The 72,089-nt window shown below is 46.1% G+C and overlaps 1 pseudogene; it reads left to right on the top strand.

Annotated features, from left to right (window-relative positions):
- Positions 1–48,095: 48,095 nt before the first annotated feature.
- Positions 48,096–48,267, top strand: LOC123789907 (large ribosomal subunit protein eL39-like; annotated as a pseudogene).
- Positions 48,268–72,089: the final 23,822 nt, after the last annotated feature.

Below are 72,089 nucleotides of genomic sequence, written 5' to 3'. Positions count from 1 at the left end.
TGGTTTCCTCGGCACCTAGCTGAGAGCATGTGTCCCATACATGCTGCTAAATGAATGTATGAATGAATCAGTGCCTAAGGGCCCATGAATCATCCTTTCCAGTGCCCAGATCTCTCCGCTCTGCCTCACAGCCTTTCAAATGCTGAAACTGGAAGTTCTTACCTGCAGCAGGAGCTCTGAGATGTCCTCATGCAATGCCAAGGGCTTACATTCTGGTTTGACCATGTGCTGTCCTCAAGACCCACCATGGGGAATGCAGACCAGAGACAAAGAAAGAACAAAGGGCATAATTCTAAAGTATACGGAGGGCATGTGCTCCAGCAGAAAGCTCTCCAGGGAAGAAAACACCAGAAAGCCTTTGGAAGCATTGTGCCCAGATGTTTTCATATCATCTCTCCATTTGTTATTGCCTGGAAAGCTGCTAGGTTAGAGTCAGAGGAAACAAAGCAGGGGAGCTTTGGGGATTTCCCAAATTGAAACAAAATTGCATCTCATTAAAATGTGCACACACACTCACACACACACACAGCATACTCGAGTTATGGGTTACATGAATTCCCACATCACTGGGTAATTTATTCAGTTCCTATTCCCCTGCTATTGAGACGCACGGAAGTACAAACCAGCAAACATAAATAATGAACAGCTTTAGTGCCTTAATCAATCATAAACATTGTGTTAAGTCCCTCAAGAGAGGCTTGTAATGAAATCCTCCATTCACTGTTTGGGGTACCCAGTCCTTGTCTAGGGACCTGTGGACCAGCCTTACTCACTCTGTGATATTATTCAAAGGGGCAAATCCCAGGCTGGGCTTGCTTTTTAACCAAGACCTGTCAGCCTCACACCCCCTTTCTTCCAGAGGAACAGATATGATTAAATCAGCCCTGTACAACAGAAATATGATGTAAACCACATAGGAAATTATAAATTTTCTAGTAGTCACATTACAAAAAGTAAAAAGAAATCAACGAAATTAATTTTCATAATGTATTTTATTTAACCCAATATATCCAGAATGCTATTATTTCCCATGTAGCCAATATTTTTAAGAATTATTAATGAGTTGTTTACATTTTCGTACTAAGTCTCTGAAATCTAGTGTGTATTTCACGTTTATGGCACATCTCAACTTGGACTAACACATTTCAAGTCCACGTGTGGCTAGTGGCTACCATATTGAATAGTACAGATCTAAACCATGAGTGAATAAATAAATGAGTGAATGAAAGACTCTGAGACCATCATCCAGCCCCTCACACCCATCACACGTGCTGGCTAGAGTTGGCTGGGCAAGAGCTAGAGACTTAGAATTATGACCAATGGGAAAACATCCTGCCTTGATGCTTGTGCACCAATGTGCCCCATTCCAGAGTTCTTCCACCTGCATACTTTGGTCCTCATTACACCCCATGAAGGTGGTAGGAGTCTGCAGGAATCAGGACCCCAGGCCTGGCAGACTGCCCAGTCCCACCCTGCAGTCCTCTCAGCGGCAGACTGACAGACAATGCACCAGGGCCACCACAATGAGGAACTCTGTGCTGCTGAAACCCTCTCCTCTCAGTTCTCCCCAGCTGTGTCAGGGGCTGCTGTATCTTGTTACTTTCTTGAAGAGTGGCACCTGGCCATGTTTGTGTTCCAAAGGCGGCCAGTCCCACAGATGGCTATGGAGGAACTGTCTTCTTGGAGCAGGTAATGATACCCAACCCTATATGGTAAACTGCACTATACAGCTTACCAAGGATTTTCACACGCATCTGTGATCCCTTCCCACCCAGCGCCAGGCCAGCCCTGTCGGGGTTCAGGCTAGAGTGCCGATTCCAGGATGGGGTCTCAGAGCTCAGGGTGGACTCAGGCAGGATGTTTTACCTGGAGCACAGGCAAGGGCCAAGGAGTGAGTGTACACACACAGGTCATGAGACCCAAAAATCACATTTGTAAGAAACCAGAAGGCCGAGATGCCTAGATTGTCATAATCAGTGGGGGAAATGGAACAGGGTAGGTTTAGAAAGGGAGGCAACACATGGTCAGCCAGGTAGGCCTGGGAAGCAAAACCAATGCTAGAAATTCCATAAAGACAGAAAGCAGATTAGTGATCGCCAGGAGCCAGGGGAAGGGGAACGTGGTGAGTGACTTCTTAAGATGTGTGAGCTTTCCTTTTGGGGTGATGAAAATATTCCGGAACTAGAGAGTAGTATGGTTGCACAACATTGCGAATGTACTAAATGCCACGGAATTGTACACTTTAGTAATGGTTTAAATGGTAGATTTGGGTTATGTGAATTTTACCACAATAAAAACAATTAGGACTAGAACTCGAAGTCAAGGCTTGTCACCAAGTCCTGCTCTCCTTCCCACGGGCCGGGCCCACGCAGCCCAGCGCAGACTCTTCGCTGTGGGTCAAGGTCATCTTTTAGAGACGGCCCAGAACAGGAGACCCCGGATGTTCTGCCATGCCCGCAGAGTGGGACACTCAGCTAACAGCAAAGCCACCTGGCCAAAGAAACTGCGAATTGGCCTCTGTCGCGTCTGGAAGATTTGATGCAGCCAATCTCTGACAAGAGAGCAAGGAGCTTGTTCAGGGAATGGCGTCCGCAAGCACTAAACTCCACTCCTCCACTTGTTAGGGAACTTTAATCTTTGAAATTTCCAAACCCTTCTTGAAGTTATTTATATGATCAGCGTGTGCAGTATCTCCTGAGGGTAAAGAGTTGCATAAATTTATACTACTCCTGGGCAGAGTGGAATTCCCATTAGTTCTCCTAAAATTCCCTCCTGTCAAGTTTTATGGGGTTGGAGGAGAAGGGGGGATTTAGATCTAAGATGTCAGGATTTCAACATACACGCTCTCTTTCATGATTAGCTAACCTTTCATCTCATCCTCTATCAAACCTGATCATTCCAGATTTAAGAACCCTAATTGCTCCTGCGTCCCTTTTGATCATTTTAGTTGCCTTCCCATCAGCTTTTACTATTTGTCCTCTCTCTGAAAAGGGCGTGATGAGAATCTCCTGAAATTCTAGAAGACACAGAAGAAGTAGCATCTACCATTACTGAAGCTACTGCACACTTGGTCTACCAGATGCCCCGTGAATTTAGCATCTGCTTCCTAGGCTTACAGGGCAGCAGGTCCTGCACAGTCCAGCTCCCACCTGCCTCACCAACCTCTTCTCGTACCACTCTGCTCCTTGATCACAATGCTCCAGGTACCCTGGTTTCTTTCAAGTGCATCAAGTTTCTTTGAACCTCGGAGCTCTTGCACATGCTCCCCATTTAACAGGAGAGAAGCTGTGCCTATCACTGAGAAAGCACTCCATACGTATTTGTTGAGTGATGACTCAAAGCTTAGCCACCTACTAGGCACTGGAAATTCAGAGATGAACAAAACACAGTATCTGCTCTCAAGAAACTCTCAATCTAGTGGGAAAAGACAGAAAAGTAAAGCAATAAATACACTTATAAGCAACAGATGCCTTCAATACTATGATGGAAGCACAGCTGAGTTGGAGAATACAAAGGGAGATCATGTAACCCAGATGAGGAGCATCAAGAAAGGCTCCCTGGAGGAGGTAACATTTGCATGAGCTTGAAAGGATGAGTAGGAGTTGTCCAGTAGTGGAGAGGACCCCCTTCCAGTCAGAACAAACTACATGAACAGAGGCACTGAGGAATGAGAGATCTGTGGATGATTGGATCTGAGGTAAGTGGCAGAAGATGAGCCTAGGAGGCAGGTAATGCAGGAGCTCAAGCAACCAATTCTTTTCAGAGCCTTTCCTGAGCCCAACACCAAAACAAGGACTAAAGGGGACATGGGACAAACCTCCAAGAGCATTGAATGTACCAATGTAACTGCTGCTATTAGTACTGGAGACTTACATGGATTCCTTCATCATGTTAGTGTAGAGCAAATACACCTTTGTCATGTAGGTCTAATGGCAATCAACATCAAATACCCACTAATTGAGACCTGCAAGGTACAGGCATGAAGCCAGACAGTGGAGAGAGGAAAAGAAGCATATCTCAGAACAACTTAGAATTTTACACATACTTCCATATCCCACCCTCACACACACTCACACCACACAGGACAGTTGCCCCCTCAGCCTTCACTTCAAGGTGACTGGCAGCTCCCTGCTGAGGACAGCGGAAAGCCACAACCACCCCTCCCCCAAGTGTCCCACTCACACCAGTACCTCCTTGGAGATGCCTGAAAATCCATTAACAATAACAGAAGTTTCCATTATGACATGAGAGGGAAGGTTCAAAGTATAAAGACACTGAGAGAGTTAACACCTTGCCAAAGTCAGAGACTGTCTCATCCATCTCTCTCTCCCCACAACATCAAACACCATGCCAGGCAAATGGTAAAAACTTGGTTGTAAAATGTTAGACAAATAAATAACAAAAGTCAAAGGGCCATGCTCCTTTCTAGCTGGTGGAGAGGTTGCTGGACTATAAGGCCAGTTCCCCAGTTGCCCCCATGCTTGTAGATCCCTGTAGGCACTTGGGGTGTGGCTCTGTTAGGGGAAATGATTCCCAAAGACTATAAGCGCACATGACAGATGGATTACTTTACTGAAGTATCTCATAATCCCACCTACCTTCAGTGATGAGACCCAGAGAATGGCCACATCGACACACATTGGTTCATACCCAGACCACCAGCTCACTACCACCTCCAGCAATGGCTTCAGGGTCTGCTGTCAAATACAGAAACACCTGGAACAATTCTAAGTACTCTTCCAGATGACCAGGCCTCTGCCTGTGATGCCAACAGCTTCAACTGCTGTTCTCCAGCTTCAGACAGAGGACCAGCTCCCCTGCCAACTCTTCCTCTGGTCATACCAGGACAGAGAGGTAGTTCCCAGATAGGGTGCCACAGGCTCACTTTCTCTTGCTCCCTTCCTCAAGATAAAACTAAATGCTCTGGAAATAATTCAACAGAAAATCATAAAATTACTCTTAGAGATAGAAAGTGGGCTGGATAGGGACCGTGAGACTTGAAGGATGACACTGCAGCAAGTTGTCTGGGTTTTCCAATACCCAGCTGGGTGTCAGAGAGCCCAGCAGCCCAGAACCACCAGGTACAGACAGATAATTTCAAAAGAAAGACAACAAGAAAGCTTGTTCTTTCTGGTGAAGGCATTGGGAAGGGAGAGGCCCAGTGGGGACTTGGCAGGGAAATCATATTCTGTGGCCAAATCTGCCCACAGCTCCTTCACCAGCCTGGCCCAAGCAGGCCAACACACCCCAATCTCATGAGGCAAGCTTGGTGGCTGTTCTCTTGTTCTGCACCACCCACCCTCTCATCCCACAGAAATGCTGGGGCTGATACCCTTCCAGGTCCGCACTCCATGATGTTTCCTCTGGGGGTCCCACACCTCATGCCACACTTCTCTCAGGCTATTTTTGACTGATCTGCCCTAACACACCTCCTCACCCCCACCTGCTCCAGCTACCACTCTGAGCTTGGGTACGCCGGCCCTGCAGCTTCCTCCCACCCTTGTTCCATCCCAGAATATCAATGTTCTTTTTCTTCCGACTTACAGTGTCTTGCAAAGTTCCCTAGCCACAGAATTTAAGGGAACACCCAAAAGCCCTGTCCTCCCCAGCACAAGCATATGCCCCCACGGTTGCAGCCCCTACACTCACCAAACCTTCTACTGGCCCCTGAGCTGTGGCTGCCTCTGAGTCCCTTCCTGCAGTCCTACCAGCCAGGTATGTGGCTTCAAGTCCCCCCAGGAATTTGTCCTCTGCTGTCCAACTCCCATTTGCAGTTAACCAGACATGTCTGAACCCCAGATTCAGACATGGCTGCAGTATTTTTCCCCAAGAGGTTTCCAGACGCCATGCAAATCAGCAGACACAAATTTGATTTGCAAGATAGTCCTTGATTCCACATAGCAAAATAAATCCATATCTCACCTGCAGGCCATGCTGGATTCTGCTATACATTTTGCTTAGGTGGGTTTCTTTATATACAGCTCACTTATTTTCTGTAGTAAAATTCGTCTAGCCCTTTAAAGAGCCAACCTGCAAAGTCAATTCACCAGTCTCGGCTTGAGGAGCAATTTGGAATCATCGGGAACAGAGTAGCACCGGCTCAGGATAGCAGGGTGGAGAAGAGCTGCGGAAGGTGCCCTTTCCGGGAAGCCTTGTGGGGGGCAGGAGAGGTTGGAATTTACCCAGCTCACAAGTCTAAAGTCTTCAACTTCATTTTGAGTGATTTAATTATGGCTAATAAAGTAGATGAACTGCTTTGTACTGTGTTAGTACAAATAAACACTTCTTTCCTTTGCCGTAAAACACTGCTGTTTCAATACCAAGACCCAAGTTCACAAGGGTGTATTAGACATGTAAGTTCTAACAGCTCACCTCAGGTGTCTAAAACTAGATAGAACAAGACTAGAAAACTCGAGAATGCTGCCTCTGCCCTTGAATGGTGCTGGGTGGACTGCGCTGTTGGTGACCCTGCCATGGACATTGACTGATCCATTAGTGAATGTGTCATCGATAAACCCGCTCTATGGTTCTAGACTATGTACATGTATTGCCATGGCCTTACAGGCTTCATAGCCATAACTAAACCCTGTGTGAGGTATAATCTCTTTTATTTGTCCTACAGCTCTATGGCAATATTTCTCAAAGTATGACTGCCTTCAACAAAATCATCCCAGCGTGCTTATTGAAAAGAAAGATTTCTGGGTTCCACTGAGAACTTCTGATCCAGGATCTCTGGGGGTGTGGCCAGGAAGCCACATTTTAAACAAGCTGCCCAGGTAATTTTAAGCATGTTGCTCCATGCTTTTGGTGCTTTCTGATTTATGCTCTCCTTCTTACAAGTTTATGATGATGATGATGATGGAAGATACAGGAAGATTCCTTTAGATTTCTTTGGTGCTTTCCCATTTACAAAGCTCTTTCATAATTGTTTCACTGAATTCCCACCATGACTTGATTGTTGCAGCTCCATTTACAGATCAGGAAGGAGCTAAGATTGAAAGAGATCAAGAGACTACCAGGCTCAGCAAAGCACCGACTCTGGGTCATTTTCTGGAGATGACAGACTTACAAAAATTAATTCACTCCTAGCCTGTCCCAACTTCCCAGACACCATCTAGAGGCTGACTGGCTAGGACTATTTGGGTCTCAGCTCAAGGCCAAAGATCAACTTGACTCGAGGACTAAACCACCTCAAGGACTAAACATATGACCTTGAGTCATGTTCTATGCAGCCAGGAAGACTCCAATCACCTTAGCACATGCTGCTTACCCCCTCATCCCACACGCTCATCAGAAATACTGTATGGGAGTCAGAAGACCTGGTGTTAGTTATGACTCTATCTCTGCTAAGTAAATGGGTGTCCCTAGACAAGTCATCGAACAAAAATCTCATCTCCGGTAGAATAACAGGTTGTAACAAGACTGCATAGAAATAATGCTTGTCAGGTACTTTGCAGTTGTAAAGCATATAAATGTTAGCTAGCATTCCCGTTAGCACCATTATCATCTTCGGGGTTTCAAATTCAGAGCTCCTTCCATCTCATCCTTGCATCTCCCAACACCCTCCTCCCAGCCCAGCCACCACCATGGCTGCCCAGGATGGGAGCCAGGGGCCCTGCACCTCCACAGAGAATGGCTACTAGTAATTCAAAGGCAGTTTTTCCTCTACACTTTGTAGCAGTTCAGAAAGGCAAGTCGTAGCCATAAATTGTGTACAGAAAGGACGGTGTGTCACCAAAGGGGCCATTACCTCCTTAGAAGTCAAGCAACATAGATTAGAATGGAAATTATTTGGGATCTTCATCAGTCGGCTGAAATTGTTCAAGGCTCAGCAATTCACCGAGGTTTGCTGCTGGGTCATTGATTTTAGTACAGTGTGTGTGTGTGTGTGTGTGTGTGTGTGTATAAATGTGTACAAATGAGTGTGTGAGTGTGTGTGTCTGTGCTCCATATTTTGTTGAGGTTCAAAGGAAAAAAGAAAAATAGAAACCACTTCAAGTTCTCAGCAAGCTGGGATTGTCCCAATGATCTGGGCCTGGGGGTTCTTGGCCTAATTCAGTCTAATAAAATCCTCCCAGGCCACAAGGAGGTCCCCCCAAGATAGGCAGCCATGGAAAGAGAAGGCCCAGTATGATACTTCTGGAAAACACCCCCACCCCAGAACACAAAAACTGTGACAGCCAACAGCCAATAGGGCAACTTAGACACCCAAGGACATTGTTAGAGATGAGGCTTCAGACCCAGGAGTCATAGAGCTCAGTATATCTACCCCCGTCCTGAGGGTACCTCAGCCCCATGCAACATGGACTCCAGTTGCCCAGTCCCATCCACTGGACTCCTGGGTCAGGGCAGAAGTGCCAACATAACAAGAATAAAAACTAGCCTTTATCCAGTACGTACTACATGCCAGGCTGTGGTAAATGCTTTACACGTAGCACTTCATTTGATCCTACAAAAACTCTATGAACTAGGTTTTGTTATTATCGTGTTAATATGGACACATGAAATTCACCATGATAAAGTGACTTAGGCAAGGTCACAGAATCCATCACGGGGGGGTCTTATCCTACAGTCATGCTCATAACTGGGTTTTGCCAGTTTAGTCCATTATTCAGACATGGCCCATGGAGTGTAGACCTACAGTACAGAGGTTAAAAACTCAAGTTCTGGGGCTGGACTACCAGGTTCAACACTCAGTTTTGCTGTTCACTAGCTATGTACTTTAATCTCTCTGTGGCTCAGTTTTCCTATTTATAAAATGGGTATAATCTACTTCACAGAGCTTTAATGGAGTCTTAAATGAATTAGTGTATGTGAAGCCATTTGAGGGCCTAGCACCTGTAAGTATTCAATAAGTAAAGCACTTGAAACAGAGGGAGTTTAAGAAGGCTAAGAAGCCAAACAGGAAAATGGGACCACCCAGAGATCAGCAAACACAGGAAGCCAGTAACATCCCTGGGCTGGTGGGGCAAAGGAAGACCCGGCAGGCCTAGACTTCCTGCAGACCTACTCAGTGGGGACTGGAAATCTAGAAGAGATGCAGCCAGTGTCAGAAACCCTGGCTAAGGCGAAGAAGAAGTACCCTAGCTTCATCCTCCTGGCGCCCTCTCCCACCAGCATCTCCCACTGCCCAAGACCAGTTGAAAGCCTGCTGACCTAGAGCCTGGAAAACCTGTTTGCAGGAGCAGCCCCTGCCAAACACAGTAGAGTAGGGCCTGGGCGAGCAGTGAGTCAGAGAGAAGCAGGCTCAGGATGGGCATGCCTGCCTGTGGTTCAAAGGACAAAATCCACATTCCCTAGCACGGCTATAAGGCTCAGGCTGTCCATCCCCCATCAGCCTGGCCTCTGTACAGCTACATGGCCCCTCCTTCAGTTCCCAAGACCCAAGGTCCTGCTGGCTTCAGGGGCTCCATTCATGCCCCCGCCCATCCGTCTTCTCCCACTCTTGGCTCTGTCCATCCCGAATCATTCTTCATGTCTCAGCTTAAATGCTGTGTCTTCTGAGAACCCAGGGTAGGCTCCCGTTTTTAATTTTCATTCCAGTACCATTTTCTCTTCCTTCATAGCACTGCCTACTCCCCACCCTCCCTATGCACCTGGCATAGAGCCTGGTAGATAATAGATCTTCAATGTTATTTGTTGAGTGAGCAAATAGGGATGGTGTCCAGCCTTCACCTGGCAGGCCAGACAAATGGTCAGAGGATCAGACCACTGGTCCATGTCCCCAGAGATGCCAGGCCCCTGGGCTACCACTTCCACATGCCCCAAGGGCATGGCTTGACCTTTCAGGTCACTCAACAAATGCCCCCCAGCAGCCTTGAGAAATCTGGTAATAGGCCAAGAGCAGGATAACTCCTCTGACCCTTCTCTTTTGGCTTATTCCACTCCTGCCTCTCTTATTTGCCCCCTGCACTCCCACTTTCCAAAGAAAAGCCCTTGGATCCATCACCGCCTGAGCACCCCCAAGCCCTTCCCTCTTTTTTGTATTTATCATCACCTTCCATAGAATATACCTGGGGTCAGCTTGAGGGGAGGATAATGCAGCTTTAGAAACTCCGGAGTCCTTTCAAAGATTTGGGGTTCCTGGAGGAGCAGACCAGGGCCCTCAGAGGCTTCCGGGGTCTCCTTTTTCATGGAGATAGGAGAGAGCAGGAAGAGAGAAAGGGAAGTGAGGGCAGCTGGCCTAGAGAAGAGAAGGAGGGATAGGAAAGAAGGGAGTGCGCAGGCTCTGGAAACTCGGCAACTGCCTGTAAGTAGGCCATGAGGGTCTGGGCAGAATGCGTGATTGGTACCGCTCGTCATTTCACCAGCTCAAAATAGGTTCTCTCCTCTGAGACCGTCCTCCCAGGGTCAGCCGTGGCTTCTGACTCACCAAGGCTGCTGTGCTGCCACACGGCAAGAAACAACCCCAGGGGGGTCCGAACGTGGACCCCAGGGATCTGTGCTCCCCTGAGGTCACTCCTCAGCCTCCAGCACCCCCGGGCACAGAGGCACCCTCCAACTCACTGGCAGGGCACCCTGGACAGGGCTTGTTCAGGCCCCCTCCCCAACAGCAGAGCCCAGCCAGCCAGAGAGGTAATTGGCAGAGCCTAGGGCCAGCCCCAGGGGGATAGTGATCCTGGGGAAGATCCTGTCTTCCGGATGTCATCCTCACTTATCCTCAGGGTGCTGTGGCCCCCGGATGCTCTCTGGGAGCTGTCTTACATCTGCTCCCAGAACAGCATCGGTAGTGATTAAAACCACACAGCCCCTCCGTTCAGACTCCTGTCATCTCACAGCCCGGCCGCCTCAGCTGCCAGACCAGTCACTTTCCCTTCACTTAGGCAGACTCTTGTTCAACATGGTTGTTGGGAACGAGGGCCCATGGGGACAGAAACCCAGAATTACAGCAGCAGTTAATTGCCTGGGTGGTGGCAGGGCTGACGCGGGGACATGTCTACCTCAGAAGCTGACTCGGGTTCTCTGCTGAAGGTCATTAGGAGCAGGCAAGCTTCAATGTCTTCATCCTGAGGGCCACATGGAAGATGACAAGTCAGCCAGGCCCTGGCATGGCGCAGCTTCAGATGCTGTGGTGGGCATCTGGGGTAGCCTCGGGGCACACTCCTCCTCTCCCTGCCATCTGTACTGGCTTGCACGGTTAATTGGCAGCTATGGGAATGCAGCTGAGACTGTCGTTTCCCTCCCAGGACAGGTCCCTTTACCCAGAAGCCCCAAATTCCCTCTTGGCACAGTGCTCTCCTGCCTGGTTCAGGGCCATCTCCCCCACTCCACTGCACAAGCCCACTGGGCCTGTTATAGACCAGGAGGTAGGCTGTGCCTGAACATCAGGGAGCAGGGAAGCCAGTTCTGTGCTGGAGAAACCGCAGACAATGTCAGATGAGTTGCATGCAAGGACTGAGTTGAATGTCCAAACGGCCCCTGCCCAAAAGCGGTGATGAGCACCAGGCCCAGGCCTTCTCTGGGAGCGGGGTTGGCACCTCCAACCTGCAGGTGGCGGATAGAGATGCAGGAATGTCCTGAGGGTCACTGGTCCCAAAGGCACCATCCACAGGCAGGTGACAAAATTGCAATAGGTCCGTAAAAGCAGGGCCAGTGCCAGCCCCAGTGGGACTGAAAGCAGCCATGGCATGAGACAGGAGGAGTGCCAGAAAGCAGACAGCCGAACTGCTTTCCTAGCTGGTTCTATAGCCCCGGTTGAGGACACACTCTGAACCCTTAAAGCACTCTAGAGAGGAGACACCGAGGACCTACAGAGGGCAGACCAGACACTGGCAAAGCAGAACACACCACAGCCTGGCAGAGCGGATCCTGGCTGTGGACAGGAGTCAGCACTCCCCACAAGAGTCTCTACCCTCTGTCTCCTACCACCCCCCCGCCCCCGCCCCGGGGAAGCTGGGGCAGAGAGCATCAGCTGGCAGTCCTGCTTAGCCCAGCCTGCAGAGGCAGAGGCCAGATCGGCACCCGCCCAGGGCTGGCGTCAGCTGCTTCCCAGCCCAGCCCAGGCACAAGAATGTTCTGGCAGCCCTTCAGGCAGTACACAAGCCCTGTATGTTTGGGAGGCCCACAAAGGCTGCCTGTCTATCCCGGGAGCCTCTCCCATGCCTGTTAGTAGGGCTTGGCAATTTGGTCTTTGTTGCAGCAACATGACTTTTGCCCCTTGGGATCATTGTTAGGGAGGCAGGCCAGGCCAGCTGCAGCTACCCATGACCAGCTGCTTGGGCAGGGAGCAGTGAGACAGCTCTCAGCCACACATCACACAGGGCATAGCCAGAGCGTACAGGCATGCACATGCTCGCACGCACACTGTGTAAGAGTTTCCTGCTCTAGTCCACAGCCACACTCCCAACGAGCGATGTATGTTCTTCTGACGTGTCCTAATTTCTGCCTATTCCATCCTGAGCACTTAGGGATTTAGGTTCATATCAGAACTTTGCCTCCAAATGAAGAGTCCCCTTTCAGAATGCAACAACCCTTTCACAGTGGCTTCAGTTTGCACGTGAGTAATTGGATCAGAAAATTTCTCCAAAATCACAGTAGCCCTTAAGTAACTAAGCCTCTTGAGGAGTGAGTGAGGGGTTCATCTAACATTAAACACCATCTCAGACCCTGGGGACTGTGATACACATGATGTGCGGTGTATTTGGAGAGACAACCACTCACACTTATGGTCTCAGGACCAACAAGTAGGAAAATTAAATGTCTGAAAGGTCAGGGACATCTTCCCAGAGCAGGGGGCATCTGACCTGTGTCTTAGTGGATGAACAGGACCCCTCCAGCATTATTAAGGGCCAGCAAAAACTTTCTGTGCCCTGAGCACTAGGACAGGTACTTAACAGAGGGATTGGTCAACCCTCACGACCATCCGACAGAGTAGACGCTTTCCTCATTTCTACTTTACAGAAGAGGAGAGTGAGCCTCAAGGTGTGTGACCAAGGTCATGGAGCTGGAAGGGGGGGAAACCAGGGTCTGGGCCTCAGTGGCGCGACTGCAGGATCACACTCTTTTTTTTTTTTAAGATTTTATTTATTTATTTGAGAGAGAGGGAGAAAGAGAGGGAATGGCAGAAGGAGAGGGATAAGCAGATTCCCCGCTGAGCAGGGAGCCCAATGTGGGACTTGATCTAGGACCCTGGGATCATGAGCTGAGCTGAAGGCAGATGCTTAACCGACTGAGCCACCGAGGTGCCCCAGGACCAGCATTCTTAATTACTGCATGGTGTCACTGCCCACAGTGGGAAGCGGGGCGGGACCAGGAGGGGGAGGTTCAGGTTTCAATAACAGTTCCTAGGTGACAAGAGAGGGGAAGGGGATCTGAGCCACATGCACAGCATGTGCAAGGGCACAGAGGTTAAGGAGCATGGTGTCCTTGGGACCTGCAAGCAGCCAAGTACAGCAAGTACAGGAATTGCCGCCAAAGAGGCAGAGGACATCAGGTTAGGTGTGCGTGAGCTACGGAATCTGGACTCAGACCTGTAGGTAACAGGGAGGTATTTCAGGATTTGAGCAGGTGAGTAAAAAATTTTTTATTTAAATTTAATTAGCCAACACATAGTACATCATTAGTTTCAGAGAGGAGTAACAATTTTGCATGTTGGCAAGATCAGCTCTGAAAGGACAGGACAGGGGGATTGGCTAGGAGACTGTGACCACAAACAGAGACCATGACTCTGGGGAGGAAGTCGGCCCCCAATTTGATGTGAGGAGAGTAAGATGGAGATGTCTAAAATAGCTCCTAGGGGCTGGCACCCAGAAGGAGAGCAAATTGGAAGTGCAACGAAATGGGCCCAGTCAGGGGCAGGTTGGGTGGGAGGGGTAGCACTCGGGGGAGCTACCTAGTGGTGGTTCAGGTAGCGCTTGTGGTGCAGGAGAGATGCGTGGCGGCCAGATAAGCATGGGAGTGGGTGGAGGTGAAGCCATCCAAGAGAACCTTGGTCTGGTGAAGGGGTGGGAAGAAAGGGAGGGAAGACACTGCGACAGGACTCTGGGAGATTGCAGACATGAGCACACCCAGCAGAAGAAGAGGAGCAGGCAGAGTTCCTAGGAGATACTGGACAGCGAACTTAGGGGAGAGAGAAGCAGGACAGAGTAATGGCTTAGGTCTCAGGGGTTTCAGAAGATGAGTAGCTGAGTAATTAAAGCAACGGGGAAGGCAGATGAGGTGTGGGCTGCACAGAGACATATCAGGGGTCATGAGGAATGGCAGTTTAAAGAGGAAACAAGAAATAAAGTTAGAGATGAGAAGCTAGGTGATCTTCCAGGAACTTCACTAAGAAGGGAAGAGCAAGGTGCTGTATCGTGGTGGAAGGAGAGCTATTTCCATCAAATTTGATAGTTTAAGTTATATAACAGTGGCTCCTTGTGATAGGATACATGTCAAGTGCCCATGAACACTCATGTAACCTGAGAACCAGAACCTCACTAGCACCACAGTAGCAGGGGCCTGTGCTTCTCCCACCCGCCTTCCTCTCTACAGAGAGTGTTATAAGCTGGCCCCAGCTGGAGCAACTGTAAGTACCAGGAGGAAAGAACCTCTAAACAGGGTCCTGGGGGAGTGTGTGCCGGAGGAGGTGGGACGGGGAGAGCTGTGGGCACAGCAGAGATGAGTGAATAGGAAAACCATTCCTTGCCCTGAGCCAAGAAGACAGGAGGTGAGGGTTGATGCAGACTTGGATGGGTTGAAAGATAATGAGAAGAGGGAGCTGGAGGAGTTTATACCAAATACCCCCATCTTCTCTTGAATAGAATCATCACAGTAAGTGGACCAGTAATGAGGTGAGGACCTTGAGGAGAGTGAGCTGACCAGAGACACAAAAAGCTGTTGCCAAGCAGAACTGAGGGCCTGGCTGGTGGATCTGTAGTAGCTCCACCCACCCAATGATAAAATTCCCTCCAAGTGCTCTCAGCAAGCCAGGTGAGCATAGCTGGATTGACACAAAGTGCGAAAGTCATCAGGGCGAGTCCAACGGGAATGAATCCAGGTTCTCAATAAGCAAGGACACTGATAAGACTTGGGTTGAACTGATGCACCCCAGGATCTTGGCTACCCAAAGAATAAGATGCCAGAGAGGAATGGGGGCTGGCCTGAGGGCAAGCGGGAGGATCAAAGGATCTCAGTTCTAAATGAGGTCAAGGATCAGATGACACAGTAAAGCACGCTGACGTAAGTGTCAGATGAGTGCTGTAAAATGCTAATGCAGCTTGCATTTGGCTTTGACACGTATCAGCTGTGTGGCCTTGGACAGATTTTTTAACATCTCTGGACCCCCATGAACTTACTCATAGCAATTCCTCTCTCAGAGGGTTGTCACAAGCCTTAAAGCAAAGATCTGTGTGAGTTCATCGTAAGCTGTGTGCAAATGTCAGCCATGATGACTCAAGCAGGGAGGCCAAGAAAGTTTTTGGGTTTCAGGCAGGGCTGAGACCCAGCAAACCATTCCTCCTCGTCATTCATGTGGCTGCTTTTCCCTCACTTTGCCCTTGTCCTTCCAACATCTCGTCTTTTTGTTTCTGACCAATCTCTACAACCTACTGGAGTCCATTTGAATTCTAATCCAATCCTCCAAGGTGCCCCTCCAGCCTCAGCTGGGTGTCATCTATGAAATTAATGAGCGTGCTGTCTCATCATCTAGTTCATTGCTGGAAACATTAAATAGCCCAGGGCTCCAGACTTCGAGGTGCTCCAAATGGCCTCCACAAGTCTCCAGGTTTTTTCTTTGGAGACAGTGGAAAGGCAAATACTCTTCACCCTGGATTCTACCATAACTTTCCCCCTCACCTCCACTGTCACCCACAAAGATGGTCTTTTGGTGAGGCACAAAAGACACCCTATGTTTTGCAATAAAAATCAAGCTCCCTGCACTTCCCTGAAGACCACTCCACTTCTACCCCCTTCTTTAGGAGACCCCAACCCACAGCCTTGACCCCAATTCCTGCCTAGTGGCCTTCCTCTAAGGGCCTCTGAAAAGTCATTCTCTCAGTCCATGATGTATAGTGTAGAAGCAATAATTTGCCACTGACAGGATTCTTGGAATCTGGCTGGAAATGGCTTGAAATGCAACCCAGGACCATGAATCTGCCTCTACCCTCCTTGGCTTATAGGCCAGTTCTGAGATCCAGACCCAGGAGCCTGCACACTTCTCCTACCTGCTGGCATCCTTCTTCCCTCCACCTCTGTATGGTTCTCAGACAGCACCCAGCATTCATTCAACTTTTATTGATCACCTATGAAGTACCAGCCTCAGGCATAGGTACACAGCCATTAATGAAACAAGCATGTCTTGTCCTTATGGGTACTTCAGTCCAAGCTCTCCTCTGATGTCCCAACATGGTTGTCCTCCTCAATTCTAGTTGACAAATCCTACACTGATTTCTTCCCCTACGTGCTTGGGAAAATCACCCTCAACTGCTCATCTTCCATTCCAGCTCTGGCTCCTGGCTCACCCTAAACTCTTCTACACCGTCCTTGTCCCTTCCCTGCCCTTTTTATTTTTCACCATTTCTTTATCTTGTGCCTAAGCAGGCACTCTTTCCCTCTTTTATAGCTCCTATCATCTCCCACCTAAGCCCAGCCAACCCTCCTTCTCTTTCCCTTTCTGTCTCCACCTTTCCCACCTCCAACTAATGAACGATTTACATTTAAAAAGCAACCACTTTGTAATTTTTTGTGGCTCCAAAGGGGTCTGGCTTTGGTACTTCTACAATTGAGTAGGATGTTTGGCACCAGATTCTGCTACCTTAGTGTCTCACATCTCAAGACAGGAGATCCAGGCTTTTGCTGAGAGAATTTGGGAACTATATCCCAAAATTCCCTTTATGGGGGATCAGATCCAGTGCCCTAGGGGTCCATTGGCTCATCAGTCACTCAAAAGTGACATGGTACTAGGCCCTGGGAATCCAGAAATGATGAAGACGCACTACTGTGCATAAAACTAACATTGAAACAGAGACGTTAACAAAGGCTTAGACACAGCACGGAACAAAGGAATTCATTTTTTTTCTTGAGGAAATCAGGAATATTTCATAGAGGTGACACATAGAGACAAAAAAAGCAAGTGAAGAAAGTGTAAACAGTGACCCTGTTTTTGACTTGGCAATCTGTCAGCTCTGCAGAGAAGTCCTTTTTACTTGCCCTACTGAGCACACAGAGCAGCCAGAGATGTGTGTGTGTGTGTCCGTGTACAACCCAGTAAACAGGTTTACGTGTGTGCCAGTGTGTGCTGGCCATGGGACAAGGGGCTGATGTCAGAGTTTCCTTTGGCGAAATGATGGAAGAGGTGGAGAGGGATGAAACTGTAGGGCAAAGGGCCACGGCCAAGATCTCTGTTACCTACACCTTTGCGGCTCTCCTATACTTTGTCCTCATCTAACTGACAGCCTAGTGGAGACCTTACCCATTCTGCCTTCTGAGCACCTCCTACATCTGTGTACTTGCCCCCCCTGCACTGCACTACCTAAGCCGGACCCTCATGGCCTGCCACCTTGATTACCGCAACAGTCTCCTAACCGGCCTCCCCACCTCCAGTCCAACCTCCTTCCGAACTGTTCTCCCCACAGCAGCCATGCTGTCTAAAGCACTATCAATATGCTTTCCTTCTTCACTGGCTCCCCAGGTGCCCTTTGCTTAACGAGGCTCTCAGTATCTGCAGGTACGGCCCCTGCTGATCCCTCCAGCCTGGTATCTCACTCCTCTTCCCACAACCCCAAGCTTGATGGCCCAGCCATGCTCCATTATTCTCTCCTACCTCCATTATTTATGTGTTCTTACTCCTTCCTGAAATGCCTTTGCCATTCCCACCCCTGACCTCTTCCTTGCATGCTGACCCATGGTCAACCTTGAGGTCTTAGCCCAGGCTTCCTGGTCCCTTTCCTGGCCCCAGTCTGGGAAGGTTGTGTGCCCCCATCACCACGGGATAACATGAACACGTGTTCAGGCATCTGAATCCCATTAGACCATCACCTTGGTGCCTGTGTTGGGGACCATTGTATCTGCAGCTTTAATCAGTACTCGTTAAGTCAGACGTGCTCAATGTTTATTGAACCACCACATGTTCTGTAACTCCTTGTAGGGCCCTTCCTTCGTCATTGGCTTCCCAACTAAAATGAAGCATTTCGGTGGTTTCTCCTAAAAAATCATAGAGTCCAAAGCTACCAGGACTGGGAGGACTTTGGAAATCACTTAGTTTTAGATATGAACAGAAGGAACTGAGGACCAGAAAGCAGTGAGTCCCCTGAGGCTGTAGGGGGAATTATGAAGATTATTGTTCTATCATTATGTGTAGTAATTACTGGGAACTGCCCACATCCCGCACAACTGCAACCCCCAAAGAGCCCTGTCTGTTACTGAGTACAAAGCATTTTCTCATCCTCATCTCATTTGCTGTTTGAACTCCACAACTCCTACAGAATTGGTTGGGTAAGTGATCTCAGTGCCCTCATTTTATTGATTAGGGTATTGAAGCTCAGAGACCCCAAGACAAAAGCCCCAGAGGAAGTGTCCTCTGGATCCATACTCCTTGTTCATTTCCCTTGCCACACTGCGGTTGGTTCTTTGCCCTTTTCCCGCAAGAGAGTAAGATCCCAGCAAGGACTAGGATGATGAAGCCAATGCTATGTTACCATGGCAGCATATCACCAGGATGCTGACAGGGTAACAGCCCAACAGATCTGCGGGAGGAAAGGTCCCAGCTAAAGCTGCACTGTGTCCAGAGCTGCGAGAGTGAGCAGGCAGGCAGCAGCTCTCAAACTTGCCAACCATCAGCCAGGTGCTTGACTTTATTTAAGAAAATTATTTTTCATTTGGTCTCATGGGCAATGGACCACGTCCTGCCTTTTTAAAAAGAGATTGGGAAGCTGGAGCTGACCTGACATATCCCTCCAGTTTTCCTATGCGTACTTAAACATTCTGCCAAAACTAATATCTTTATTCCTAAAACCTTCAATTCACGTAGGGTAAGCAGCATCTGCCTGTGCTGTATGGAGCATGCACTTCAGCCTTTATATTACCCAGAGGAATGAGCTGCTATTATGAAATCATTAAATTAATAACTTGGTAATATAGGCAGATATATAAAACAATCTGTTCATAGAACAAAAGAAATTACTACGTTCCAAACATTCATAATTTAATTTAACAGCAAATTAAAGTAGCATACATAATTTTAGCCTCAAAATGTCAATAGAATTATGTAAATAGAGCACCAAGTCCTACTGCTCTGTGTGTGTGTGTGTGTGTGTGTGTGCGTGCACATATGCACACAGGTGTGTAGTTGTGTATGTGACAGGAGGGCGGGGTGCAGGGTTGACATTTACCTCCTGTAGGCCTCTCTTCTTCACAACAGAGAAGCAATTGACAGAAATAGATGAGGTACCCAGCTTTTAATTAAGAATTTATTAAACATTCAAAGAGCTATAGAGGAAAAAAGCTAGCAAGGCACTCTGCTAGCTGCCAAGATTGGGTGCTGAGCAAACAGTAAGAGCTGCAGAGGAGATGGTCCAGTGGGGCTGTGCCAGGGCTCCCTTGGGAAGGGCAAGCATCAAAGGCCACCAGGCCTAGATCATAGGATCTTAGAGAGACTCCATATGAGTACGGAGATGAACAACGGAAAGACAAGCTGCTGACTAGCATGGAATTATCTCAACGGAATGACCAGAACGGGGAGCTCTTCTCCTGCCCCAACATTTGGCAAGAACTAACGCCCCTACCCCAGGCAGCTCTGAGGTAGGTAAGGAGTAAAGTCTCTGGTCCATTCTGGTCAACTCCACAAACCACCTGCCTTGTGTGAACCAAAGGGAATGAGGTGGATATGAGGCTGTGTGAGGGACAGTGAGTCATTCTATGGCAGGAGTTCCTGACCCCTCTCCCTGGAAGTTCAGCAGGCAGTGGTCACTGTTAAAGCAGGAACAGTACAAAGGGTTTCCTATGTAAGCTGACTTTGCTTCCTCCACCCAAGCTTTTCTCACCTCTGAGGTATCATATCTGTTTCATGAATTGTTTTCTAGGGACAATGGGTATCCCAGTCTCATGGATTTGCAACACTGCAAGGGACATGTGAAGTTGGTAAGTTCAGCCCTGCTTCAAAACAACAAAATACACATGTGCACATAAACAAAATTTGGAACATAATTTCAGGGGATTCACATATCCTATTGATGAGCCCAAAGTAAAGAATCTCTAGTCTGGCTGAAGACATTCATTAAGTATGGAACTATATGTATAAAGAGTAATGTATGTCTAGTGCCAAGTGTATGAGACAGAGAGTAAGACAAGAATTCACAGAAGGCTCCCTGGAGGTGGGAAAACACTTGAACTTGAAGGATGGCTAAGTCTTAGATAAGGAGATAGGAGGAATAGATGGAGCCAAGATTAAAAAACAAAAATAAACAAACAAACAAAAAGCAAGCATGAATGCATGAAGGATGATGAGTGTTCTGTGGATGAGGGTAGAAGAGAAAAGAAGGCATCCTATGGGGAAAGGCCCTGGATAACACAGGTTTGTAAACATAAGCATATGAAACATTTATCCTCTTAGAAATATTTATTTTCTGTGTGCATGAATGGTGAACTAGAGGAGGAACAAGTAGAACCAGGTAATCCAGTCAATAAACCATATTAGTAGTTTAGTAGTTCAGGGGTGAGGGGAGAAGCAACAAGACTAAGATAGTCTAAAGAGGCGTGGGAAGGAGAAGACAGGGAGACACATTATGAAGATAGCCCTGACAGGACTCTGGAACTGTTGGGGGATCAGTCTGCACAGCCCACCTGCTGTAACAAAACCCTCAAAATCTAAGTGGCTTAACACTTCTCACTCACATCACAGTACGATGTGGGTGAATGTAGGGACTTGATCCATGTAGTCATTCAGGGACCCAGGACCCTTTCGCCTTGTGGTCCACATTGTCCTCACCAGATGTGTCTCCACTCCACATATAGTAGGAAGACGAGGGAAGAGAAACAGCATGGAGGGTTTTATAGAAGCTTTTACTGCCAGCCCAGAGCATAGTAAACATCCCAGAAGGGGGTGTTCTTGTCCCATGTGTTCTTGGCCAGAGCTCATTAATGTAACTGCTTAGAGGCTGGGAAATGTAGTCTAGCTGCCCAGAAAGATAAAGGAAACAATTTCCCCATTTCTTTGGCTGCCTATGAAGACAGGAAGTCAAGAATGACTATTTTCAGGCCTGGGAACTAGAAGATTGATGGGACAATTGATACATATAAGAAAATTCAGAAGGGAATCTACAAGGATCTGAAGCTTGGCATTGTATATCCATATGTCTAATTAACCCAAGAGAATAATAAAGTAGATTTGCTCAGATGTATACTTGCAACATTATCACGATAGTTTAGCATAACAATGTGACTCTTTCTTACATGATATAGGAAGTAATGTAGTTAGATATGACAAACACAAAAAATGGCAACAATAGATAACTTAGCCTTCATCAAAACTAAAAGCTTTCATGCATCCAAGGACACTATCAAGAGCGTAAAAGAGCAACCCACAGAATGGAAGATAATATTTGCAAATTATTTACCAGATAAGGGATTAATGTACAAAATATATAAAGAACTCCTACAACTCAACAACAAAAAACAAACAACCCAACTCAAAAAATGGGCAAGGGACTTAGATAAACATTTCTTCAAAGAAGATAAACAAGTAGCCAGTAAGTACATGGAAGGATTTTCAACATTACTAGTCATTAGAGAAATGTAAATCAAAACCACAATGAGACAACTTCACACCCATTAGGATGGTTATTATTAAAAACAAAACAGCTTTTTTCATGAGTTGGCCAACAGGTATCATGAAAACCACCACTAAACCTAAACCAAAATGGGAAAGGAAAATATTCCTATCAATATCGCCATCATTCAGGCAAGTCAACCACTGCTGGCCATCTGATCTATGAATGGGGTGGGATTCACTAAAGAACCACTGAAAATTTTGAGAAGGAGGCTGCTGACGTGAGAAAGGCTCCTTCAAGTATGCCTGGGTCTTGAAAGCTGAACGTGAACATGATGTCACTACTGATGTTGCCCTATAGAGATTCAAGATCAACAAGTATTATGTGACCATCCGACCTTCACTGATGCCCCAGGACATGGAGACTTTATCAAAACCACGATTACAGGCACATCTCACACTGACTATTCTGTCCTGGTTGTTGTTGCTGGTATTGGTGAATTTGAAGCAGGTATTTCTAGGTAGGAGAGACCCATGAGCATGCCCTTCTGATTCACACACTTGGATGTGAAACAACTAATTGTTGGTGTTCACAAAATAGATTCCATTGAAACACCCTATAGCCAGAAGAGATACAAGGAAATTGCTAAGGAAGTCAGCACCTACATTAAGAAAATTGACTACAACCCCAACACAGTAGCATCTGGGCAGATTTCTGGTTGGAATGGTGACAACACTCTGGAGCCAAGTGCTAACACACCTTGGTTCAAGGGATGGAAAGTCACTCATAAAGGTGGCAATGCCAGTGGAACCACACTGCTTGAGGCTGTGGATTGCATCTTGCCACCAACATGTCCAACTGACAAGCCTTTGTCTGCCCCTCCAGGACATCCACAAAATTGGTGGTATTTACTGTCCCTGGGGCCAAGTGGAGCAAGGTATTCTCAAACCTGGCATGGTGGTAACCTTTGCTTCATTCAGTGTTACAACTGAAGTAAAGATGGTTGAATGCACCATGAAGCTTTCAGTGAAGCTCTTCCTGGGAACAATGTGGGCTTCAAGGTCAACGAAGTGTCTGTTAAAAATGTTTGTCATGGCAGTGTGGCTTGTGACAGCTAAAACGACCCACCAATGGAACCAGCTAGCTTCACAGCTCAGGTGATTATCCTGAACCATCCAGGCCAAATCAGTGCTGGATATGCACCTGTGCTGGATGGTAACCCAGTTCACACTCCTGGCAAGTTCGCTGAATGGAAGAAGATTGATTATTGTTCTGAGAAGAAGCTGGAAGATGGACATAAATCCATGAAATCTGGTGATGCTGCCCTCATTGATATGGTTCCTGGTAAGCCCACGAATGTTCAGAACTTCTCTGACTATCCTCCTCTGAGCCATTTTGCTATTTGTGACATGAGACAGATGGTTGCTGTGGCTGTCATCAAAGCAGTGGATAAGAAGGCAGCTGGAGCTGGCAAGGTCACCAAGGCTTCCCAGAAGGCTAAATGAATATTAGCCCCAATACCTGCCACCCCAGTCTTAATCAGTGGTGGAAGAGTGGTCTCAGAGCTGTTTGTGTCATTGGCCATTTGGTTTAATAGTTAAAGATTGGTGAATGATAATGTGAATCATAAAACCTTCATTAGGAAAGGAGAATGTTGTGTGAACCATTTGTGTGTGTGTCAACTTTAAGTTATTAGTTTTTCAAATCAGTACTTTTTAATGGAAACAACTTGACCAAAAATCTGTCACAGAATTTTGAGGCCCACTAAAACAAAAGTTTAATGAGAAAAATGAAACAAAATATAGCAAGTAACATGTTGGTGAGGATGTGGAGAAATCAGAACACTTGTACATTGCTGGTGAGAATGCAAAATGATGTCACTACTGTGAAAAACCATATGTTGGTTTCTAAAAAAATTAAACATAAATTTATAATGTGATCCAGCAGTTCCACTTTTGGGTTTATACACAAAAGAACTGAAGGCAATGACACGAAGAGATATTTGTACACCCATGTTCATAGCAACCGTATTTACAATCACCAAAATGTAGAAGCAACCCAAATGTCCATTGACAGATGAGTGGCTAAACCAAATGTGGTTTGTGTATACAATAGAATATTATTCAACCTTTAGAAGGGAGGAAATTTGCTACTATATGGATGATCCTTGAAGACAGATGCTAAGTGAAATAAGCCAGTCACAAAAGGACAAATATTCTATGATTTTATTTACATGAGGCTCCTTGAGTGGTCAAATTCATAGAGACAGAAAGTAGAGTGGTGGTTGCCAGGGGCTGGGAGGTGGGGGGATGGGGAGTTAGTGTTTAATGGGTACAGAGTTTCAGTTTGGGAAGATGGAAAGTTCTGGAGAGGGATGGTGGTGATAACTGCATAACAATGTGAGTATACTTAATGCACTGAACTGTCTGCTTAAAAATGGTTAGTACATTTTATGTTATGCATATTTTGCCATAATTTTTTAATTCCAGTATAACATACAGCATTATATTAGTTCCAGGTGTACAACATAGCGATTCAACAATTCTGTACATTACTCAGTGCTCATGATGATAAGTGTGCTCTTAATCCCCTTCACCTATTTCACTCATCCCCTCACCCACCTCCCCTCTGGCAAACACCAGTTTATTCTCTATATTTATGAGTCTGGTTTTTTGTTTGTCTCCTTTTTCCTTTGTTCATTTGTTTGTTTGTTTCTTTTTTGAGAGAGAGAGAGCATGGGGGGGTAGCAGAGAGAGAGGAGGAGAGAGAATCATAAGCAGGCTCCACACCTAGTGCAAAGCCTGACTCAGGGCTTGATCTGATAACCCTGAGATCATGACCTGAGTTGAAATCCAGAGTCAGATGCTTAACTGACCGAGTCACCCAGGAGCATCTCGTTTTATTTCTTAAATGCCACATATGAATGAAATCGTGTAGTATTTGTCTTTCTCTGACTGAGTTATTTCACTTAACATTATACATACTCTCTAGATCTATCCATGTTGTTGCAAGTGGCAAGATTTCATTCTTTTTATGGCTGAGTAATATTCCATTTTATATATATATATATGTGTGTGTGTGTGTGTGTGTGTGTGTGTGTGTGTGTGTGTGTGTATTCATGTATCCACGGACACTTGGGCTGCTTCCATATCTTGGTTATTGTAAATAATGCTTCTATATCTTTTCAAATTAGTGTCTTCATTTTCTTTGGTTAAGTACCCAATAGTAGAATTACTGGAGCATATGGTAGTTCTATTTTTAATTTTGTGAGGAACCTCCATACTGTTTCCCACAGTGGCTGTCCCCGTTTGCATTCCCACATCCTCGCCAGCACTGCACTTGTTTCTTGTGTTTTTTATATGAGCCATTCTGACAGATGTGACGTGATAGCTCATTGTGGTTTTGATTTGCATTTCCCTAATCATTAGTGATGTTGAGCATAATTTTTTAAAAGAGTAGCATGGGTAAGTTCATCTTTCTAAAAATGCAGACTCTGCCAAAATGTGATTAGCCTACACATCCTCTGTTCTGAAGTCCTCTCAACCATACGTCTGCTTCAGGTAAGCTCGTCATCTCTGTTCATCCCCAAACCTTCTCCTCCTGGCTCTTCGTCTCCATCCACATGCACACATACTTCCGGGAGCCAGGTGAGAACCTCATTGTCCTCTCCTCCTTTTCCCTCCTGTGAGCCTGCAGGTCCACAGACAAGTCTCTCAAATCCATCCTCCCCTCTCCTTGCCATGTCCCCAGGCACCGCTTCAGTTCTGGCTTCATGGAAGTTGAGCTCTGTGTCTCCTACTGGCAGCAGCAAGAGCCTCCGAGCGGGTCATACTGCTCGTGTCTCATCCAAGCGTCCTTTCGTCGTGGGAGTCTCCTGACACAGGCCATGGTAGGCTCTGCCTTCCTGTCAGGTAGGCACTATGCAGAATGCGCACCTTACTTCACCTGCGCCCTCGGCAGGTGCACTTCCTCCACCCCATTTACAAAGATGAACATGAGGATTGGAGGGTGTCAGCCACTATGTCAAGGTCACATAGCTGACAAGAGGCAAAGCTAAGATTCTCACCAGAGCCATCAAACACCAATTAATAATAACGGCTAGCACCAACTCAAGGCTAGCTCTGTGTACAACATGGTTCTAAGTCTTTTATACCTGAGAGTTCACGTAATCCTCACAACAACCTCACAAAACAAGACAGTTATCATCCCCAGTTTACATTTGAGGCCACTGAGGTGGAGAGAGCTTAGATAACTTGACCAAATTAACCCAGCTAGCAGAGTGGAACCAAGATTCAAACCCAGTCTGGTCAAGAGTATGACCATGTAGGGCATTCCCCTCCTCTAAAACCTGCAGAGTAGACATCCCCTCTGTAGCCTGGGAACCAAAACCCAGCCCCACATGGTCACATTCAACCTTCCACCCCCATTTAATGCTGTACCCAATGAGATAAGGCGCCCAGCACCTTACACTGCTCCTTCATCCTGGGGTGTCCTTCAGAACCTCTCCACCCATGAATACTAGGTTAATCTTTACAAAGTTCCATCGACTATCACCTGCTCTGGATACCCGCCCTGATCAGGACCTGTTTAAAATTCATTCATTCAGGGGCTCCTGGGTGGCTCGGTTAAGTGTCTGCCTTTGGCTCAGGTCATCTCTGGGTCCTGGGATCCAGCCCTGCAGGGCTCCCTGCTCAGCGGGGAGTCTTCTTCTCCCTCTCCCTCTGCCCCTCCGCCCTGCTTGTGCTCTCTCTCTCCCTCAATCTCTCTTTCTCAAATAAATAAAGTCTTTTAAAAACATTCATTCATTTGACCAAATTTATCAAATACTTTCTGTAGCCAATCTGTGTGCCAGGTGCTGGGGATACATTGGTAAATGAGACAAAGTGTCCATCCTTAAAATAGTGCCAAACAAGTGCCGTCATTGGGTCCTATTCATGGATCCTTGGATTATCATAAACAATTTATGTGTTTATCTCCGTCACAACATAGTGGGCTCCCAGGGTCAAGGTGACATGTTATCAAGCTCTATGTCCTCTCCTTGTACCTTGATCTTAGTAGATAAACTCAGGAAATGTGTTCAGTGAATCAATGTTTGAATGACTCAGTGGATCCCATTTAATTATAAATCTTATAAAATAAAAGCTGTGCTTTCTGGAAAGACTGAAGCCTAAGAATGCCCTTCATTTTGAGGTTTAAAGCAAACTCCCATGATGAGTCATGAGCTAGGGGAGTTGACCGGCCTCATGCTCTGCTAAGTTTGCTCTCTCACTGTTAATACTGTTCATTTGCACAGTGGTCAACAGTTTACAAAATATTTTCACATCCATCTTCTCATTTGATTCTCCATGGTAGGGAAACATAATCTTTGGCATTGGCTTGAAATTAATTTTCTATATGTCCATAAGCATGTTTTGATTACTCCTTGTTAAGTTGTCAAACCAAAGAAGTCTGTTGAAAATAAATAATGTCCCTAGAGGAGTAATTTGGAGAGGCCTGGCTTAGAGTCGTGGAACAGGGTCTTCATCTGTTCACGGGGGACTTCACGGAGCCATGCTGAACTTGGCACAGGGTAAATATTCAATAAAGATGATAAAGGTAAAATGTTATAAATAATAACAGCAAGGCAAGAATTAGGTTGTGTTAGGTTTGAGTGACTTTCCCAAGTCATCAAGTGAGTTTGCCTTAAACCCAAAATGAAAGTCATTCTTAGGCCTCAGTCTTTCCAGAAAGCACGGTTTCTTACAGAATCCTACCCAGTCCCCACTCAGACCCTAACTCAAGGTCTTGACCAAAGTTCCACACTCAAAAACGTACCCCTTCCTTGCTCTGAGTGGCTCATTCAGAAGTTCCAGTTCAACATTCGCATTTGAAAGACATAATGTTTTCCGCAGGTTTGAAATTAATTTGCTGTAATTCACACTAGTGTATTTTGATTGCTTTTGATTAAGTTTAACAAACTAAAGAAGTCTGCTGAAATTAAACATCAAAGTAAACAGTCCCTTTTCTAACACTCCTTGTGCATAATTATCAGCCTTGTCATTCTTGCTAAATATATCCATTATGTGACAGCCCCTATGCCTGGGTAGTGGTAATTAATACAGAATCCCAAAATCAATTCCAGAGAAATCCTCTAAAATCAAGGAAGCTCATTTGCATAACTTCTAAAATGCATGAATGAAGTGTTTTGAAACGGGGATGAAAAGAAAGGGGCTTTCACAGGTCAGAGTTTCCGTGTAAAAATAAATAAATAAAGCGGGCTGCATATTTAATATTGGGTTTGTCGTAAAGAAAAAAATGGGTCTTTCGTGGAAAGTGTGAATAAACAGGTAAATGGCTCTTTGGAGCCGTCACTTGGCAGAAAGCTTCACCAAAATTAATGGCTAATAATTAACCACCCAAGCGACTAATGTGTTGAGAAAAGTTCACAGGCAGCTTTGTTACATTGCCGAAAATGATGAAAATTAAAGTTAATATCACTTTCTTAAATGTGGTGAAATAGTTTAAATACTTTTATAAGGGGAAAAAAAGACCCTCCTCATGCCTCCATTTGTTTGCTTATTTTCATCCAGGGAAATACAGGGAAAAAAACACCAGCTTTGGAGCAGCTGCGGAACTCTGCTCCTTAGAAGCTGAGTGACTTGGCACAGGACGCAAGCTCCCAGAGCCTCAAGGTCCCCACTGAAGGATAGGGACAACCCAGCTCTGTCTCTAGCTCCCTCTGAGGGTTGCCAGGGAGAGGGGAGTGCTTGGTTCTTCTCCATGCACATCAATTATTAATGATAATAAGAAGAATATTTATCAAGAGCTTATCAGACCCCATGCTAAGCACTTTTCTTACATTCTCATTTTTAATCCTCACAATAACCCTAGGAGAAGGTTGCTATTAGTATCATCTTTTTCTAAAATTTTAACAACTTTTCTAATGAGAAAACCAAGGCTTGGAAAGGGCAGCCAGCTCAGTGACAAGGTTGGTTTCTGAACACAAGGGCTGGGTATTTAACCATTGCATTATGGGATGGCCCTGGGGGAGGTACCGCCAACCTGATGTGCATGGAAGCAATATAAGGTCTGCAAATATAAGCAAAACAATTTGCATATGTGCATTTTGTGGAAGAGTGTCCAAAATATTTATTTGATTCTCAAAGGAGTCCTTGACACCCAAAAGGCTAAGGGGCCCTGTGCTAGATGTTTGAAATTGAACCAGACCCAGTAAGTAACCTAAGACTGCTTTGCTATTTGAAGTGCAGTCCAGCATCAGCATCACCTGGGAGCTTGTGAAAAAATGCAAATCTTCGGCCTCATTCCAGACACACCGAATCAGAAGCAGGGTCTTAGCGAGATCCCCCAGGAGATTGCCATGTCTCTAATCCTGCCTGAGGGAGCAAGGAAGGCTACCTGAAAGAGGTGACACATGAAATTAGCCCTAAACGATGAGAAGGAATCAGCCAAGGGACAAGGGGTGGGGAGGGATTATGTAAGCAAAGGTGTAAGGAATTCAATCACAGGTGATAATCAGAAAGTTCCAAGCAGGTTAAATTGCTGGTGTGTACGGTGTGAGGCCTGGAGTTTGAGAGGGGTTTGGTGAATAGGATGGGTCAGACCACCCTAATATATGCTTGGAATGTATGCAGATGAGAGGGGGAGCCACTAGAATGGCTGCTGAAGCAGGAGCCTAAGGTGGTCCTTCGATTTTAGAAAACCATTCAGGTGGCAGAATGGAAGCTGGACATGGCCAACCCTATGGGCATTACTGAGAAGGACTGGCTTACCACCCTCTCATCACTCCTCTAGCCCTTGTACCCCCCATCCCACACCACACTTATCCACACCATGCCTTCTTCTGTTCCCCAAACCTGTGACCCAGGAGTCCCTCTGTACTGTGACAACACAGGTGAGCAAGACCACAACTGATAATATGTTAGATGCCAACTCCCTGAGATCAGGCTTGTGACTGCCAATCTCCAGTCGCAGAGGAGTCCTGGGGCTCTGTAAGTGCTCAGTGAGGGTTTGCTGCAGTGAGAAATACTAATGAGATTAATTCAGTGTTCTGTTTGGGCAGGAGCTTCTGACTTTTCATAGGACCCTAGGGTTTCAAAGTGCAGAGCAAGATGGACGATGTGTTGCTCCTGCAAGTCTGTCAGAGTGAAGGAGACTGGGACAGAAGTTCTGTTGCAACGCACTTGGCCAGGTAACAAGTTCCGTGAACTTGAGACTGAAGGAGGAGAACCATGAGCTGTGTGCCCCCACTCCTCAGAGGCTGCAGTCAGAGAGGTGGAGGCTTTGTGGGCCATTTTTCCTTCCCTTCTTGGCCTCTTCCCTGGGTTCCCTCATGCTCATGCCCATTAGACAAGCAATTATTAGGCTTGTAGAGGACAGAGAGAAATAAAGAGAAGTAAGTGGAAGCCTCAAGGAGCTTGCATTCACACTGAGGAAAGAGCAGAAAAATAGAGTAGTGCATGCCCCACCCCCTACCCCAAGGATTCTGCACACAATACCTTCGCCTGCTAGCTCCCCTGAGCTGCCTTTGAGGCTGGCTTCAAGGCTCCTGTGTTCATCTGCTCTGCTGCAGGGATGGGGAATGTTAACCCTGAGGTCGGCTGCATCACTGTGAGGTTGTTACCCAGCACTGTGCCCTGGCCTGCCCAGAGGGGCACCCCTCTCTAATTCACAGAAAGGTACCCTGTAGGTTAGTGAAGCCAGGCCTCCTTAAAGGCCAGTTCAGGACTCTCTTGGAGAACGAAGGTGAAGAGGAGTTTTCACTCATGTTGTGAATGCCTGATGTGGACTGTGCACTGTGCTGCGCGCTGTACAGGTAAAACCCAAGTTCATTCTCATAGCAACCCAGAGTGCTGGGTTGTTTCTCTATTTGCAGGCTTGGAGAAGCTGTGAGTGGCTGAGGCGTGCAGCTGGGATTCAGCCTGGCTCCATCCTGCTCACAGCCCTTCTGCCTTCCCCACCCCGGCTGGACCAGAGTCCCCGGGGTGCCAGCTCCCACCTCCCCTCTAGCTGCCATTTCCTATTCCCTCTTTCACACTAAACGAGAAAGTAAAATCAAAGAGAAATAATAAGCATTTAAAAACGACCCCATAAAAAGACAACCTTAAAAGCAGTAAAAACAAAAGCATGGCTTTAAAAAAACAATTGGGCAAAATCAGCACAGGGGGACCAGCCAAGAAGATTAATCTTAATTTTTAAATCTCAAACAATAAAACCATGTGGAGAGGCAAGTCAGAGGCCCAGTGCAGGAAGAACACGTTTTATTTTTTTTTTAATTCAAATTCAATTAGCCAACATATAGAACATAATTAGTTTCAGATGTAGAATTCAGTAATTCATCAATTGCATATAACACCCAGGGCTCAACACATCACGTGGCCTCCTTAATGTCCATCACCCAGTTATCCCTTCCTTACACCTCCCTCCAGCAACCTCAACTCTTTCCCATAGTTAAGAGTTTCTCATGGTTTATCTCACTTCTTCACATTCTGTTTTTCCCTCCCTTCCCATATGATCCTCTGTGCCGTTTCTTATATTCCTCATATGAGTGAAACCATATGATAATTGTCTTTCTCTGATTGACTTAGTTTGCTCAGCATAATACCCAGTTCCATCCCTATCAATGTAAATGGTAAGAGTTCATCCTTTCTGATGGCTGGGTAATATTCCATTGTGTGTGTGTGTGTGCATGTGTGTATCTCACATCTTTTTTTTTTAAGATTTTATTTATTTATTTGACAGAGAGAGAGAGACGGCAAGAGAGGGAACACAAGTAGGGTGACGGGCAGAGGGAGAAGCAGGGAGCCCGATGTGGGGCTTGATCCCAGGAGACTGGGATCACAACCTGAGCCACCCAGGCACCCCCATACCACATCTTCTTTATCCATTCATCCGTCGATGGACATCTCAGCTCTTTCCATAGTTTGGCTATTGTGGACATTGCTGCTATAAACATTGGGGTATAGGTGTCCTTTTGAATCACTACGTTTGTATCCTTTGGATAAGTTGCTGGGTCATTGGGGAGCTCTATTTTTAACCTTTTGAGGAACCTTCATACTGGTTTTCCAGAGTGGCTGCCCCAGTTCGCATTCCCACCAGCAGTGTAAGAGGGCTCCCCTTTTCCCACATCCTTGCCAATATCTGTTGTTTCCTGAGTTGCTAATTTTAGCTGTTCTGACTGGTGTGAGGTGGTATCTCATTGTGGTTTTAATTTGTATTTCCCTGATGCCAAGTGATGCTGAGCATTTTTGCATTTGTCTGTTGGTCTTCTTTGGAGAAATATCTGTTCATGTCTTCTGCCCATTTCTTGACCCGATTTTTTGTTTTTTGGATGTTGAGTTTGATAAGTTCTTCATAGATTTTGGATACTAACCCTTTTTCTGATAAGTCATTTGCAAATATCTTCTCCCATTCCATAGGTTGCCTTTTAGTTTTAAGAAGCAGACATTTTAAAATATGGGGGCGGATTTTGACGTTGGACTCAGTCCTCATGCTCCCCTTACCCTGGTGGGCAAAATCAGCACTCATTGCAGTGGTACAGGAAGGCTTCCTGGAAGAGGTAGCATTTTAGCTGAACTTTGAAGTTAGGCTACCATTTGGAAAGGCAGTCTTCCCAGAAGAGACCTGAAAAAACAAGGTCATGCAGGCAAGAGACAATGTAGAATTTTGGAGGGTTTGGACAGCTGTCGGCCTGATGGGAGCAAGTTGTTACCCTGGGGGAGAAGTGACGCAGAAGGATCCAGAATTGGTTTGAGACCAACAAGGGGGATCCCTAAGCCCACTCCAGGAGTGGGGACCAACGTCAGGTGGTTCTTCCCCATGGAACAAGGAAAGAGGCCAAAAGGTACCTCCAAGTAGCTTCAAGGTCACCTGTGGCTCTTTCCTTGCCAGGGGGAGGGCTGAAGGGCAGCATCACTGACTCAAGGTCATTAACCACGTGAGAGGCTCAGGCAGGGCCAGGGCCTTGAGGGAGCTGAGTCCTTTGCTGAATAAGGACTTAGCCCAGTTTTGCTTCCTGGAATGATTGTGTGTCAGTAGGATGTAAAGGCTCCTTTACAGAACAGCGATTCTTCCTGGCAGGATGTGAGAAGTCTGGCAGGGGTGCTTACCAGGGGTGGGCCTGGGGGGTCGCCTCCACCATGGCATTAGAGTGAGGGAGGGGAGGAATGGAAAAGGCGCAAGGGAGTGAAAGTGGAATGGGGGCCGAAGGGAAAAATGTCCCCTGTAACTATGGGTGGGCTTTAAGCAAGTCAGGGTCCTACTGGTTATGCCATTGTGGCTTCCCTCCTCCCACGCCCACATACCTCTTCCCTTTTCCTCCATCCCCAACATACACATGCATATAAGCAACGCACTCATCCATATGCTCACAGACTCTCACGTCTGTGTGTGACATTCACACACTTGCCTTCCCACAGGAAGACTCACACTCACAGACACACGCACACACGGGCAAAATCTCTTAAGCTTCAGCCAGATTACTGATGTTTTCAACAGCCTCAGCAAAATTAATAAAGCAAGGGCAATGCTGTGAATTTTTTCTAATGTTATATTTATTCAATTTAAAGACTCCACATCATTCTGAGATTATGTCCCTTCTCTCCTCTTTGGTTTGGGCCAAAGGAATGTTAAAATATCCTTTCTTTTAGGAAAGGATGGTGATAATAGATGGTAGCATTTTTTTCTTCATATCCTTTCTTAGCAAAACACAAAGCTGGTGATCCTATATTGATTTCCAGCTATTATTTATTTATTCTGGCCTGTGAACTCCAAAGCCAGGCAATGGCTGCCTTAGGCTGAAACACATAGGTCCTGGAACATGTCAAGCCCCTCCTGTCTCTAGCCTTCTAACCTGGAAGTACCTTCCTTGTTTCCCTGATGCCCTCCAACTGGAATCCCCATTTCCCTCCCCTGGAAAGCATCGAGAGCCCAAGTGCAGTATTGTGCCCTGTTCTCCCCAGGCTTTGTGCCCCGGGAGTACCCCACTTGAAGCACCACTACTTAAAGGGTAAATTTCCTGAAGTGTTTGCACATCAGGACAGTCATGGATAAAAAAAAAAAAAAGAGTTCTTCTGATTACAAAGGACTTCATCTTTCACAGTGATGGAGCCGATCTCCTAGCAGTCTGACCTCAGTACGCTGCTAAATCCAGTCTCCCTTACTCCGTGCATCGCAGATCCCGTAACTGCACCTTGAGCAGATTCTCTAATTCTCTGGCTGATTTTGATTATTAAAAAGCTCATTCCATTTTACATTTTGATCTGCATCCATTTAAAGCTTTTCTTCTCCTCAGGCTTCAGCTCCAGGACTGGAAGGAGTGAGAGGATGAGGTCTGGTCTTTTGTGTCTTCCTGTTCCTCTCCCTGGAATCCTGGAGAGAGATGTGAAGACCACCCAAGAACACTGCCTCTTCCCTCTCCCTGAGTGTTGGGGCAGGGACAAAATGAGATCTGCTGCATCTTTTTAACTGGCTGCTTTCCAGTGGCATAGAAGTCTTATGGACTAAGTGTGTCCCCCAAATGTGTATGTTGAAACCTTAACCCCCAATGTGACTATATTTAGAGACAAAACCTTTAAAGAGGTCATTAAGGTTAAATGAGGTCATATGGGTAGGGCCCCAATCCTACAGCACGGGTGTCCTACTAAGAAGAGAGAGAGACATCTATGGAACATAAGAACTAGGAAGATCGGTAGGGGAAGAAAGGGATAAAGAAAGGGGGGGTAATCAGAAGGGGGAATGAAGTATGAGAGACTATGGACTCTGAGAAACAAACTGAGGGCTTCAGAGGGGAGGGGGGTGGGGGAATGGGATAGGCCGGTGATGGGTATTAAGGAGGGCACGTATTGCATGGAGCACTGGGTGTTATACGCAAACAATGAACCATGGAACTTTACATCAAAAACTAAGGATGTACTGTATGGTGACTAACATAACATAATAAAAAATTAAAAAAAAAAAAAAAAAGAAGAGAGAGAGAGACCAGAGCTCGCTCTCTCTCCGTGTGCACAGAGGAAAAGCCATGTGAGGACACAGAGAGAAGGTAGCTGTCTGCGAACCAGGAAGAGCACCCTAACTAGAAACCACTCTGCCAACACCTTGCTCTTGGACCTCCAGTCTCCCAAACTGTGAGAAAATAAATGTCTGTTGTTTAAAACACCCCATCTGTGGGGCACCTGGGTGGCTCAGTGGGTTAAGTGTCCAATACTTGGTTTCCGCTCAAGTCATGATCTCAGGGTCATGAGATCATGCCCCAAGTTGGGCTTCTGCGTTCAAAAAGGAGTCTGCTTGAGATTCTCTCTCGCTCTGCCTCTACCCCTCCCCCCCAATACATACATACATACATACATAAATACATAACTAAAATCTTTTTAAAAAATTAAAAGAATACACCCCATCTGTGTTATCTTGATGTAGCAGCCTGAGCAGACTAAAGCAGAGGTATTCTGTGGTCTCTCTCAACTCCACTTGGTTCCACGGGCTTCAGGTAGCCTCTGCCTGAGCACACGGTTATTTTAAGACATTTCATGCTGGGGACTCCCTATAGGTCACCACCTGAGGTACCACGGTTAGAGAAAACTGTACAACATCACATGGCATAATTAAGGAATGGGCTTCAGTGGAGAAAGAGAAATTTACAAGCCTAAGTCAGCCACAGAGGCGAAGGCACAGGCCCCATGCCCTCATCACCCCACAGACAGGGTCTGGCCCCTCTGCTAGACATGTAAGTGTGGTCACCAATGCCATGGGAACTACCATCCCATCTGCCCTCCCTCTGCATAGGGTTGATGTGGAGTAGCATGGCCAGCGGTGGAAGAGTTAGATTACTTTGGTGTCAGATAGGCTGAAGTTGGGGTGCCTACTATATACAGAATTGACAGGGGAGCAAGACTTCAATACCTGGGTAGTTCCTGGAATCTCTTCCCTAGCAATCCTGCTTCATGTGCCAGATTCACTTGGCCCTCCACTGCCGATAACAGAGACAGGCAAGGGTGCCTCTCCTCAGATATCCTGGTAGGTAGATCCTCACTGAGGTCCAGCCTCCCACCCTATCCTCCAGCATCCTTCACACTGGCCCTGGGCAGGTCAGCTACCATCCCTAATGTCCAGGCAGCTCACCCTATTTCTATTCTCCCCACTCCCACCCACAGAGTGCTCCAGCCAATCTCCCACTGCAAGAGACCTCAGGTAAGAAGCAGGCACCAGGGTTGTTCTCCCCCAAGACCTGGCAACACACGGAACACAAACCAGCTGTCCCTTGAGCTCCCCACTGCCTCACACACCATTCTAGTGATAACACCACGATGTCTGCCAGCTCCCCAGTCCAGTGAGAACCCAGCTGGAGAGAGAGCTGATATATCTTAATTTCTGTGAGTGAATATGTTACCTCTCATCATTGCCTTTGGAAAGGAATGTCCTTCCAGCCAGACAAAAGGAAGGGAGAAGCCCAGAACTTCTCACAGATGAATGAGTCATGACTCTTCAAATCCCTCCACTCATCTCAGGAGTGGGAGTGGATAGAGACTGAAGTCATGAGTGGGGATAGTGGGGCAGTCCTGTTACCACTTTGCAGTCCCTGGAAGGAGTGTCCGGACAAATTTTGGTGCAAGCCACCAATTCTGAGCAACAGTAGGAGTCCCACTGGACATGCTGTTACATGGAGCTGTGGCAGGAAGATGGACCACTGGGCCTGCCATCCCCTCAAGCCTGGCCCAACACCACAGGGCCTCTGGAACCCACTTTCCATCCTCCCACTGCCCTGGGTGAACAAGTTCCCATATGTTAGACAGATCCTAACCCCAGGGTGACTGATCACAAAAGAAATAGCTGTGTGTTAGGGACTGAATATATTGGAGTCATAACCTCCTGTACTTCAGGATGTGACCATATTTGGAGACAGGGTTTTAAAGAAGTAATTAAGTTAAAACGAGGTCAGTAGGGTGGGCCTTAATCCAATCTGTTGACTTTATAAGAAGGACTGATTAGGGGATACACACAGAGGGAAGACCATGTGAGGACACAGAGAGAAGACAGCCATCTGCAAGCTAAGGAAAGAGGCTTCAGAAGAAACCAGCCCTGCCCCCACTTTGGTCTTGGACTTCCAGCCTCCAGAACTGTGAGAAAATACTTCTGTCGTTTGAGCTACTTAGTCTATGGCACTTTGTTAGGTTAGTCTGGACTGACTCACACACCATGCCTCATGGATAGAGAAGGTTTCCCGTCCTTTACCTCACTTTACCTCATTTGAGCCTCACTAGAGCTCTGTGAGCAGTAGGGCAGGGGTCATTGCTCCCATTCTAAAGTTGAGGAAGTTGAAGCTCAAAGTAGAGAAGTAACCCGAGAAGACACTTGGTCCCCCAGAATCTCGGCCAGGGCTCCTTCCTCCTCACCATATTTCCTCCTCTTGTAACCATGTTTCCTCCCTGGCACAGAATTTTTTCTGCACCATAAGGACTCAGCTGCCTCCCCTGCACTTGCCAGGCCTTGGGGGGAGGCTGGGGGACCATCTCACGCCAGTCACATCCCATGTCCCCCTCCCTGCACCATCTCCTAGGCCTCCTGCCCCTCATGTCACCCAGGCAGCTCGGGGCCACCTGGACGCAGGCACTCAGTCCAGTGCCATTGTTCCCACGGACACCCACGTCCACCCCTGCCTGCTGAATGAGGTTGCACAGAGCTGTGTTGGCAGCTGAACTGAAGTTAATAACAGGCTGAGGTGCGTCCCACTGAGCAGCGGGGGTTAATGGCTTGGTTAGGGGATGGGGGCGGTGGAAATGTTCAGTTAGTGAAAGAGATACCCGTGCACCATCTCTGGGGTTTGGAAAAGGAGAGCAGGAAGGAGGTGCTAGAAGTAGAAAAGAAGCAGGGAAAATTGAACCAAAAGGGGAAGAAGAGGGAAGAAAAGAGGAGATGGGAAGCAAGAGGGAGAGAGGTGTGAAAAAGAATGAAGGGATGAGGCTGTTGCTGGTGGGACCAGGCCACAGCCAGTGCAAGCAGTCTTCCACTCCTCACCCCAGCTCTGGGGGTGTTGTTGCAATCTGTGAAATGCAAAGTGCCTCCTGGACTTAGAAGTTGTAAACCACCAGAGTGGGGATGCATTCTATGTCTGTCCTTACCTTCCCTCCTCTTAGTGTCCCTTCCCATCCCTAAGCACAGTGTCTCCACCTCCCTCTTTCACATCCCCCTTCCTCACCACTCCCTACGGCCCCCACCCATCCTCTCTGCAGAATAAATCCACATTTTCTCCTATTGATTTGCTCTCTCTCAGCATAAAGCGTGTGGAACAAGCCCGGCGCACAATGTTCTTTCTGTTGGGCGGCTGTGCGGCTTGATGAATGTATGAGGTGAGCATGGGCTGCCGGACAATCCTTGGCAACAGCGCATGCATATCTTCACTGTGATGCAGGCAGTTACACTCAATGGGGTTTGTATGGGTTGGGGCTATTTACAGACATACCTGTCCACAGGCTGTGGTTACAGTGGCCTTGGCCCTTTGACTCACCATCCAGGGGAACCTCACGGAAATTATAGCACACATTCTCCAAACAGTTCTGATAAGAAGTTTTCCCTGTTTTTCTGAGCAGAGAATGCTCAGAGGCACAATATTGCCAGCTACCATTCATCGAACACCTATTATGTGACTGGGCTTCACATATGTACTTTATGTCTGGTCTTTCTAACAAACTAAATAGACATTTATGTCCCTACTTTGCAAATGAGGAAACTGAGGTTCAATTAGATCAAGGAACTATCCCCAAGTCCAACAGAGGGTTGGTGGTGGGTCTAAAAGCCAAAGCCTGTGCTCCTTCTGATATGTCACAGAAAAGAATTCACATGGCCTTCAACAGACAACATAGCCACAGCCAGCTTGGTCTGTTCATCATTATGAAATCAAACTTTTTCAGTCTTCATACGTCTTTGTATTCTCAAAGCCCAGAACATCTTTCTGGGCACAGAAGGGACTCAATAAATGGTTATGGATAATGAGAAAGTCATACAGACAAACAAGGTCTTGATTAGCCAGACTCCTGCCAATGTGAATTCTCAAGTACCTAAAACAAAATCAGTGAGCTTCTATTTTAAGTGACATAAGCAAATCACAGCAAAACGGACTTGTGTCTGACTGCTATCTTGAGGATTCCCCCTCAGTTCAGTTCGGTGGCCTAGACAGCCAGTGGGCTGGGTTGAGGAGCACATGTGTACTTGCAGTGGGGTCAGTGTCCTGCCCTCAGAGAGAAGTGATAAACACAAGTCTGACCACAAGGCCCAAGAAAATTTCTAACATTCAACAGAGTCAAGAGGCATGATGAGGGCTTACTATGTTCTGGGCTTTGCATTAGGCATTGAATGGAGTCTGGAATTACAATAATGGTCCAAACATGTGCACTACATTATAGTAACTGAAGCAGAAGAATAGTCAGAGACTACATGAAAACTTTCAATAGTCAGGGTGGAAAAGCGCAGTCTATTGAGTTGACTCTCAGTTAACTTGACAATTCAATTACCCAAGCTAACCAGTCTCAGTTAATCAAGGTTACAATGCAATTGGGATTGACTCTACAGATTACTTATACTCTGATGACCAAAACATTCCATAAATATGTCCTTCCTGGATGTGAAACAGAAGTGTAGCTTTCAGTTCTCATCAGTTTCACCCCCCTCCCCCGCCCTGTAGCTGCTTGTGCCAGTGGCTCCTCCAATCCCCAGTATACCTCTTTCTGAATATATTTCTGAGTATGAGGAGGGCAGTGAAAAGTGACCTTGGCAGTGAAGTTTGACCTTGGCCTTCTACTTACTAGCTTTATGACCCTGGGAAAGTTGATTTACCCTTCAGAACCTCGGTTTCCTCATCTCTGAAGTGGGATGACTATACCTGCTCCCTGGAGTTGCTTATTTTCTCATGTATATCCTAACTTTACTGTACATAAGTTTTAAGGAAGCTTATGTTCAAGGAGTGTAGGGAACCATAAGATAACAAAGTAAAGGTTGTAGCTGACAGGAAAAAGAATTAAGGTAAGGATAAAGCAGAATCCAGAAAGGAGGCTGGAAACATGAAGATGACAAAGATTTAGGGATTGGCCACACTGATGGCCCCAAACGTTACAAAAGCAAATGTGGAAATGGAAGGTTGGCCATTTATATAATTCACAGGGTTCCTAACAGAGATACCAGATGACCAGAAGTAGAATGGTACTTGGTAATTAGACCAGAGAAAAATGTCTCCATGGACACTTCTTAAGGAGAACCCATACATGATGCAACAAGCAACACTCTTGTAGTAAATGCCACCAAGATTTGTTTTCAATCACTCCCCATATGAACTGGGAGCATCCCACCAAAGTCCCATTCAGTGGATGCAGGAGGATTTGAGGGAGAGGACACAGGAAGGACAGAATGATGAGGTCTTGGTGCTCAACTCTAGTGCTATGACTTGACCAGGGATAGACTTTAGACTATTGAGACTTCAGACTCTAGGTTGTCAGTTGAACAATCTCCTCATTTACATTGTTCTTCTTAGCAGAGTTTTTTAAAAGTCAGCATTGAGAGACAGTGAGCTCAGGGCTGTTCCTTTTGAAAAATGCCTGTGGTGCAGCTAGTCTGGACTGCCATTTTGGACCCATGCACCTTCACCAGGAGCAGAGTCAAGGGTAAGTGTGGTATCTCCTTGTGGGAGCTGAGCCGAGAATCCCCTCAAGGAGAATGCCTGAGGAGAAGCCATCCCTCCTCTAACTGGAGAGACCAATAAGCACGCAATGCCAATATTCTCTGTAGTAAAGAGTTCTGGCTCAATCTTAATGCACAGATGGATGGGTGAGCAAGGCCACCCCATGGAGAATGGCCATAAGAATTTTAGCCTGGACTTTCTAAGTGGGAATGCACAAGAGCAAAATTCATGAGCTTTCATAACAAACCCTTACATATGCCCAGCTACTCTTGGAATTCTACATGTATTAAGCCATGTAAGCTCACCAAAGAGGTAGTCCCTGTTCACGGATGAAGATGAGACCCAGGGCCACACAACTAATAAGTGTCAAAGCCTAGATCTGGACTTGGGCAGTTGGAGCCAAAGTCCTGCTCCTAACCATGCACAATTTTTGTTTGTAAAGCAATCAAAACAGGTAGTCAGAAACATCTACAAAATTTGGTAGCATTGCTTCTATTGATCATTGCTCGGGAGGTTTCCTTCTGACAGTAGGCATCAACCCCCTTGTTTCTTCAGGCCACTCCTAGCTCAAGGCAGTGAAAATTACAGTCTGAATATAAAACAATGTATGCCTTTGCTTTCATCATAGTGGGGGTGTTTATGTCCCATTTAGCCAGAAGGCGATATCAAACCACTAACAAACAAATTGAAATGATGGGGTTCAGAACAGTTCCCCTGATTTTACTGCTCCATCTACTGATCCTGACTACCATTATAAAATTGTAGTACCAAGCATGCATGAGTATCAATAACTGTGGATCCTTGATGAGCTCATGTGTTGGCTCATCATCGATATGAAAGCTAGGAAAGAGTCAACAAACACCACGCATGATCTAATATTGTTCCTGGTGGACTTCAACACCAAATGGTAATTGGTTAAAAATATGGTCTGTGGTTGAAAGCCGTATCTAAAAGCCTGCCTGCTTCTCACATAAAACATTGTTCTGAAAAACCTAGACTTCAACTTATTTCATCAAACAAAAATTTTCCATAGAATGTCTCCAAACTCATGAGTCTGTATTTGGGAGACACAGAGAGATGTCTCCTTTTAAAGATGGGATAAACTATCATTTTTGTCCGGCTAGTCAATCGATGTTCATAGAGTTGACAAAGGTAATCAAGTTACTAGGACTGGAGACCCACCAGTCAGTGAGTTCATTAATTGTTCTAGGCACAAATGATCTTCCTCTGGCGTGCTGTTCTGCTATAGTTTTACACAATGTGAGGAGTCTGCAAACACTGGGGCTATTAGAGCTGGGAAGGTAAGCTGCCACAAGCCCAAGTGGAATCTAAAAACCCATATTTTTAATCCCCAGGCTTTTGCCTCAGGTAATTGTCCTGAAATATGTTTTTATTATCAGATCTATCAGTCACTTTCAGGTCATCTCACTGAGTTTTATTACAACCAAGTGTTTTCCAAGCAAAGTAAAATTTATAACAGACTTTAAATTTGATAAGGTCCCAGTTAGATGCTTCTGACATTTTGTTTGCACAGGTCTTCACCCATCCAGCTAATTGGTGTGTGTGTGTGTGTGTGTGTGTGTGTATTTTTGAAATTTTGCTTTGTTTTGGTTTTGACCATTAACTAGTTCTTGTCCAACTAGGCACCAGGAGGGTAAAGCCAACTTTTGCTGGAATGCTTGACAACTAAACAAAATTTTAGGGTTTTTACACTCTGCTAGTGAGACCTCCACCTCAAGGACCTAGAGATAATATATGTAGAACTTGAAGAGTTTGAAAGTTCTTCTTACTATTCAATGCTTTTTATCTCCCTAACTTTCCCAGGACAAAACTATAGACATGGTGGGTTCTGGAACACTCGTGTCCATGGTTTGAACAAGAGGGGCTTATTCCCTTTCACCTGATCCAGATTATCTACCCTTTGGATGTTTTTAACTCAGGTGGGCTGACTTCAACAGAGTTGATAATGCTAGAGAGGCACAATAAAGAAGGGGTGCTGCTAAAATTTCCCCCAAATGTATTCCACAAGCTACCATTTGATAACACAGCTTCTATTCATAAATGAGTTTGTTGAGAACTTTCACTTTCAATCGGTACAACTGTCTCTAAAGATTTGTCACACAAAGAAGTAATCTGCGCATACCCTAGTTGCCCCCAGTGGAGCCCAAGAAGAGTTGCTGCCAATTTGGGTGCTCAAGACCCCCCAGAACAACCAGTACAAGAGAATTATATATAAATAAAGTTCAAAGTATCATTTTTACAAGACCATGTGTCCATGAACTCCCTGGCAGGGGAATCTGAGTGTTAAGACAAATCACATCCAGCTTGCCAGGGAACAAGATCAACTCTAGAAGAAAAATAGCCTTGTCATGTGAGCTGGGTGATCTGACATCAGTTTCTCTGGGTCTGACAGAGATAAGAGTGGCCAGTCCACTTTAACTTCTGCCAAAGTAATTTTTTCCTTGATGGCTGGAGACATAAAAGACCTAAAACCATAAACATGAGCAGGTGAATTTGTAAAATCCAGGTTCTTTTCAGAGAATGTTTATTTTAAAAAAATCAAAATAGGAAAAAACCTCCAAGCTATTATCTTTGGGGCTCCAAATGGCCAAATCCCCAGAAGGAAATTGTAGTCATTGTGGAGGTCACCCAAGGATGTGTACCAGGGATAAAAATGCTGGCATTGGTTTTTCAGGTTGGCTGGGTACTTTCCAAGGTATCTTCTTTCTATGGGCCAACAGACCTCCTGTTTGGCAGACAAGATCATTCCAGTCAAAAAGGGAGAGGGGCAGAGCCTTGGTGGCTTAGTCAGTTAAGCGTCTGCCTTCGGTTCAGATCATGATCCCATTGAGCCCCTCATCAAGCTCTCTGTTCAGCGGGGAGCCTGCTTCTTCCTCTCCCTCTGCCTGCCACTCTGCCTGTTTGCACTCTCTCTCTCTGTCAAATAAATAAATAAAATCTTTAAAAGAAAAAAGGAAGGGGGTTCTCATGGTTGAAATCATTAACGGGAAGCATTAACTGGGGAGGTGGACAAAGGACAATGCTCATGGCTATTACCAGGAAGAGAGGAATCTGGTATCTTGCTGGAATTGCTGAGGGATAGTAGTGAGACTCTCCCTCAATTGGGAGTGAGCTAAAAACGGAGTCATGTGTTTGTGTTTGATGGCAGCTGAGAGGAGGGCAATCCTACAAAGTGGAAAAATTCAGTTGGAAGCAAACCATAAGAGGAGATTGTTGCCCCAGTAGGGAACATTTTGGAGTCCTGGTAGGGCATTTAGAACATGATCTATGTAGATTGGAGCTAATGGTGGATTAAGCTACCTTCCAGGGACTCTGTTGTCCATTGGTAGGTAAAGCCAAAGATTCCTAGAGTTCACTCTCAGAGCTAACCTCATGCTTCAAGGACACAGTGCTTTGTGTGGTCACAAAGCACTGTGCCCTTGATCTAACAGAGGGAGAGCACTTTCTCCTCAGAGTTGCCTGGGGACATCTAACCCCTGTTTACAGCCCCAGTCAGGGTAACCTTGGCCCCAGGAACAGGGTGAGGAAGCTGGGAAGAAACACTGCAGATGGCCTTTGACAGTCCTGACAGGAAAGGAAGTGGAACAGCTGAGCAATATATTCGGGTGACTTTCAGGAGTATCTATTAGGAATATCAACACTACATGATTCTTCATCAAGGTCAAACAAGAGACATAACAAACATCTCTACCCTGGGATGTGGGTTCCTCTCACCCATCCACCTGAGGCATGACATACTAATGGTCATGTGTCTTAGTCGGCTTGGGTTGCCAAAACAAAATACCATAGACTGAGTGCTTAAACAACAGAAATTTATTTTCTCATGGTTCTAAAGGCTGAAAGCAGAGATCAGGGTGCCAGCAAGGTCAGTTCCTGGTGAAAGCTCTCTTCCTTGCAGATGGCCTCTATCATGCCATGTGTTCACATAGCAGAGAGAGGGGGGAAGAGAACTCCAGTGTCTCTTCTTAAAGAACACAATCCCATCATGAAGGCCCCACTCTCATGACCTCATTCAACCTGAATTACCTCTCAAAGACCTCATCTTTAATTACATTGAAGGTCAGGGTTTCAACATATGAATGGTAAGAGAAGAGACACAATTCAGTCCATAGTAGCCTGTTTTGCCATAAACCCAATCACTCTCTGTTATTGATCTTTATTAACAAGCAACACTGTATAAACATGTCAGCTTTTATATTAACTTAGTGAGGCTATGATTTTATGGAGACAATTAAAAGAGATAACAGACAAAGTGACTAGATAGAATAAGTGAATGCTCACCAAATACTTGTCCCTCACCCCAACTTCCCTCCTTTTCTTCCAGAGCCCATTTCCAAACCCTGTGCTCTAACTTAAATTGTCTTCCAAATTCTCTGCTCCAACCCAATTAAGACAACCTGGCTTCTGGAAACTTTAAAAAGGATAGGTTACCAGCCCTTGAAACAGGTCAGGCACTATTGTGGAAAAAATTGAAACTGGGAAAGAACAAGAGAACCTCTCCACCCACAAAGTATGCAAAGAGCAGAGATCCCAACCATCACCAACATGTATTTTTTGAGACCAGTACTGTGCTAGGTTCAGAGGGATACCTGAGGGAAAGTCCTCAAGGAGCTCACATTACCTTAATAAGGAGCATTGGAATTGTAATTTATGTGGTTCTGACTCAGGTGCTAAAAGGTCTTGGAAGAGGAAGAGAAAACAATCAGAGAAGAATATATGGAGGCAGACATATGGAAAGTGGAGCTTGAAAGATGTGTAAACATTTTAGAGAGGAGAGAGAAGAGTTTATCAGGCGGGAACCAGCATGAGCAGAAGCACAGAGGCAGGGATCTAATGGGTAGAGGGCATGAGGAGACCCATGTGCTGGAATAGTGGCTAGGTGTTAGGAGGCATTCATTCATTGGCTCATCCTTTTATTCATTAATAAATATTTATTGAGCACCTATTATGTAACAGACACTATTTTTGCTAAAGAGGACTCAGTAGTGAGAAAAAAAAAAAAAAAAAAGCCCTGCTCTCATGGAGATTCCATTCCAGTAAGTAAGAAAAAACAAATAAGTATATAATGTCAGATAGTAATAAAAGTATGAAAAAAAATAAAGGAGGATTAAGATTTCTAATCAAGTAAAAATATATAAGATTTGTTTCCTATTATTTAAATATCTTTTAAAAATAATTAGACAAAAACAATCACAATGTAGTATAGGGTTTATAACATATGTAAAAGTAAAATATATGGCAAAACAACACAAAAGATGTTGAGAGACATGGGAGTGTACTGTTGTAAGTTTCTCATACTGTACACTTAATAGTAGACTGATAAGTTAAATATGTATATTATAAACCATAAAGCAACCACTAAAATAAAACAAAGAGTTATAATCCTCTTACAAGTGAAATAATAAAAATAATCAATCCAGGGGCGCCTGGGTGGCACAGTCGTTAAGCGTCTGCCTTCAGCTCGGGGCATGATCCCAGTGTTCTGGGATCGAGCCCCACGTCAGGCTCCTCCACTGGGACCCTGCTTCTTCCTCTCCCACTCCCCCTGTTTCTGTTCCTTTCTCTCGCTGGCTGTCTCTGTCATGTCAAATAAATAAATAAAATCTTTAAAAATAAATAAATAAATAAATAAATAAATAAATAAATAAATAAATAAAATCCAAAAATAGAAAAAGGAAGATGAGAACAAAGAATAGTGGAACAATTAGAAAACAACTAGCAAGGTAACAGATTCAAACATAACTATATTAATAATCACATTAAGTGTAAATGGTCTAAATACTCCAAATAAAAAGAAGTGATTGTTAAATTGGGGGAGAAAACAAAACAAAGCAAGACCCAGTGTATACTGCCTATAAGAAATACATCTTAAGGAGGGCACATATTGCATGGTGCACCAGGTGTTATACGCAAGTAATGAATCATTGAATTTTACATAAAAAACCAGGGATGTACTGTATGGTGACTAACATAATATAATAAAAAATATTTTTAAAAAAAGCACAAATATGATAAAAGCAAAAGGATATATAAATGGAAAAGGATATACTACAGTAACACTAACCCAAAGAAAGCTATGGTATTTATAGTAATACCACACAAAGTAGATTACAGAGTAAAGTATGTAATCAGAAGTAAAGAAAGTCATTTCATAATGATAAAATGGTCAATTCATCCATATGACAAAACAATTCCCAAAAAGGTGATGCATTTAATAATAAAGTTTCAAAGTACATGAGGCAAAAAACTGTAAAACTATAATGAGACAATTTGAGTCAAAACTTCAATACTCTCTATAACTGATGGAAAAAATAGACAGGAAATCCTAAGGACATAGAATATTTAAGCGATGGTATCCATTAACTTCACCTAATTGATACTACAGAAAACTCCACCCACAAAAATAGAATACACATTTCTTTCAGGTGCACATAAAACATTTCCTAAGATAGACCATATTCTGGCCCATAAATTTAAAGTTTTAAAAATTGAAAAGAATCTGTCATACAATGTAAATTCTCTGACCACAATGAAATTAAACCAGAAATAAATAACAGAAAGTTCTCTAGAAAGTCTCTCAATATTTACTAACATACTTACGAACAACCCACAAATCAAAGTATAAATCAAAATGAAAAATAGGAAGAATTTTGAACTGAAGGAAAATGACAAAAACACAATAAATTTGCACAATGGTACTAAAGCATTACTTTGGGGAAATTTATAGGATTAAGCTCCTTTTTTGAAAAGAAGAAAGTTCTCAAAACTTCAGTTTACACCTTAAGAAACTAGAAAAAGAAGAGATTAAACTCAAAATAAGTAGAAAAAGGAAATAAGATAAGAGCAAAAAAGTCAATGAAATAGAAAACAGGAAAGCCATTTAGAAAAATCAATGAAACCAAAAAATGTTTCTTGAGAAGACCAATAAAATTGATGAGTTTCTAGTTTTTTCAAGAAAAAAGAAGACAAAAATCACCAATATTAAGAATGACAGAGGAAACATCACTGCAGAGTCTGTACATACTGAAAGGATAGTAACAGAATGTTATTAAAAACTTTATGCCCATAAACTGACAACAACTTAAACAAGATGGACATACTTCTTGAAAAACACAAACTACCAATTTTCACTCAAGAATTTGATGACTTGAATAACCTTATCATATCTATTATAGACATTTTTTCACACAAAGAAATTTCCAGGTCCAGATGGCTTCACAATTTTAAGGAAGAAATAATATTAATGCTATGCCAACTCTCCCAGAAACTTGAAGATGAGGAATACTTCCCAACTCATTCTCTGAGATCAGCATTACCCTGATACCAAAACCGAATAAAAATATTACAATAAAACAACAGACCAGTATCCCAACAATTGGGTGTCCAGACGCAAAAAAAAAAATAAATTCCAATCCGCATTTTGACATAATACACAAAAATTAACTCAAAATGGATCATGCACCTAAATGTAAAACCTAAAACTCCAAAACTTCTAGAAGAAAACCTTTGTGACCTCAGGTTAAGGAAAGATTTCTTAGCTCCAACACCAAAAGCATGATCCATAAAGGAAAAAATTGAAAAATTGGACAACATCAACATTCAACATTTCTGATCTTTGAAAGTCATTAGTAAGAGAATGAAATGACATGTCACAGACTAGGAGAAAATTATATATTTAATTTAAAAACATGCATCCAGCTCTCTCTTTTTCTCTGCCATCATGGTGTGTGTGGTTGACTATTTCTTGCCATGTCTTCTCACAAGACTTTCAGAATCAAGAGATTCCTGGCCAAGAAACAAAAGCAGAGTCATCCCATCCCCTAGTGGAGTCAGATGAAAACTGGTAGTAAAATGAGGTACAACTCTAAGAGAAGGCATAGGAGAAGAACCAACCTGGGTCTATAAGGGATCGCACATGAGATGGCACACATATTTATACCGCATGAAGGTCATGTGCTCACATCCTATCACTCTGTAAACATCACTACTACCTGAACAATAGACATGTTTTATCAGGAACATGATTTTTCTGTTACTATGCTTCTGCTCCAGTAGGTTAGTTCAGTAATAAATACGTGAGACCTTAAAAAAATTGCATCCAGGAAGCGTAAGGAACTCTCAAATTCAATGATAAAAGATAGACAACCAAATAAAATAATAAATCTATTAGCACACCCAGGGTGATCCCTAATAAGTCTTATCCTTGTATAATCACCTTCACCTGAGTGCAAGTAGAACCCATGACTTGCTTTTAAGCAATAGAGTATGGCAAAGGTGATGGGATGTTACTCCCATGATTACTTTATGTTACATAAGACTGTTTTGGCAGACCAGAGAGAACTACACGGCAAGGACATGCAGGCAGCCTCTGGAGCTAAGAGTACATTCCAGATGAGATAGCCAGTAATAATCCGATAGCTGCAAGGAAATGAGTCCTGCCAACAACTTGATAAGCCAGGATGTGTATTCTTCCCACGAGATGTGAGATCAGCCAGAAGGACACCATGTTTGCAGCCTGGGGGGACCCTGAACAGAGGACTCAGCAAAACTGTGCCCAGACTCCTTACCCACAAAAATCATGAGATAATAAGTGTGTACTGTTTTAAGCCACTAAGTTTGTGACAGTTTATTATGCAGCAGAATACTAATACAATGGATTAAAGTTTTAAGCAGACACTTTACCAAATAAGATTTATGGGTGGCAAATAAACACATGACAAAAAAAAAATGCTACATATAGTTAGTAATTAGGAATACCCAAATTACAGCCATAATGAAATAATAATGCATACCTTTCAGAATTGCTAAAAGTGATGGCAAGGATGTGGGGAAACTAAAACTCACATACATGCCTGGTTGATCTGTACAATGTTACAGCCTCTTCAGAAAGCAGTTAAACAGTTGCTTGAAAATTAAACATATACCTATCATTTATAACCCAGTCATCACTCTCCAAGGTATTTGCCCAAGAGAAAGGAGAGCATACATGTTCACCCAAAGCCTTGTACGTGAATATTTACAATAATTTCATCTGTAAGAGCCGAAAGCTAGAAGTGCCCCTTGCAGCAGTTGGTGAGTGCGTCGATACACAATGGAATACTGCTCAACAATAAAAAGGAATAAACTATGGGTACTCACTAAAACATGGATGAACCTCAAAATAATTATGCTGAGTAAGAGATGCCAGACAAAAAAAGAATATGTGCTATATTATTCCATTTATATTAAATTCTAGAAAATGCAAACTAATCTATAGTGACGGAAAACAGCTCAGTAATTGCTTACATGCAGAGGAGAAGCGGGAAGAGATTACAAAGCTGCACGAGGAGACATTTGGGAGTAATGGAAGGATAAGTCATCTTGATTGTGCTGATGGTCTCACTGATGAATACATATGTCAAAACTTACCAAAACGGTGCGCTTTAAATATGCGTGATTTATTGTGTGCCAATTACACCTCAATAAAGCTGTTCCATTATTTAAATAAAAAGAAGAATCGGGGGAGAATGACAAAGGTGTATTTTAGCTAGGATATGCATGGAAGGCTCTCTGCGGTGGTGCCACTTGTGTGGAGACCTGAATGAAGTAAGGGGATGACAAATATGACTGTCTGGGGAGAAGAGCATTCCAAGCAGGGGGAAAAGCAGGTGCAAAGGCTCTGGGCAGGACTCTGCTCAGCACATCGGAGTTTAATGTGGCTGGAACAGTGAGCAAAGGGCAAAGGTGTGGTCAGAAAGGTAGAGAAGGCTCAGATCATGGAGAGCTTATACTGAGAGAGATGGGAATGTACTGCATTGTTTTGCACTGAGTTGCGCATCATCGGACATGTTTTAAAATTATCATTCAGAACCATGACTATCATTCTCAGCTGTAAGGAGGAAGGGCGGAAGCAAGGAGACAAGTGGGTGGACTATCACACTAGTTAGGTAAGAGACCATGATAACTTTGCTACAGGAAGGTTGTGGTGACGGTCAGGAGAAGGGATTGGAGGCAGGATTATTTCAAAGACAGGGCTGCCTCGTTCTGGTAACAGGTTGGACATAGAGGAAGAGAGAATTCAAAGATGATTGATTCTAAGGTGTTTGGTCTAATCATCTGGAAAAATTAATTTGCCCATTACTAAAATGCTGAAGTCCAAATTGCCAGTTTCTAAGATGTGTTCAGCTTAGGATATGTTAAGTTTAATGTGCCTGTTACACAACCAAGAGGCAATATTGAGCAAGCTGGCTAGATAGGTCTGTGATCAGGGCAGAGAGGTCAGAGCTACAGCTGGGATATAAATCTGAGAAAGAACTAGAGAATGGGTGGGAGAACTGAGCAGTGGGCACATAGGAGGTAGGAGTGAGAGATCAGGAAGGAGAGGAAAAGCCAGCAAAGACCAACAGTGTGAACCAAGGGAGGAAAGTGTATCAAGAAGCACTGTGATTAACTTTGAGGAATTCTGGTAACAGGCCAACATAAGGACTCTGCATTGACCACTGAGTTTAGCAGCAGGCCACCTAGGCAGAGCTATTTAAGGGAGGTGATAAGAGTGAAGGCTTGATTGGAATGGGCTCAAGGGAGAGTCAGAGGTGAGGAAGTGGCAGCAGCAAGTTATCAGCAAGTTTCACTGTCAAAGCAGGCAGAGAAGTTGAAGAGTAGCTGAAGAGGTACGTGGCGGTCAAGGGAGTTTTTTTTTTAAGATTGAAGATATTATTATAGCATGTTTGTATTCTGATGGGAACACTAGCAGAGAATACAGAGGTAAAAATTAATGATGCAAGATATGGGGCAGGGAGGGGGACAATTGCAGAAAAAGTCCTTGAGCTGTGGGAACTATAGGAGATAAAGATGAAGAGGTGAGAAGAATCTAGCTGTGGTGGGCTTTTACCCAAATCTACCACTCCAGAGCCAGGGCTAGGAAGGACCCTCAAATTGATGAGTGCCTATTATACCCCAGCCCCTTGGTTACTTTCCTCAACCACCCTGGCAGGGCTTATTTTTAGCCTCACTCTATGGCAACTAAGGCTCAGAGGGATGCAACACCTGCCTTATCACCCACAGCAACCCCAGGGACACAAGTCTGCAGCAGGTTAGCGTGGGCACAAGAAGGCTGCCCCTACCTTCTACACCTCCCAACTTGCTCATCATGATGACAGCCAAACATTCAACCTGGTCTGAGGCCAAGACTGTGCAAAGCAGTTTCACTCTCCCCATTTGGGCTGCACTTCAGCTACACAGTGCAACTGGACCATTGGTTTTCTTACCAACTTCTTTCCTCACAAATATAAAAACATAGAGCACGGAAGCTAAAAGACACCTCAGAGATCACCCAGTTCATCCCCCAGTTCCATAAAAGAAAACTGAGGCACAAGAGTACATAGGTCCATGCTCAAAGGCAAGCAGAGCAAACTGTCATCTCATTGCCCATGAGCTGTCAAACATCATTCCGCCCTTGTCCCCAGAGATGTGAGTACTCACACCCATGTGAACAAAATCGATTTGAAGATGCAAATTGGCTACATCCAATTTCATCCAACTGTCCTCGAAATTTAAGAGCTCTGCTGACATGCACAGAGCAAAGACTAAACTGCCCCCCTGAGAGAAATAGTCTTGGAAACGGCCTCGTGTGTCCCTGTCCAAGGTGCTAGGGAGCAGAGGACGTGAGAAAACAGCCTGAGTCTGCCAGGTCCACATGTATCCTCTTTGTGAAAGGACGACGGGGGGCGGGGGGGGAGTAAGTCTGGAGTTTGGGGTGGAGGCAAATAAAGGGGTCCCTTGAAGTCCCTCTGACTTGGAAATGGACTGATACCTTGGCACAAGATTCCCAGTGGGGTTGTTTTCTGATGTAAATGAATGTTATTCCAGAGATGCGTGATGACTAGTGCTGAACATCCCTGCCTGCTTTGGGTTTAGAAAGAAGATAGAGGAAACAAAGTTTAAAATGACACTGTTACTCTCAAGGAGACCCAGTGACAGTCCCTGAGTGCCAGGGACTCCAGAACAGGGCATCAGTTGCCCCATGTCCTGAACTTCTGACTTGGCAAATGGATTCACCCAAAGGTAGATAAATCAAACTCCACATATTGATTAAAGCAGTGGTTTTCAAGCACTCTTTTAGAAGCAGAAATGTTGTCTGATCCAGAAGACAGTAAACACAAAGCTACTGTGCTTGAAGGAGTGGAAGCGTCACAGCCTGCCCTTGGCTGCTCCCAGAACTTGGAAGCACTTCTGTAGGGTTTTTAGAAAAATCACTAGATTAGGTTAACTCGCAAAAAGTCTTACATCTTTGCCCCACCTCATTCTTCACCAGGTAAATAGCTCTGCCCAGTCTGAGTCTGTAACAAACCACATGACCCTCCCATACACGCATCATGAGTAATGAGGACTCTGCCCTTTGTTACAAAAATTTTTGGTCACTGACAGACCTGAATTATACCACATTTTTAATCACACCCTGCTCTTTTCTACACTCTGCTTGCAGCTTCCCAATGACCAGTGTGGGCTGTCTCCATCTCTAATCTCCACCCCGTCCCATATGCCGGGGGATGACTTCATGCCTCTGCATGAATGGACTTTCTGGTACCTCTCTGTACACCGATGCTGTCAAAGGCCTGCCCAGATTCCTATTTTGGTAGTATCCTGCAGCAAGCACATATACCTCTCTGTCTGAGAGCTTTCTTTTGGTCTGCAAATCCTCAAGGCAGTCCAGAAATGTTAAGTTAATGTGCCCATGAAAAACCATCAGCCAACAATTCCTGGATAAGATAACTCTTAAGAATGCCCTAATCTGTTTCTAAGTTACCAGGTAGAATTGAGCTCAGGTTCCCATACTAGTACTTGCACAATAACACACCCTTTCCAGATTTCTTCCCTTCCCTGTACTACTTCCCCAATCCCCTACCAGTGTTTCCTAAGATCAATTCCCAAATAAACTATATGCATTCATACCTTTGGCTCAGGTAATGCCTATGAGGGAACCCAACTGAAGACATTTAATGCTGGAATGGAGGTAGGATGCCAACCTTCAGCATGAGGTTCTGAAATAAGATCACATGCCAGCCAGATGGTAATGAGGACCCCATTGCTGGTGATAAGTGGAAAGGTAACAAACCCAGCATTCCCCAGCATCACAATTGCTGAAACTCTTACCTGTGGTGAGATGAACTGAGGTGAAATACAGACAGAAGGCAAGGCACTGACTTACAGAATAGGTCCAGCACAGTGCTACTCAAAGGGCAGTCCATGGGCCAATCCCAGCTCATGAAGTGTTTGACACCAGCCTCTGACAAGTACGGAAATTGAGAAGAAGCATATGGAAACTTTCATAGCAATTTGGCAGAGATATTTTATATCTGTTGGACTTAATAATTTTAAAAATTATTCTTACACCATGTATGTCTTTTTAATTTATTTTTTCTAGTAATTCATCAGTCCACAAAATATTTTTTTAACTATTCCTTACTAATAGATAGTCTGAGAAGTACTGAGCTAGACTTAAAAACTATGGGGGTGATGATAATTATGGTGGAGTTGGTTAACGTTGTTAACTGCCACCAAAGCACTAAAGGAAAAATATGATAGGCTCAGATCAAGCAACAATCAAAGCCAGAAGGCCTCAAGGGTCCTCATATCCTGTGACTGAGAGACAGACTGAGCTGAAAATCAAAATCTGATTGTAAGAGTGGCAGAGTTACAAAGGTGTTTGGATTCACAGCCCCAACAACTTCAATGCTAACAGCAGAACCAGTAAGAAATGAATGGGACTCTAAGACCCACCAGAGGAATGTTTGGGTGGGCACATTGAGAACCTTGAAATCCCAGATTCCCTGAATCTCTGGGACAGCAGAAATATCCCCTTACCATGCAGAAGAGACAGGTTTTCATTTGTCTAGATCTATGCAAAAGCCTCACCATCACCAATGGCTTGCAAAATGATTCTTATGCTTTTCAAACGGAGCCTACACCTCCCCTCGTTGTTTCTAGACCAATATCTAAAACCAGATCTCAGGGGGGCCTGGGTGGTTCAGTCGTTAAGCATCTGCCTTCGGCTCAGGGTGTGATCCCAGCGTTCTAGGATCGAACCCCACATCAGACTCCTCTGCTGGGAGTCTGTTTCTTCCTCTCCCACTCCCCCTGCCTGTGTTCCCTCTCTTGCTGGCTGTCTCTCTCTGTGTCAAATAAATAAATAAAATCTTTAAAAAAATAAATAAAACCAAATCTCAGCATGACTTGACTAGGGAATTATGTCACTTCTTACAGAATAAAATAGACTATTCAGCAAAAAAAGTTGTTACAAGCCCAAGAGGAACTTGAAGGAACAGAATAGAACTTAAGAGTGTACGAGTGGGTCAGTAGAATGTAAGCCTGGGTGTGGACAGTTCTTTGATAGGAGAACACTTTCCCATGACTCAGGATTTAGTGTCCTGGCAAGGACGTCTAAAGCCAGTTCTAACACACTGTTGGCATGGCTCTTCGAAGCTTGGAAACAATAATAGCCTATGGTATATGAGGTGGAAATGCCAGAACTGCCTTGGCAGAGTATTGAGGAAGAGAACAAAAGGCTCAGAGAGGTACTCCTGTTGGAATGAATGCACTATGTCAGACCACAGAACACGCTAACTGGTGATGTGTCCCAGGAGAGCCCAGAGGACATTCCCTTCACTAAAAGCAATAAAATATTGGGACACTGTGGTCAGAAGTTCAGTGGTAGCTATTGTCTGAGGCCAGGGAAGACAGTGGGAGATGCAGCGATGGCTCCCAAATGTCAATGCAGCTAAGATTCTGTAATAACCAGACTAAGTCAAAAGCAAAGTGAATGCAATTATGTGATAGGCGGCAATGCTGAAATGATAACCAGATGGAGGCCTTGACCTGTTGGGATCTGTTGCAATGACTAATAACCCATGATGCTTCCAGAGGTGAGATAGATGCTCTCTGCCAACGAAGGTATTACTTGACTTACATAATCAAAAATTATCAAGAAGGGGTGAACAGAGGTTGATGTCAGCCACCACAATAAAAAATTATTATCCCCTATCCAGTTTCCAGACCTAATTCTTGGACCCAGAGACCATTAGTGGAAAGAGGCCAGATCCCCCTGACAAAAGACTGTAAAAATGCCACGGAAAATATATACAGTAGCAATACTTCCATTCCTTTCTTAAAAGAACTATTGGGCATTTACCAGATAACTGTATACTGGGGAAGAGAGAATGCCCAGAAAATTCAAAGGGTTTGAACAGCGTTCTGAGCATATTGATACTGATACCAGGGGACACAGAGTGGGAGCATAGAGATGCCATGTAGTAAATGGACTCTTGGATGATGTCCATATCACAGCGGGTCCAGAGGTTTGCAGCTTCACTCTGTGATCATTTCTGATCACATAGATCAGAGTGCATAATCCAGATGGCTATACCTCACAGTTGGCAGAATTCTTACACTGCCTCCTTAACCTATGTAGTAGAGTCATTACAGCAGGAAAGTCTAAGTGAAAGTCTTCTTCTGCCACATACACATATACCCACACATGCATTCAAACATACCACACATTCACACATACACAGAGACACACACATACATACCTCTAGACCAAGAGAGTAAAACAGAAGCAATACTGCATTTTAGATAGAATGTTAGAGACTAGTGTCACTTTCAAAGACTTCAAGGGTATAAGACACGGGTCCCATCATATCTCCCATTTAATTCCTCAGCAAAATCAGAGTGATCATGGATCATGACAATGGACTACTATAAACCGGACCAAGTGGCAGCCTTAGTTGCAACATTTTTGCCAGATATCTTTAGTAGAACAGATCCACACAGCTTCTGACACCGTATATGGTTCTCAAGCTAGTGAAGGCATTTTTTCAATCCCCTTCAAGGAGGTTCAGGACAAATTTGCATTCACTTGAAATGCATATCTTACATTTTAACAGTCTTACCCCAGATCAATTGAACTTTTCTGTTCTCTGTCCCTATATAGTTTAAAGGGACATTGATTTTCTGAGCGTGCCACAGAGCAACAGACTGGCCCATTCATTGTATGGATAAATAATCATAACAGGTCTGGTGAGCAGGAAGTGCAAATAATCAGAAGCCCTGCTAAGACATGTTCACCAAAGGTGGGAGGTAAGTCCTACAAAGACCCAGAGGCCTGCCACATCAATAAATTTTTTAAAGTTTCTGTGGTCTGGGGCATATTAAGATATTTCCTTGAAAGTGAAAGAGAAATCACTGGACCTTGATCATCCACCTTTAAGAGAGAGACTCTTACTTGGCACCATAAGACCTGGCAGATTCCATGATGTTAACGATATCCAGGGTTGATAACAATGATAACTCCAGTTTGGAGTCTTTGACAAGCTTAAGCAGGAGAGTCACAGAACAAAACCTGAGGATTCTAGAGCAAGGCCATGCTATCTACAGCAAAAACCTTCTCAACATTAAAAAAGCAGCTTCAAGGTTGTTATTAGGCTCTAGCCAGGACTAAGCATCTGTCCATGGGACATCAAGGAACCATGATACCAGAGCTGTCCATCATGATCTGGATGTTTTCAGACTCACCAAGTCATAAGTTGTGTGGACACTGAAGCATTCTATCACTTAATAGAAATGGCACATTAGGGAGCAGGCCAAACAGGTGCAGGGTCACAAACAGCTGTCACCCACTTTGTTTGCACCACTTCCTTCAGCTCACAGTTGTAGGTAGTTCTCCATCATCAGTTGACAGAGAAGGAAAACCCTGAGCTTGGTTCATAGATAAGTTAAATCCATATAATCGATCCCATTTACGATTGCACCAAAAACCATAAGATACTTAGGAATAAACCTGACCAAAGAGGTAAAGGATCTGTACTCTAGAAACTACAGAACACTTACAAAAGAAATTGTGGAAGACACAAAGAGATGGAAAAACACTCCATGCTCACCGATTGGAAGAATAAACATTGTTATATGTTTATGCTGCCCAGAGCAATCTACACATTGAGTTCAATCCCTATCAAAATACCACTGACATTTTTCACAGAGCTAGAACCAATAATCCTAAAATTTGTATGGAACCAGAAAAGAACCCGAACAGCCAAAGGAATGTTGAAAAAGAAAACCAAAGCTGGTGGCATCACAATTCTGGACTTCAAGATTTATTACAAAACCGTAATTATAAAGATAGTATGGTACTGGCACAAAAGCAGACACATAGATCAATGGAACAGAATAGAGAACCCAGAAATGGACCCTCAACGCTATGGTCAACTGATCTCCCACAAAGCAGCAAAGAATATTCAATGGAAAAAAACGATAGTCTCTCCAACAAATGGTGTTGAGAAAATTGAACAGCCACATGCAGAAGAATGAAACTGGATCACTTTCTTACATCATACACAAAAATAGACTCAAAATGGATGAAAGACCTAAATGTGAGAAGGAATCCATCAAAATCCTAGGGGAGAACACAGGCAACAATCTCTTTGACCTTGGCCACAGCAACTTCTTCCTAGATACATCTCGAAAGGCAAGGGAAACAAAAGCAAAAATGAACTGTTGGGATTTCATTAAGACAAAAAGCTCTTGCACAGCAAAGGAAATAGTCAACAAAACTAAAAAGCAACCTATAAAATGGGAGAAGATATTTTCAAATGTCTCATCAGATAAAGGGTCAGTATCCAAAATCTATAAAGAACTTATCAAACTTGACATCCAAAAAATCCAGTCAAAAAATGGGCAGAAGACATGAACAGACATTTCTCCAAAGAAGACATACAAATGGCCTGCAGATACATGAAAAAATGCTCCAAATTACTTGTCATCAGAGAAATACAAATCAAAACCACAATGAGATACCACTACACACTAGTTAAAATGGCTAAAATTAGCAACTCAGGAAACAACAGATGTTGGCAAGTATGCAGAGAAAGGGAAACCCTTTTACACTGCTGGTGTGAGTACAAACTGGTGCAGCCACTCTGGAAGAACAGTATGGAGGTTCCTCAAAAAGTTAAAAATGGAACTACCCTATGACCCAGCAATTTAAACAAAAGATACAAAAGGGCACCTCCACCCCAATGTTTATAGCAGCAATGTCCAAAATAGCCAAAATATGGTAAGACCCCAGATGTCCATCAAAGCAGCCCAAGTGTTCATCGACAGATGAATGGATAAAGAAGTGTGGTACATATCTACAATGGAATACTACTCAGCCATTAAAAAGAATGAAATCTTGCCATTTGCAATGATGTGGATGGAACTAGAGGGTATTATGCTAAGTGAAATAAGTCCGTCAGAGAAAGACAAATGCTGAAAATAGAGAGGGAGAAAAACCATAAGAAATACTTAACTTGGGGAGCCTGGGTGTCTCAGTCAGTTAAGTGTCTGCCTTCGGCTCAGGTCATGATCTCGGGGTCTGGGGATCGAGCCCTGTGTCAGGCTCCCTGCTCAGTGGGGAGTCTGCTTCTCCCTCTCCCTCTGCCCCCACACCTGCTCATGTTCTCATGCTCTCTCTCTCTCAAATACATAAGTACAAAATCTTAAAAAATAAGAGGTGCTTAACTCTGGGGAACAAACTAAGGATTGCTGGAGGTACGATGGGTGGATGGGGTAATTGGGTGATGGACATTAAGGAGGGGATTTGATGTCATGAGCACTGGGTATTATGTGCAACTGATGAATCACTAAATTCTACCCCTGAAACTGATAATACACTATATGTTAACTAAATTGAATTTAAATAAAGAATACTAAAAAAAGTTATCTCCCTATACTGGTGTGAGCCAAAAATGGACTATCATCTCCCGACAGCCTGGCACAGAGGTGGCCCTGAAAGGCAGCAGTGAAGGGAAGTCCTCCCAGTGGAGAAAGCCTCAGCTACTTCAACTGATCACCAACCTGATGTGGTAGGAGAAGGGGCCTGCAGTTATGGTATTTGCACACTCCTGAGCAGCTGAATGTTTTAAAGCTAGTTATGGTCAGGGGTCTGGAAAGTTCCAGATTGGAATATGTGGACAAAACGTACAGATTTTTCTCAATCCCCACCACAGAGGATGCATCGAACAACCAAATGGACAGGATTCTGAGATCAGCTAGCCTCAGCCCTTGTCCATCCCAGTGCGTGGAGCCATGGCACTAGGGTAGAAGGCTACCCATGAGCCCAACCGAACTGACTGCTTATTGAGGTTGAAGGGGCTCATCCTCTCAGGGATAACAGCTTGGTCCATCCCACCAGGCAAGCCAAGAAGAGTAGAAATGCTAGCTGAGCAGGAGGAGAAGTCAGAATTAGTGGTAGAAGGGCAATATGATGAAAATCAAGACAGCCTCCGTACAAACTGCAGGAGCAAAAACTTCAGTTTGTCTCACTAACAGTCTAACTGTCTTTTTTTCCCCCAAGAAACTATGATCAGTCATCGTTTGGAAGAAGCAGTGAAGACATAGTAAACTGAAGCATGAGTGGTACAAGGGGTGGACCCCAGCAGATGCAGTCTGTTCCCTGCCGCTGTCCCCTAAGCACTAGCCTCCAGTCCATAAGTGACGGCGTCTCACTGCACTTGCAGCTCTGCTCCCAGACTTGCCGGCCTGCGGGGGAATCGTTGCACTCAGAAGCAGCACCAGCCAATGCTGGAGTGTTGGAGGTATTGGGAGATTCCTACTCAATTTTCTCACCCTTCAGGTGGGATAAGTCTCCAGCATGTTTTGTACTATTCCCCAGAGCTCCCCAGTGGGAATGAGTCCCAGCTTCCCACAGAGGTCCCCTGCCTAACAGTAAACCCTTTATTGGCTTTCTTCCCTGCCCTGCCTCATTTCCCCACTGCTGGGATCACCTCCTAAATAAATTACTTGCACTCAAATTTTTGGCTCAGAGTTTGCTTTTGGGGAAACCCAACCTGAAACATTCCCAGGTGAATCCAATTTCAGTCTCTGTCCTGGACGCTTCCTCTCAGGACACCACATGCTTAGCTGAAGTTCCAAGCTCGCTCATGGACGGCCTCTTCTGCCTCTAGTGGTGGCAGCTTCTGGGTTTCTGTCCTTTAGGTTGCTTTCCAGATCCCACTGCAATCAGGTCTCCCTGCTCCTCAGCAGGGGAGCTTTCTGCATCACTGAAGTGTCAGGTCAAGCTTGCTCAGGAGGCCCAGGGAGCCCGGGGTGGCCAACATCCTGCACCCAGGCCCACACGGTGCTTGAGTCCAGGTCTGTGAATTCCCTGGACAAAAGTGTGCATAGGGGAGAGCATATCCTCAGAGATGCCCTGCTGTCCATGCTCTCCTCCTGGAACTCTCACCCCCACCGGTATCCCAGCGGTCTCCTGCTCACCCTCAAAGACCAGCTGCACCCATCAGGCTAGCCTATTTCCTCATGAGAGCCTCCTGACAGCCTATCCCTTCAAAAGCACTCACCATTCCTTTAAGGGAAGGACCAAGGTCACAAAATGCAATTGGGAAATTTTAGGCCCCATGACACGGTTGGGGTGGTATTCTGAGCTCGGCAGACCTTCTCGGTGTCCCTGAGATCCCACCGTGGAGACAGCCATTGATTCCCCTATGCCTACAGTACGTGAGAGAATCTTTGATAACTGTGGCCCATGGGTTCCAGCAATGGAAGAAGAGAATTCTACCCTCAACCCGACATCGAGGGAAGGGGATCAACGGAGACCCTGAAGGAAGTGGAGGACGGAAGAAAGGCATCAAAGAGAATGAGATGAAGTAGGAAGCACCCCAGTGGGGCTCAGGGAAAGCGGAGAATGGGAGAGAAGCCACACACTCACTCCCAGACAAACAAAACACACATATACACACAAACAAAGAGAAACATCAGCAGAGACCACAAATGAAATTTAAAGTTGTTATGGCAACCGGAACAGGTGGGTGGGCACTTGTGCCTACTGAATTTACAAAATAAAGTAAGCGTTGCATTTGCTAACTAATTAAATAATGCTTTCTAAATATTTCTAATCTCCCAGCCATCAGGCACAGAGGAGGACAAGGAATGCAGAGAGCCGGAGCTCCTGTTTATTTACCGCCAGTCCAGAGAACTGCCTCAGTAGGTGGCTCTGGCTGAGGGCAAGGAGGGTCTGTGGGGAGCGGGGTGGAGGCAGCATGAGGACCAGCTCCTGCAGAGGGCAGGAAAGTCCTGGAGCTCTCCCTCGGAAACTTCCAGAAGGACAACAAAAGGCAGGGCCAGCCCAGCAGTGTGTCCTCAGCCTCAGACATTCTGGGGTGCCCTGCCACCCACCCCCAGCCAGGAGTACAACGGAAAGAGCCTGGGTGACGTGGGGTCCCAGGGAATGCGCAGACCAGAGCCCAAGCCCTCTGCAGAGGCAGTGAAATAAGAGACACCGGTCAAATCAGGCAGCTGGCGGGAGGAGAACATTGTTCTTTCAGTGTGGGGGGTGGATTGGTTTATTTAAGAAAAAAAGAAAAAGAAACCTCTACTAGGAATCAGATGCACCATCTTAGCCGATCTTCCCTGGGGAAATAAATTACACATAACACTGTACACAAACCCAGCTGGCAGCGCGGGGGCACTTCTCTCCCCAGGGAAATAAATTCCACTCTCTGTATATCTCTATCTATAGACACATACACAGAAAAGGTCACACCATGTCTCCTTCGGTGCCCCTTTCACTTGAAATTAAACAATAATTGTTTCCGTGTTTAGTCTCCAGCGGAGGACTGGAGCCCCTGGGTTGGAAATCACCCATGAATAGCTCCCATCAACGCAGGCAGGCGCAGGCCTTCTTGTCATGCCCATGGCCAAAGCAAGAGAGGGTGCAGGACAGCAGGATGCAGGGATGTGTGTGATGGGAGCACCAGGGACGCCCCGCCTGATGTGATCAGCCAAGCAGGGCCCGGGATGTGCGGGTCACAGGCAACTGGGGCTGCTTTCCTGTTTTCCTGCGTCCCTAGGAAAGGACACGTCCTCTGCTTTCCTTCCAAGGCTACAACCAGCCCAGCTTGCAACGGTAAGTTCGCCCAACCTGAAAAGCTTTGGAGGCAGAAGTAGTCACGTTTTACAGATGAAAAACTGAAGGCTGGAATGGGCGGCAGAGACTAAGTAAGGTAAACTCCATGAGGGCAGCAATCTCGTCTCAGGCTACTGTTGTAAACGGCGCTCTGTGCGTAAGGAAGGCAGGAGGGAGGGAAAGGCATCTGTCTCCCTGTCCACTGTCCCATCTAGTCACCTCAAGTTCTCACTGTGGTGGGCACCAGGATGTGGCCGCGCTGTGCCAGACGCTGTGATGGCAACAAGGTTGTGCTCAGATTGGAGCCAGAAGGGTAGTCTTGGTGGCATCAGAGCCATGTGGCGCAATTCCATCCAATCTGGGGGCTCTTTGCTTCCCCCCTGCCCCGCTCCGGTCACAGAACCCTCTGTGTGAGCCTCTGCCAGCGCCCCAGCCACGTGCAGCCCTCCTTCCCCCACTCCTCCCGCACTCTGTCCCACACACGGACCCCTCACTGCAGACAGCGGGTTCACGGCCTGTTGGTGTGCACTGCACCCGTACATACCGTCCCTCCAGCAAGATGCAAGCGTATGCCTGGGGTGGAGCTGTGTGCAGCCAAGGTCGTTGGCAAAGACTGGGTGGGTTTTCTGAAGGACAGGAGCCAGACCCCAGGGGCTCAAGGGAACACCAGCCCTGGTTCCACAGTGGGCGTCCGCTTTGATACCTGAAACAGCCACGGGCCCATCCAGACCAGCAGTGCAGTGTGAAAGCCCTCGCAGTCATTTCTGCTTCAGCTCAGGTGGTCCCCCGGCTCACTTTCTCCACATACGTCTACCGTCTCTGACACTTCTCTACCCGGCTGTATGCTCCCTCACCCCACTTCTCTGCTCACAAAGCTCTGTCTGAACCTGGCCCCAGACGGTGCGCCTTGCTCAGGCATGGGAATCCACGGTGATGAGGTTGCTCCCACTGGTTGCTCTCATGGCTCCAAAAGCTTACACTTGGGGCAAGAGCGTTAATGCCTCCTGGTCTTGGAATCTAGGAATAGTCCAGCTCGAACCCTAGAGCCCCCAGCTCCTATGGCTTCAGGAGGAGAAAGAGAGAAGACCACCAGGATGAAGGTTCCTCAGAATTGGTAAATTGAAGAGGCAGCCCAGGCCCAAATGGAGAGGCCCCTGCAGGCCCCCATGAGTAACCACATGGCCCGCTGGCCTCAGCCCTCTTTGTCAGAACCAGGCCCAAATGGTGTGGACTGGCCTGCATGCTGGCAGGGAGGGGCTGCATGTACCCTTTCACTGACATGTTTGTTCCAGTAAAACTAGGCCTGTCCTCCCCGATCAGCTTCTGGCCCATGAGTCCCCAGGGAAGGAGAGAGGGAGAGGTCAAGACACAACAGGAGATGTCACTTCCCATCGAGGTCTAGCACCACAAGCAGGCAGAGGGCCTGCCTGGGACTCACTGAACTCTGTCGTCATGGCCTCCTTCCCTTTAAGACTTGTCTAGGGCATCAGGTCGGGGGAGTGTGTGAAGCCAGCAGGGCAGGGAAGCCTGTCAGCTGCACACCAGCCATCAGGTGTGGGCCAAGTCCAAGGCCGAACCTCACAACAGTACCAGACAAGACCCAAGTGGTGGTCCATTAATCTCATCAACTGGGGGCATCAGCTGTGTGTCAGGCGCTGTGCCAGGCTCTGAGATTACAGAGAAGAATGAGAGTGACCCAGGCCCTGCCTTCATGGAGCTCACAAGACAGAAACAGGCAACTCTGTGTCAAGAATGCTTCCATGCTGAAGGACAGAGTGTGTGGGAGCCATGGGGAGAGGGCAGAGGAATGCGGGCTCCGGGGACAATACTGCCAGACCAGGGGGCAGTTAGGCCCTCGGCAACACAGTACGGGGGGCTACAGGTGTGGGCTTGCACATAGGACACACCTGGCTCTGAATTCTGGCTCTACATGTATTAGCTGTGTCACCCTGGGTGAGTGACTGAACTTCTCTGTGCCTCAGTTTCCCCTCTGTAAATGGGGATGGGGAATCGACAACTGCCTGTCTCGTAGGGTTTTTGTAAGAATCAAGTGAGAAAATTGATAAACGAAAGCACCTGGCACAGAGTAAGCCCTCAGTTAATGTTCTACCATTGTTTCTGTTAACGGTACTATTGCCGACAATCGTAAGAACAACGTCGCGGTAGGCTTTGCTCTTGTCATTGCTGGAACCGCTGACATCTGCAAAGTTGCCCCACAGCTACCAGGTCTGGGCAGCCTTGGGCAGGATCGTAGGAGGGAGATAGGGGAGTAGGCAAGCACCTCACTCCAGAGAGCTTACAGCACTAGAGAAGTTACCTGGACTGGTCCGTTGGCACAAGAAACAATATGAGAGCCGAGTCATCAGGGATATAAGATCAGAGCCTGATTAGCCAGGAGGGGACAATCTGGAACACCTTGAATCACTCCCACCCTATGCTTAGGATTAGTCTTGGAGCCTGGAGACACTGCCCTGCAGGAGAGCCAAGGCGGCCTAACTCTGGGAGAAAGAACGGCCTAGAGCAGAGCCTCCATGGGAACAACAGGTGCTCTGCAGGTTTGACCTAAAGACAGGCAGTGATAGGATTCCAGGCACCAGCTCTGGACGACAGGTTTGGCAGCGACCGTCCGTTCTTCGGCTCATAACCAATTTGGAGCAATTCCAAAATCTGATTAACGCCTGGATCTTCTCTCCTTGGGAAAGTTAGCATGTATACTTTGGATGAAAGTGCGGGGGTGGAAGGACTCTCGTGAGCGCATGAACACTGGGCTAAGAACCTCTCCAGGCATAGCCCGTTGGCAGCCAGGGAACACTCACAAAAACGCTCACCTGTGGTGTCAGTAATGAGAACAGAAATGTCTCCTGGGTCCCCGCACCTCGTGCCTCCTGCTGTTTTCCCAAGGAGGACACCAAGACAGCAGACACTGTCCAGAGTTCCACTGAGATGCAAATGACCCCCTTGCGGTCAGGGGAGTGGCCCACAGTCCTCGTTCATTCAGTGCCCTACCAGCACTTATGGAGCCAGGCCTGTGGTAGGCACCAGGGGGCACACGAGGTGAGGTGGACCCCTGGGGAGAAGGCAAACAGAAAGACGGCTGACCCCAAACCAGGGTGCAGAACAGAGGGTACTGCCCGGACGCATCAGGTTCCATGGGAGAAGGGAATGATTCCATGGGGTGGCATCAGGCACGGGGTTGAGGGAAGACTTCTTGGAGGGGGCCTTGAAGTTTGAACCAGAGTCCCGAGGATGGAGAACACGTGCTGCTGGAGGTGTTGCAACAGAGTGGTCAGAATCGCTATAGGGTTTTGCAAAGACATGAGGTCATAGCCACATTTTCCAATTTCTGGATTAGATGCTTTGAAATCCTAGGGCCTTGCTGACAACGGGGGACTGTCCCTCTCAGGGCTAGCAAACAACCAGTCCAGAGTCCATACCCCCAAGCTCCTCCTGGGCCTTCACGCTCACTCCAGCCTGTGTCTCCTGCCGTCCTCACCTCACTGGGCCAGCCGCCAGACAACAGGATGGCCCTCTGCCCCAGAGCCTGCTGAAATTGTTCAAAGCAGCCAGTCCTAAGCCTGTTCACCCTGCTCATGCATGTGTTCACACCTTTCGTCTCACTCGCTCTGCCTCCTGAGCAAGCCTGGGGCTCCCTGTGCGGCCCCACGCCGGGGTGCGCCTTGCCTCCTGCGTCTAGGGATCTCTGAGCATAAACTTCTTCCTTCGTGAAGTCACTTCTGTGTCTGCCTGTCTCACCATACCTGAGTCACACAAATCCCAAGTACCCTGAAAACATAGGGGAGGGCAGACTGGCTGGGCTCTATCCCCAGGAATGGATGAATGATGGAAAGATGCAGAGATTTTCTCCTGGGACCAACTGCACAAATAAAGAGGACACTGCAAGAAAGACAGGTGTAGACCAGCCTACATTTCAGTATGGAACCAGATAGTGCCCTGAAGATCTAGCAGACCTCTTCAAGCTGCGGGACTTCACCAAGGTTATGGACCTTTGTAAGAGAGAGCTCTAAAGACGAGGCCCAGAAGGCTGAAGGGCTCCACTTGGAATCTTCCCAGGAGGACGTGCCATCACTCCCTCGGGGCAAGGGCTAGCCCCGGGGTGCCTATGACGAGGTCTCGCATCAGGAGCCGCCTCTGTCTGTTAACGGAGCGTGGGAAGGGGAATCCCAGCACGTGGGGAGCGGGGCATGCACAGAATAGAAAAGCACAGACTCGATCCCTGGGGCCTGTGAAGAGAGGGTTTCACCACTCTACCTGGCAGGAGGCCCGGTGTGTTTCTTGTGAAATCCCTGTGGACCCCAGTGACAGGCTGTGGGGAAGACTGGCAGAGGAAGGGGGCGCTAGGTATGTGGAGAGAGGCCGCAGGGAGGATTCAGCACCAGCTGTGCCAGGCCTGACCCACAGGGGCTACAATGAGGAAAGAAAAGGCCCCGTCTTCCCAGTCTCGCACAGCAGCCAAAACAGACTTGAAGGACAATCGCATGAGGTCAGCAGATGGAACCAAGAGAGCCGCAGGGCAAAGGCCAGAACACTGAGCCAGTCATGTTTCTCTAGGGTCAAAGCCACGGCGCGGTTCCCTCCCACCCCAACCCCACAGCCAGCAAGAATGGGCCTCTTTGAGCTCCCCTGCTAGAGGTCACAGGGGCACCTCTTCCAAGGCCCTCTTCATGTGTGGGGCTTGGCCCAAGGACTTCCTATTACTCAGGAACAGGCTGGCTCAACAGAGCTCATTGTTTGGGGTGGGGGCAGGGCTGGGGGCCCTGGGGAGCACTCAAGGGCCGGCAGTTTGATCCCTCTCACCCCGCAGCTAGTGACTTCGGCCTCACTGGGACAGTGTTCTGGAACTGCCTCGTGGGTTTCTGAACAGCTGGCTTTCCTCCATCAGCAACCAGGGGACACCCGCAAAAATGCTCACCTATGGTGTCAGTAATGAGAACAGAAATGCCTTGCTGTGTCCCCACACTTCATGTCTCCTGCCATGCTCTCATTCTAGACTCCCCGTGCCCTGGAAAGTAGGCATCCAGGGCTGCAGGGCCGTCCCACACCGGGCTCCAAACCTGGTCCTCTGCCACAATTTGTGCTCCTGCTTCTGTCTGAGTCAGTGCCCTCCCCAAACCCCTTCCTGCCTCGATGACCCCTATCTAACCCCAACCATCCGCTTCCGCCCTCCAACCTCTAGCACAAAGCCATTGTCCTGCTGCCAGCCTCCCAAGCCACACGGGATTTTGTCTTAGCTATGCCTTTGGCCTCTTCCCAGAAGAGTGCCGTGTGTCCTATTTACACAGAACAATCTTTCCCTCCATCTCTTGTCCCAATTTTAATATTAATAGCATCCCCTTTCATACTCAGAAGCATTCCTTTTTGGAAGATAAATTATATGGCCAGCCAGCCTTCCTCATGGGCACTCCTCAGCTGCTCCCACACACTTCTAAGATGGTCTTGAAACCTCAGGCATACGTAGCGCCCCCTCCTGGTCATGTGTGGCACTCCCATGACACTCTGCCATGCCTGGAGAATGGGACCCAGATGGCAGGTGTTATCCCATTGCACAAATGAGGACAATGAAACCGGACAGAGTATGACCTGCCCAAATCACTGACTTGGTTAGCTTCAGGGGCTCTGTGCCAGGTTTCTCCTTAAACCAAGCCCTCTGCGTGTCAATCACTCCCAACTCATCCCAACTGCAGTCTGGGCTACACACTTGAAACCTAACCTTTGCTGTGTGCCCTTGTTCTTGAGTTGTTTCATGTGTCACAAGGTATCTTTTCCCAGACCATAAAGTCACGGAGCCCAGGAGCTTCTCCTTTCCTTGGCCAAGGTATAGAGGACGTGTTCAAGAAATACTTGCAGAATCAGCTCAGATGTGGCTGAGTCCTATAGCTTTAGAAGGCTCCCCCAGGGGCACCTGGGTGGCACAGCGGTTGATCGTCTGCCTTCGGCTCAGGGCGTGATCCCGGCGTTATGGGATCGAGTCCCACATCAGGCTCCTCCGCTATGAGCCTGCTTCTTCCTCTCCCACTCCCCCTGCTTGTGTTCCCTCTCTCGCTGGCTGTCTCTCTTTGTCGAATAAATAAATAAAATCTTAAAAAAAAAAAAAAAAAAAGAAGGCTCCCCCAGATGACTGGCAAGCCCTGTTTAACACCAATGAGATACAGTGGCTAGGGACAGCATTCTCTGAACCACCTTTCACCTCATTTTCCGTGTCCCATCCAGGCTGCCTGGGCCAAGGTTATGTGCAGAGAGGATTCTCCTGAGCCCAGCCAAAGGACCAAGAGCCCAGTACGGAGCCTTTCTTCCAGGGAGATGGGTTTCCTGGGCAGGTGCATGTCAGTGCCTCAGAGTTAAGTCCTAAGCCCCCATTCCAAATGTATGCAAGTCCCAAACACAGGCCAAGATGGGACTGCTTCTACTTTGAGGGACAGGCCACTGGGACCTTGTTCTCTCTCTCTGCCCAACCATAGTTTATACAAAAGTACTTGATGCAGGGGCCCCTGGGTGGCTCCCTCGGTTAAGTGTAGACTGGTGATTTCTGCTCAGGTCATGATCTCAGGTTCATGGGGTTGAGCCCCGTGTTGGGCTGCCCACTGGGTACAGAGGCTGCTTAAGATTCTCTCTCTCCCTCTCCCTCTGCTCCTCCCCCAACTCACCTTCTCTCTCTCTCCCTCTATCTCTCTCTCAAAAAAAAAAAGTACTTGATGAAGTGACACCTCCTGTGCCCCCCCCCCGGCTTTCCCTGCCTAAGCCTCACTGGGTATGTGGCCTTAGAAACCCTCTTCCCCTCTCTGAGCCTCAGTTTCTTCATCTGTAAAATAGAAGGTTGGACTAAACCAACATTGCCCCCTAGAAATAGGATATGAACCATGTACCTAATTTTAAACTTTCTAGTAGCCACATTGAAAAAGTAAAAAGAAATGTGTGAAACTAATATTAATAATTTGTATCATTGAATATAATATGTATATTATCATTTCAACATATAATGAATATAAAATTTTTTGATGGGATCATTCTATATTCTTCTTTTTCATACTAAGTTTGACAGCCGGTGTGTGTTTTACAAGTGCAGCACATGTCAGCTCAGCCCAATAGCCACAGGTGTCAAGCAGTTGTCATACTGGGCAATGCAGAAGAACTAGATGATCTTAACATTCCTTCTCATTTAGATGACTTCTGATTTCATCATTGTGCCTCTACACCTTGCCTGGCCCCAGACTGTCCATCACCAGGCTCTGCCCACCTGCCCGCCTGGAGATGCAATGCCACTTCCCAGCCGCCAAGCTCCCCAGACTGCCCTTTCCCACCCAGCGCTGACCCTGGTACTCTCTGGATATGAGGATTGGCCTGCCCGGACTTCCTTCCAAGTCACAGAGGGTGTTGCCCTAGTGCCTCTCTTAGCCCCAAGTATGAGCTTCATTTCCAAATCTGGCCTTTCCCACTGCCCACCCAACTCAGAACTTCTCCTCTGAGGCAGCCGCTGGACCTACAAACCTGGAGCAGAGACAGTAGAGAAAGGAAGTTAGAAGTCCACATGCACGGCAGTCCTTGTCTCGGGCAGTTCTGTGAGCATTTGCATCATGCCCAGCGTGAAGCCAGCACTATGCCAAGCTTGGGGACACCAAAATAGCTAGATGATAGTCGTGTCTTCCCCTAAGACCCCCGCCCTGATGTGCATAAGCTAAACAACCAAAGGATGACATAGAACAGTATATACTAAAATGTTAAATTGGATACCGCACCATCAAAAGTCGTATCAGTCGGGGTCTCAGCAGGAAACAGATGGTGCACACAAGCTGGATAATTGAAGAAAGTTTAATGAGAGTGCTGTTTTAAAATATGTGGGAAAGGTTTACAGAAAAACACAGGGATAATGTGCACCACTGCCCTAGGCCTGAAGAGGTCAGTGGAAGGAGACAGTGGAAAAGCCGGAGAGCAGAGCTGTATGGAGAGGTCCATTAACAAGAGCTGTAGCAACCAGAAGTAATCCTGCAGGGAAGGGGGGCACGGAATGCATACTCCCAGCTCACCCTCCTCCCATCCTCTGATCTTCTGTTGGTTCATTCCATTGGCTAAACCCAACCTGAAGTCAAAGGGAAGGGAGTCCATGTAGGTCAGCCTCCCAGAGCACAGAGCAGGTTGAGGGGGAGGCAGAGGGACCAAGAGAAAATGTCCAGCCCAGGGACCACTATGCAGGCATCATGAGTGGTAACTACGCAGGAAGTCAGAATAGTTGGAAAAGGGGGCTTTCTGGAGGAGGCAGGACTAAGCCTGGGTCCTGGAGGATGAGGGGGCTTTGGGGAGACAAGGAAGAATGATGCTTCAACTTGGACAGCAGAGTCAAGGGCAGATGGCCTGAACAATGTCAACCAGGGGGAGATGGGTTGGTCCTCAGGGACAGGGCAGCCATGATAAATCTCTGCAGGGACTTAAAATCTTTCTTCCTTCACCAGCTCTAATCCCACAAAATCCAAGCCTTCCTTCCTGGAAAGGTTGGACTTCAATGAGTTCCCTTAAAGAAGGCAAAGCCTTGGAAGGGCAGAGAGCAAAGAGAAAAATCGATGTTTGATACTCCCATGGTGAGTTCTGAGAGATGGCAAAGCAGGACACGTGCTTCATGGTCTTCCAGTACAGTACAGTAAGGCAAATGGTTCCAGTCTCTAGATACAGCCCCGGAGGAAAAAAAGGTATCGGAGCACAAACAAGAATAGTTCTGAGTAAGAATATGGCACCTTGCATCACGACTTTACATGCATTAGCTCATGTGCCTATCTCAACAGCCCCGGGAGGAAAAAGATGAACTTGGGGAAAGAGGTAAGAAGCACAAGCACAACGAGTACCAAAGATGCGCCAGGCACTCCACATCACACTGTACGCTCCGTGGGTCTGTCATCCCATGATCCTGTCATACAGAGAAGGAAACCAAAGAGCAAAGGGTTCAGTGATTTGTCCAAGGTCAGAGAGTGAAATGGGACTGGGACCCAACTTCTGATTCTAAATCTCTATATACTTTCCACACTCCTAAAATAGAGAGAGGATAATGCAACCCAGCATCAAATGAGACCCCGGACACATATTGCTTTATGACAGGACAGAGCGCTAGGTAATTAAGGCATTATTGTTACAGTGTTAGGGCAGAATTTGGGCTGGGATAACAGGTGCTGGAGTTCAGAGAATGGTAGCTAGAAGAACATGTGAGAGGAGGTCTCGTGGCAGAAGCAGGACAGGAGCTGAGATCTATGTGCACCCAATCAGGTTTCCATGGAGACCAAACTCCCTCTCTTGGGAGCCCTGATCCACCCTCTTGCACAAGCCATAACAGAAAGCTCCCACTACCACTAGGTCTAGGGCTCACAATCAAAATTTCTATCCCACACAGTCAAACTGTCCTAAAACAAAATTTCCAGAGCACAGGAGGATACATTGGGTTTAAATTTAGAGTCTGTGTGTCCTGCCAGCCAAGCCCTGCTGGCCAACAGAGTGAAATGACAAGTAAGGTTATCAGGTTACTACAGCCAGTGTGGAGAGGGGTAAAGACACAGGCATCCTACCAAAGTTCATCACAACATCTTTTCTTAGTTACAAAGAAGAATGCCCATTAGGGTGGACTTTTATTTATAACATCTTTGGCTTGAAAATGCAGGTCATCATTTCTTATCCAGGCTGTGTCTGTAAAAGAAAAGCACCAGATGGGAAAGGGTCAGCCAGGGTTCCTGATGGATCCATGACTGAATTAGCCAATATGGTTTGTTCGAGCCCATCTGATTTGGTATTTAAATGGGGT

The sequence above is a fragment of the Ursus americanus genome, chromosome 13 (assembly GCF_024610735.1).
Source record: "Ursus americanus isolate L20-20 chromosome 13, mUrsAme1.1.p, whole genome shotgun sequence".
NCBI lineage: Eukaryota > Metazoa > Chordata > Mammalia > Carnivora > Ursidae > Ursus > Ursus americanus.
Note: the sequence above shows the minus strand (reverse complement) of the source record. Positions and strands in the feature narration are given on the sequence as shown.